Source organism: Zea mays, chromosome 1 (genome assembly GCF_902167145.1).
Source record: "Zea mays cultivar B73 chromosome 1, Zm-B73-REFERENCE-NAM-5.0, whole genome shotgun sequence".
Lineage (NCBI taxonomy): Eukaryota > Viridiplantae > Streptophyta > Magnoliopsida > Poales > Poaceae > Zea > Zea mays.
The window spans coordinates 56525128-56596532 of record NC_050096.1 but is presented as its reverse complement, the minus strand read 5'-3'; the positions used below and the strand labels follow the sequence as shown (position 1 = coordinate 56596532).

At 52.5% G+C, this 71405-nt stretch overlaps 1 protein-coding gene across 6 annotated transcripts; it reads right to left on the bottom strand.

Annotated features, from left to right (window-relative positions):
- Positions 1-30720: 30720 nt before the first annotated feature.
- LOC100279541 (Potassium transporter 2) lies at positions 30721-37443 on the bottom strand. Of its 6 annotated transcripts, none has more exons than XM_008674476.3 (10): positions 37058-37443; positions 35122-35300; positions 34787-35021; positions 34434-34679; positions 34258-34311; positions 33253-33513; positions 33085-33137; positions 32874-32997; positions 32206-32460; positions 30721-32085 (listed from the first exon to the last, which is right to left on the bottom strand). In XM_008674476.3, exons 2-10 carry the CDS (start codon positions 35158-35160, stop codon positions 30968-30970), a joined length of 2385 nt encoding a protein of 794 aa, XP_008672698.1. In that variant the 5' UTR covers positions 35161-35300; positions 37058-37443; the 3' UTR covers positions 30721-30967. The 6 variants fall into 6 exon arrangements, with proteins under 6 accessions (XP_008672698.1, XP_008672705.1, XP_008672709.1 ...); XM_008674483.3 differs by lacking the exon at positions 37058-37443 and adding an exon at positions 36560-36771; XM_008674487.4 differs by lacking the exon at positions 37058-37443 and adding an exon at positions 36560-36766 and having other exon boundaries at positions 35122-35303.
- Between the last annotated feature and the right edge of the window lie 33962 nt (positions 37444-71405).

Below are 71405 nucleotides of genomic sequence, written 5' to 3'. Positions count from 1 at the left end.
GCTGCCCACTTGGCAATCCTCACCGATGCCTCCGGATTTCTGAATAGTTCGCCGAGTCCCCTGTCTGAGGTGACTCGGACCTTGAATGCTTCAAAGTAATGGCGCAACTTGCGCGAAGACATAACGACTGCGTAGGCGATCTTCTCCAGCTCTGTCATGTTGCACTTGGACGGTGTCAGTACTTCGGAGACATAGTAAACAGGGCACTGTCTGACCGCACCCTCAACCGTCTGCTCCTGCACTAGTGCCGCGCTGACCGCGTGTGGCGAAGCCGCGACATAAAGCAATAGGGGGAGCGAGGAGTCGGGGCTCGTGAGGATGGCCAGCTCCGACAGGTACTGTTTTAGTGAGGCGAAGGCCGCTGCTTGCTCTGGTCCCCAGGCGAAGTCTTTTGCACCGCGGAGTGTTTTGAGGAAGGGGAGACTTCGCTCGGCGGACCTGGAAATGAATCTGTTGAGAGCGGCCATCCTGCCTGTCAGACGCTAGACGTCCCTGGCGGACTGCGGAGGCGACATGTCTACGATGGCCTGGATCTTGGTTGGGTTGGCCTCGATGCCGCGGTGTGATACCAGGTAGCCCAATATCTTGCCCTGGCGAACACCGAAGACGCACTTTTCCGGGTTTAGGCGGAGTTGTGCATCTCGCATGTTCGTGAATGTCTCGGCGAGGTCGGCGAGGTGGTCCTCCTTATTCTTGCTGGCGACGACGATGTCGTCCACATATGTAAATATATTTCTGCCAACCTGCCCTTCGAGTACTGTTTTGGTGAGTCTAGAGAAGGTGGACCCGGCATTCTTGAGTCCCTCCGGCATTCTGATGAAGCAATAAGTGCCGAAGGGTGTTATAAAGCTGGTGCTAGCCTTGTCTTCCTCCATGTATATCTGGTGATAGCCGGAGAAGCAGTCGAGGAGTGACATGACCTCGCATCCGGCCGCGCTATCGACTATTTTGTCGATCCGTGGCAACGGGAAATTGTCCTTTGGGCAGGCCTTATTGAGACTGGTGAAGTCTATGCACATTCGCCATTTCCCGCTTTTTTTCTGCACCATTACAACATTGGAGAGCCACGTGGGGTAAGCCACTGGCTCGATGAATTTAGCCTCTAGGAGGCGGTGCACCTCCGCCTTGGCGGCCTCTGTCTTTTCGTCGGACATTTTGCGAAGCCTTTGCTTTTTTGGTCGCACCGAAGGGTCAATTCCCAAACTGTGCTCAATTATGGATCGGCTGACTCCGACCAGGTCGAGGGCGGACCAGGCGAAGACATCTTTATTCTTGGCCAGGCAGCAGAGAAGCTTCTCTTCTTCGTGTGAGGTAAGGTCTTCGCTGATAATGACTGTCTGCTTGGGCGTGGCCTGATCGAGGGGGACAGTTTTGGTCCCGTCCTGGCTCTGCAGCTGTGCCTTGTCGTGTTGTTTATCGGTTGGGCTGGCGGGCGCAGGGACCTCGCGCTGGGTCGTGAGACAGTGCACGTTCCTCTGACCAGGCACGAAGTCCCGCTCTATGTTGCGCGCCGTCTGCTGGTTGCCGTAGACCGTAATAGCGCCTAGCGAACCTGGTATCTTCATACATAGGTACAGTCCGTGGATGGCAGCTTCGAACTTATTGATGGAGCCCCGGCCCATGATGGCGTTGTATGGATATACCATGTCCACGATATCAAAGGTTACTTGCTCACTTCGGGCATTGGGTGCTACACCGAAGGAGAGGGGCAACTCTATCTTGCCAACGGGAAAGGTGCCCTTGCCGCCGAAGCCATACAACGGGTTGTCCGAAGGCTTGAGCAGGCTGTGGCTTATACCCATGCGGTCGAAGGCGTGGAGGAAGATGATGTCCGCCTGACTACCGTTGTCGACTAGGACTTTGTGTAAGTCCCAGCCTGCCACGCTGCAATTGATGACCATGGCGTCGATGTGGGGGGCGCTGCGCAGGTCGACGTCTCGTGCGTCGAAGGTTAGCGGTATGTGGGACCACTTTGTCTGCACGACTGGGCCAGTGACGGCGACATGGTTGATGCTGCGGTAGTGGTCCCGCTTCTGCCGCTTGGTGTCGAAGTCAGTGCTTGACCCCCCTGTTATCATGTGAATGACTCCGCGATATGGTTGATCGGCGAAGTCTTCCTGCTTTGGGGCATGGGGGATGTTTTGATGTTGCTGGTGTGGAGGTGGGGGTGGAGGAGGTACGATTTGTACTTCTTGATGGTGTTGGTAAGCGTGGTGCGGTGGATGCGGAGTGGGGCGTGGATATATGGTGGAGGGGTTGCTGGTAATTGTGCGCGACAATTCTGGGGTTGTCGGCTGGCTGCGCCCGTGCCATTCTGTCTCTGGTGGCCTTCGTTTCGGGGCAGTCTTTGGTTTGGTGGGCGCAGTCTTCGCCATGAAAAAGGCAGTAGAATCGGCGCGGCGGCTGTGCGCGCCCTCGGCCCCTACCACGAGTTCCATTTCCGCGGCCTTGGGGGGGTATTCCTGGCGGCGAGGGGGGTCAGCAGCGGGGTGCTGGTTGGCGATGTTGTGCACTTGCTGCTGACTGCGGCTGTCTCGACCGGAGTCTGGCTGCGGAGTCCTCGTCCATGTGCGGCTGGACTGCGGGGCATCTTTGGGTTTCCGCGGTGACTCAACCTTCCGCTGGTGGAGCTCTTCGGATTTGGCATATTTTTCAAAGAGCTAATATAGCTCCTGGAGGTTCTTGGGTGGATCTCTGATACAATGACTGTAGAGGACGCCGGCACGAAGGCCACTGATGGCGTAGTGGATAGCGATCTGATCATCGACGGAGGGCAGCTGTGACTTGAGTGTTAAGAATTTGCGGTAATACTCCCGCAGAGTCTCCTTTTCCAGCTGCTTGCAAAGCGAGAGCTCGGCCAAGGCGTCGGTGTCTGGGCGGTATCCTTGGAAGTTGAGCAGGAACTTGTCCCTGAGACTTCTCCATGAATCAATGGACAGCGGAGGCAATCTGGTGAACCAGGTGAGTGCTGGGCCCTCTAGGGCGATGATGAAAGACTTCGCCATTGTGGCGTCGTCCCCTCCGGCGGATGCAACGGCGACCTGATAACTCATTATGTATTGCGCCGGGTCGGTGCTGCCGTTGTACTTGGGATAGGTCCCTGCTCAGAAGTTAGCTGGCCAAGGCATCACTTGCAGGTGTGGCGCCAGGGGACTTCGCTCGTCGAGGTAGTTGACCCCTTGGAATGGCGCGCCGTGCTGGAAGGTGTAGTCACGCTGGGGGAAACGCGGGTTCTCCGGCTGTGCTCGGTGTTGCAGGGGTGGCCCATGCTGCAGGCCGAGGTGGCCTTCGCGTGTGTCTTCCGGTTGTGCGCGCTGCTGGAGGGGTGGCTCTTGGTGCAGGCCGAGGTGGCCTTCGCGCTGCATCAGCGCGATCTCGCGCTCGAGGTCTTGGGCCTTCTGCTCCTCGTCGCGTATCATTTGCCACACTTTGGCTAGTGTGGACACACGCTGGCGCTTGGCTTCCAGTATCTCTTTCTGCCTCTGGAGATTACGGTTCTTGAGGCGCAGGGCGCGCAACTGTAGCTGTTCTTCTGTTGAGACGCCGAGGACCTCACCGTCCTCGGTGAGGTCCGCGCCTTCCAATGGGGCGAAGCCTGGGGGCGGCTGCGATTGTCCTTCGGGCCCGCAGGTGTGGAAGGTGTCGTCTTCGCAGGTGTGGGGAACATTGTCTTCAGTGGGCTCTTGGTGGGTGGATTGGGTGAGGGCGAGGGCCTTGCCCTTTCTTGCGGCTAGCAGTGCTGCCTTCGCAGCCTCGTCAGCCTTCGGGTTAGCTCTCTTGGGTGCCATCGCGGGTGGTTTTGTCGTAGCACGAACGGTGGGCGCCAAATGTTGGAACTTGCTCTCAAACGCAAGGAGGCCAACAAGGGTGAACAGTGGTGACAACAGGGTCACGAGCTAGGAGGCAATAGCTTTGTTAACCAGGCCTCTCACGGGCACTGTGCGGGGGTATTTATAGGTACCTGAACGCCCTGCGCCTTGTGTTAAGGACGCATGTGCCCTCAGCTACCTAGGTTATCCCCAGAATATTCCCATAAAGCAGGGTTACAGACTGTAATTACAGGGACGCCTTTACAAATTAGGCCCGTAACACGCGGCGGCTACGCAGGGCCCGTTACAATGGGCCGGATCGCACGTGGACCTCTGAGCTGGACGAGGCCGCACTGTGGGATGCCTTCGTCGCCGGTCTTCGTCTGGTGCCGATCAAGCGAAGGGTGTCCCTGCCTGCTTTGTCTCTGTCAGAGCAGCGGCTAAGCAGCGGAGACTTCGAGCGAAGGGTGGCGTTTCTGCCTTCGCTCCAACAATCGGCCACCGCGGTTGGCCAGTAAAAACCCTGTCGAAAGGCATTCCCAATGAGGGCTCGAGGTGCTGCGTGGTGGCCGCAAGCCCCCGAGTGTATTTCTTGTAATAACTCCTGACCTTCGGCGATGGATATGCATCGCTTGAGGATGCCTAAGGGGCTGCGGTGGTAGAGCTCCTTCCCGTCCCCCAGCAAGACGAACGACTTGGCGCGCCACGCCAGTCGCCGAGCTTCGGCTCGGTCGAGGGGCAGCTCTCCTCGGTGGAGATATTGTAGGTACAGGGTCTGCCAGTCTCGATTAGGCGAGACCCCACTCCGCTCTTCCTCGACGCGCAGTGCCTCACCCTCGGGGGCCGAGGGTGCCTTGGGCTGAGACGAGGGCGCCTCGGGCTGAGCCGAGGGCACCTCAGGCAGGGCCAAGGGCGCCTCAGGCAGGGCCGAGACCTTCTCGGGCTCGGGCGTGTCGTCGGTCTTGACTGATGGTTGATGTAGGTCTCGGGAGAAGATGTCCGGGGGAACCGTTGTCCGCCCCGAGGCTATCTTAGCCAGCTCGTCCGCAGTCTCGTTGTATCGTCGGGCGATGTGGTTGAGCTCGAGCCCGTAGAACTTGTCCTCCAGGCGCCGAACCTCATCGCAGTAGGCTTCCATCTTCGGGTCGCGGCAATGGGAGTTCTTCATGACTTGGTCGATGACAAGCTGCGAGTCGCCACGAGCGTCGAGGCGTCGGACCCCTGGCTCGATGGCGATGCGCAACCCGTTAACCAGAGCCTCGTACTCGGCCATATTGTTGGACGCCGGGAAATGGAGGCGCAGTACGTAGCGGAGGTGCTTCCCGAGGGGTGAGATGAAGAGCAGGCCCGCGCCCGCTCCTGTTTTCATCAGCGACCCGTCGAAAAACATGGTCCAGAGTTCCGGCTGGATCGGAGCCGCTGGAAGCTGGGTGTCGACCCATTCAGCCATAAAGTCCGCCAAGACTTGGGACTTGATGGCCTTCCGAGGGGCGAACGAGATTGTCTCGCCCATTATCTCCACCGCCCGCTTTGCAATCCTACCCGAGGCCTCTCTGCACTAGATGATCTCCCCCAAGGGGAAGGATGACACCACAGTCACCGGATGAGACTCGAAGTAGTGTCGCAACTTTCGCCGCGTCAGAATTACCGCGTACAGTAACTTCTGGATTTGTGGGTAGCGGATTTTGGTCTCGGACAGTACTTCACTGATGAAGTAGACCGGCCTCTGGACGGGCAATGCATGCCCCTCTTCTCGTCTCTCAACCACGATCGCAGCGCTGACCACCTGAGTGGTTGCGGTGACGTAGATCAAGAGTGCTTCTCCGGCAGCGGGGGGCACCAAGATGGGCGCGCTGGTAAGGAGCGCCTTTAGGTTCCCGAGGGCTTCCTCGGCCTCAGGGGTCCACGTGAAGCGCTCGGTCTTTCTCAAGAGGCGGTACAGAGGTAGGCCTCTTTCGCCGAGGCGCGAGATGAAACGGCTCAGGGCCGCAAGACATCCCATGACCCTCTGTACTCCTTTCAAGTCCTTGATGGGGCCCATGTTGGTGATGGCCGCGATTTTCTCCGGGTTGGCCTCGATGCCCCGCTCGGAGACGATGAACCCCAGGAGCATGCCTCGGGGGACTCCGAAGACACACTTCTCGAGATTGAGTTTTACGGCTTTCGCCTTGAGACACCGGAATGTCGTTTCAAGGTCGGAGGCTTTCCTCGTCTTGACTATGATGTCATCGACATAAGCCTCGACCGTTCGACCAATGTGCTCTCCGAACACGTGGTTCATGCACCTTTGGTATGTCGCACTCGCATTCCTCAAACCGAATGGCACAGTAACGTAGCAGTACATGCCAAAGGGCGTGATGAAAGAAGTCGAGAGCTGGTCGGACTCTTTCATCCTGATTTGGTGATACCCTAAGTAGGCATCGAGGAAAGACAGGGTTTCGCACCCAGCAGTGGAATCCACGATTTGATCGATGCAAGGCAGAGGGTAGGGAACCTTCGGACATGCTTTGTTTAGACTAGTGTAGTCTACACACATCCGTCATTTCCCTCCTTTCTTTCTCACAAGCACAGGGTTGGCAGGCCACTCGGGATGGAATACCTCTTTGATGAACTCTGCGGCCATCAGCTTGTGGATCTCCCCGCCTATGGCTCTGCGCTTTTCTTCATCGAATCGGTGCAGAGGCTGCTTCATGGGTCGGGCTCCAGCTCGGATATCCAGCGAGTGCTCGGCGACATCCCTCGGTATGCCAGGCATGTCCGAGGGACACCACGCAAAAACTTCAGCGTTCGCGCGGAGAAAGTCGACGAGCACTGCTTCCTATTTGGGGTCGAGCTCGGAGCCGATCCGTATCTGCTTGGAGGCGTCATTGCTGGGATCGAGAGGGACGGATTTGACCATCTCAGCTGGCTCGAAGTTGCCGGCGTGGCGCTTCGCATCTAGCGCCTCCTTGGAGAGGCTCTCCAGGTCGGCGATGAGGGCCTCAGATTCGGCGAGGGCCTCGGTGTACTCCATGCAGTCCACGTCGCATTCGTACGCGTGTCGGTGCGTGGAGCCGACGGTGATGACCCCGTTGGGGCCCGACATCTTGAGCTTGAGGTAGGTGTAGTTGGGGACGGCCATGAACTTGGCATAGCATGGCCTCCCCAGCACTGTGTGGTAGGTTCCTCGGAACCCGGCCACCTCGAACGTGAGGGTTTCCTTTCGAAAGTTGGAGGGAGTCCCGAAGCAGACAGGCAGATCGAGTTGCCCAAGGGGTTGGACACGTTTCCCGAGGATGATCCCATGAAAAGGCGCCACGCCGGCCCGGATCGAGGACAGATCGATCTGCAGGAGCCTGAGGGTTTCAGCGTAGATGATGTTGAGGCTGCTGCCTCCGTCCATGAGGACCTTGGTAAGCCTGATGTTGCCGACGACGGGATCGACAACGAGCGGGTACTTCCCTGGGCTCGGCATGCGGTTGGGGTGGTCGCCCTGGTCGAAGGTGATGGGCTTGTCGGACCAGTCTAGGTAGACTGGCGCCGCCACCTTTACCGAGCAGACCTCCCGGCGCTCTTGCTTGCGGTGCTGGGCCGAGGCATTCGCCACATGCCCACCGTAGATCATGAAGCAGTCGTGGACCTCGGGGAACTCCTCTGCCTTGTGATCCTCCTTCTTGTCGTCGTTGTGGGCTCGGCCACCTTCCGTCGGTGGCCCGACCTTGTGGAAGTAGCGCCGAAGCATGACACATTCCTCAAGGGTGTGCTTAACGGGACCCTGATGATAGGGGCACAGCACCTTGAGCATTTTGTCGAACAGGTTGATGCCTCCAGGAGGCTTCCGAGGGATCCTATGCTCGGCGGCGGCGACAAGGTCCGCGTCGGCGGCGACACGTTTCGCTTGCGACTTCTTCTTGCCCTTCTTCCTTGCGCCACACTGAGCGGACGCCTCGGGGACGTCTTCCGGCTGGCGCCCCTGAGGCGCTTGTCCTTCCGAAAGATGGCCTCGACCGCCTCCTGACCAGAGGCGAACTTGGTGGTGATGTCCATCAGCTCGCTCGCCCTGGTAGGAGTCTTGCGGCCCAGCTTGCTCACCAGGTCGCGGCAAGTGGTGCCGGCGAGGAACGCTCCGATGACATCCGAGTCGGTGATGTTGGGCAGCTCGGTGCGCTGCTTCGAAAATCGCCGGATGTAGTCCCAGAGGGATTCTCCCGGCTGCTGGCGGCAGCTTCGGAGATCCTAGGAGTTCCCAGGGCGCACGTATGTGCCCTGGAAGTTGCCGGCGAAGGCTTTGACCAGGTCGTCCCAGTTGGAGATCTGCGCAGGAGGCAGATGCTCTAGCCAGGCTCAGGCAGCGTCAGAGAGGAACAGGGGAAAGTTTCGGATGATGAGGTTGTCATCGTCTGTCCCACCCAGCTGGCAGGCCAGCCGGTAGTCCGCGAGCCACAGCTCTGGCTTTGACTCCCCTGAGTATTTGGTGATGGTAGTCGGGGTTCGGAACCGGGTCGGGAACGGCACCCGTCGTATGGCCCCGCTGAAAGCTCGCAGACCGGGTGGTTCGGGCGAGGGGCTCCAATCCTCCCCGCTATCGTAGCATCCCCCACGCCTGGGGTGGTAGCCTCGGTGCACCCTCTCGTCGAGGTGGGCTCGACGGTCGCGGAGGTGGTGCTCGTTGCCGAGGCGACCCGGGGCCGCAGGCGCTGAGTTCCGCGTTCGCCCGGTGTGGACCGAGGCTTCCCGCATGAATCGGGAAGTCGCGGCACGATGCTCCGGGGGTACCCCTGCCTTCGGGAGGTAGAGCTTTCGGCCCGTCACACCGCGACATCTTCCAGGAGATTCTTGAGCTCTCCCTAGATACGCCGCCCCTTGGTGGTGGATGGTTTCGGCATCGCTCGAAGTAGTATCGCTGCTGCAGCCAGGTTCTGGCCGACCCCACTGGAAGCCGGAGGCAGCCTTGCCCTGGCATCGTCGGCGATGCGGTGCTGGACGTCCTGGGCTAGGTGACGCGCTTCTCCGGCCGGTGCTCGGCCTGCCCACTCCTGCCCGATATTTTGCCGAAGCTGCACAAGTTGTCCTACTCCCTCGTCGAGCCTGGCCTGTACCTCGCGGATTTGCTCGAGCTATGCGTCCTGACCCCCCGCATGGACTGGGACCACAGCTAGCTCCCGAAGGATGTCAACGCGAGGCGCAGGCCTAGGGGGATCACCGTCCTCCGGCATACCAAGATGGTTGCCTTCGTCGAGACCCCCTAGATCGACGTGGAAGCATTCGCGACTTGGGCCACAGTCCTCATCGCCGAGGCTGTGGCTGCTACCGGAGCAATCGGAGAGGCAGTAGTCACATGCGGTCATGAAGTCCCGCATGGCACTGGGGTTATCAAGCCCAGAGAAATCCCAACCAGAGTCAGGCTCAACGTCTTCCTCAGAACCTAGAGGCCCGTAGGTCGAGACGGCCGTCAGCCGGTCCCAGGGTGACCGCATATGATACCCCGGAGGGTTTGGACATGCCTTTATGAAAGCGTCCACCGAAGCAGGGTCGCTTGGTGGGTCGCAGCTAGATCTAAAAGGCATGGAATGGGAAACGGATGGTACCTCTTGATCGACGGGTGGTGATGAAGTCGCGTCAGGGGCGGACTGCACCGTTGTCTCAGGTACGAGGCTAAAGCCCAGCATGTCCTTCGCGAGCGTGCTGGCGTCGTCCGTCTGCTTGGAGTTGGCGTGTTGCGGGGAAATGACGCTCGTCTTCGTCTCAGACGCGAGGTCGACGTCCGACGTGTCCCCCACTGGGGCGCCGGCGCCGCCGAATCGCTCGACAGCTAACGAGGTGCCACCCCCTGCTTGGCCATGCTTGCCCCGCCTCCTCCTTCGTCGGCGGGGAAGGTGACGGTACAGACCCGGATGTTGCTCTTCCGCCACGAGGGGAAGACGTCGTCGATTCCACCGCCGGCGAGCGGGTTGACGGCCGCCATTGTCGTCGTTGCACGGCGGAGGAAGGAGTATCATGTCGTAGCTGCCGTCAAGGGACATGAACTCCAGACTCCCGAAACGAAGCATCGTCCCGGGTTGAAGAGGTTGTTGGAGACTACCCATCTGGAGCTTGACGGGAAGCTGTTCGTCAACACGCAGCAGGCCCCTACCTGGCGCGCCAACTGTCGGCGTTTTGACCCCGGGGGGTCCCTGGACCGACGAGTAAATTGTCGCCGCGTGTCCCAGCCCAGATGGGTCGGCGCGAGACGGAGCACAAAAGGGGGTGAGAAACAGCAAAGGGGAAACCCGCGGCCTTCGTGTTGTCCCGCGCCCAGGTCGAGTGCGCTTGCAGTAGGGGGGTTACAAGCGTCCGCGTGGGAGAGAGAGAGAGAGGGAGCCCTGTGCTTCGGCCCATTCTCCCGCGCGGCCAACCTTCTCGTACGAGAGCCCTGGACCTTCCTTTTATAGGCGTAAGGAGAGGGCCCAGGTGTACAATGGGGGTGTAGCAGTATGCTAACGTGTCTAGCAGAGAGGAGCTAGAGCCCTAAGTACATGTCGTCGTGGCAGTCGGAGTGGTTTTGGCACCCTGTTCATGTGATGTCGTGGCCGTCGGAGGAGTGCTTGAGCTCGGTGGAAGGACAACTGTCAGAGCTGTCGGATCCTTGCTGACGTCTCCTTGCTTCCGTAAGGGGCTGAGAGCCGCCATCGTCATGGAGCACGAGGGGTGCCATCATTACTTGTTTACCGGGGCGAGCCAGATGGGACACCGGTCTTGTCCCCCGTAGCCTGAGCTAGCTAGGAGTAGGGTAATGATGGCGCCCCCTATGACGTGGCAGGTCTGAGCCCGAGGTCGGGCGAGGCGGAGGCTCCTTCGAGGTCGAGGTCGAGTCTGGGCCCGAGGGTCGGGCGAGGCGGAGACCGTCGTCCGAGGTCGAGGCTGAGTCCGAGCCCTGGGGTCGGGCGAGGTGGAGACCGTCGTCCGAGGTCGAGGCTGAGTCCGAGCCCTGGGGTCGGGCGAGGCGGAGTCCGTCTTCCGAGGTCGAGGCTGAGTCCGAGCCCTGGGGTCAGGCGAGGCGGAGTCCGTCTTCTGAGGTCGAGGCTGAGTCCGAGCCCTGGGGTCGGGCAAGGTGGAGCCCGTCTTCCAAGGTCGAGGCTGAGTTCGAGCCCTGGGGTCGGGCGAGGCGGAGTTCGTCTTCCGAGGTCGAGGCTGAGTCCGAGCCTTGGGGTCGGGCGAGGCGGAGCTTCCTATGGCGCCCGAGGCTGGACTTAGCTGCTGTCAGCTTCACTCTGTCGAGTGGCACGGCAGTCGGAGCGAGGCAGACGACGCTGTTTTCCTGTCAGTTCGGTCAGTGAAGTGGCGAAGTGACTGCGGTCACTTCGGCTCTGTCGACTGAGGAGCGCGTGTCAGGATCAGGTGTCAGGCGATCCTTGCATTAAATGCTCCTGCGATACGGTCGGTTGGCGTGGCAATCTGGCCAAGGTTGCTTCTCCGCGAAGACTGGGCCTCGGGCGAGCCGAAGGTGTGTCCGTTGCTTGAGGGGACCCTCGGGCGAGACGTGAATCCTCCGGGGTCGGCTGCCTTTGCCCGAGGCTGGGCTCGGGCGAGGCGAGATCGTGTCCCTTGAGTGGACTGAGCCTTGACCTTAATTGCGCCCATCAGGCCTTTGCAGCTTTGTGCTGATGGGGGTTACCAGCTGAGATTAGGAGTCTCGGGGGTACCCCTAATTATGGTCCCCGACAATAGTCCTCCTTGATTTTTACTAGTCTATCTTGCAACTCCCTATTAGCTTCATTTAACTTGTCACATTTATCCTTAGCATCTTTTAGGGAGGTTGTGAGCTCATTTACAGTGGATGACATAGTTTTGTTCTCTTCTTTCATTTCATCACTAGCTTTCATAACTATGTCATATTTGGCATTTAAAGATTCATTTTCATTCTTCAACTTATCACATTTAGCTTTTGACTTCCTAATGATTTGAGTATATTCTTTAAGCAAGTCAGCTAGTTCATCATATGAAGGTGAGTCAAATTCCTCGTCACTATCACTATCATTAGTAATACCAATATCATTTTGTACCTTCCGTTCACCTCTAGCCATGAGGCATAGGTGAGAAGTCGATGATGGCGATGGTGGTGGTGAAGAGAAGTCCCGGCGACGGCGACAACTTTTTCATCATTCTCATCTTCACTTGAAGAAGATCCACTTGATGACTCAATATCAGTGAGCCAGTCACCAACAATATATGCCTTTCCATTTTTCTTTTTGTGGAACCTCTTTTGCTTCCCATCCTTCCTCTTGAAGAATCTCTTTTCCTTCTTCTCATCATCGCTGTCATCTTCTTTCTTGCCCTTGAACTTGTTCTTCTTGGGCTTGTTACATTGATGAGCAAGATGACCAAGCTCTCCACAGTTGTAGCAATCCATCTCAGAAATGGGCTTTCTTTTGTTGGAAAAGAATTTCTTATTTCTTGAATCAAATTTGATGCCTTCTCTGTTGAGCTTCTTTAACATCTTGGTGGTCTTCCTTACCATCAAGGCAATGTTAGCATCAAGGTCATCATCACTTGAGGATTCTTCCTCAATTTGTATTTTAGCTTTTACTTTTCTTTCTTGATTTGCCTTGAGAGCCAAATCCTTTCTCTTGGAAGATGACTCATCTTTGTTATTGATGTGCATGTACATCTCATGAACATTGATCTTTCCCAATATCTGTGTAGGTGTGGTAACTGAAAAATCCATTTGATTTAGCACAGTGACAATGTGTCCATATTTGTCTATTGGGACGACACTGAGAATCTTCCTCACAACATCCGGTTGTGAGATTTGAGTAAGCCCCAATCCATTTACTTCCTCTACAAGAATATTGAGACGTGAGTACATAGCATTGGCATTTTCATTAGCAAGCATTTCAAAAGAATTTAACTTTCTCATAGCAATGTGATATCTCTCCTCACGCTCACTTCTAGTTCCTTCATGTAGAGCACAAATGTCCATCCACAAATCATGAGCATTTTTATGATTTCTAACTCTATTGAACACATCTTTGCAAAGGCCTCTAAAAAGGGTGTTTTTGGCCTTAGCATTCCATTTCTCATAATTAAACTCATCACCTACAAGATTTGTGCGATCTCTAGGTTCGGGGAATCCTTGTGTGGCGGCTTTATAGACACCAATGTCTATAGCCTCTAAATATGCTTCCATACGAATTTTCCAATATGGAAAATCGTCACCATCAAAAACGGGAGGAGGTCCATCCCCACCGGACATCGTAACTCTAGCGGTTAAGCTAATCTAAGAGCAACAAGCCTCTTATACCAATTGAAAGGATCACGATGCCCAAGAGGGGGGGTGAATTTGGCTTTTCTAAAAATCAACACTAATTAAAACCTAAGCAAGAGCTAAGCAAAAGCCCAACTTCACCCCAACAACTAGCACTAAGATAATAATACTAGAAATACAACAATGCTAGAACAATGCTTCAAATACTTGCTAAACAAATACACAATGTAAAGTGCTTGAATTAAGTGCGGAAAGTAAAGCAAGGTTTAGAAGACTCCTTCAATTATTCCCGAGGTATCGAAGAGTCGGCACTCTCCACTAGTCCTCGTTGGAGCACCCGCGCAAGGGTATCGCTCCCCCTTGGTCCTCGCAAGAACCAAGTGCTCACTACGAGATGGTCCTTTGCCACTCCGGTGCGGTGGATCCCTCGAGACCGCTTACAAACTTGAGTCGGGTCACCAACAAGATCTTCACGGTGATCACCGAGCTCCCAACGCCACCAAGCCGTCTAGGTGATGCCGATCACCAAGAGTAACAAGCCATAGACTTTCGCTTGACCAAGAGAAGCCTAATGCAAGTGGTGTGTGCTCTAGGTGGCTCTCGCTAGCGCTAATGAGGAACAAATGCGGGATTAAGATTCTCTAATCTCCTCACTAGGCTTTTGGTGCTTGCAATGCTCTAGCAATGTGCTGGAATTAATGTGGGCAGCAAGACATTGAATATGGTGGGTGGAGGGGGTATAAATAGCCCTCACCCACCAACTAGCCGTTACCAGCATTCTTCTGCGCATGGGTGCACCGGACAGTCCGGTGCGCCACCGGTGTGCCAACGGTGCGCCACCGGTGCGCCAATGGTCGACTCCAACGGCTAGTTCTGACAGCTAGCCGTTGGGCTGATGGCACACCGGGACAGTGAACAGTCACTGTTCGGTGCACACCGGACAGTCCGGTGCACTGTCCGGTGCGCCACTAAAATTCATTTCTAGAACTGGCGCTCTCGGGTTTCTGTGGGAGAAAACTCTTCCCCAAGGCCACCTTGGCCCCACCTGGCAGAGGGTGCACAGGACAGTCCGGTGCACACCGGACAGTCCGGTGCCCCAAGGCCAGAAACCCTATTTCCTGTTTTTCAGCTGTTTTTCAAATCGGTTTTCGTTCTAACTTGTGAGTGAGTTCTAGAGTGACACCTAGCACTATATGTGAGTGTGAATGTGCACCAACACTACACTAGAACTCTCTTGGTCAAACTACTCATCGACAACACTCTTTATAGTACGGCTAAAAGAGAATAAAAGACCTAACTAAATCACGAGTGTCCACATCTCCTTGACACTCGGACTCCGTAGTCCTTCACCTTTTGTTTCGTCGTTTTAGCCGTTGCTTCGAGTTCTTATCTTCGGGATTGTTTTCACCGTTATAGTACTGCTACCTGTAATGCGACCTAACTTACCATTTGTCTCTGCAAAACACACGTTAGTCACATATAACATTACGTTGTCATTAATCACTAGAACCAACCAGGGGCCTAGATGCTTTCAGGAGCTTTGCCCTTAACAAAGTTAGACAATCTTTTAGGGGCATTAAGTTTGACATTGCTTCCCTGTTGGAAACCAATGTCATCTTTGATGTCAGGGCGTCTCCCATTATAGAGCATGCTTCTAGCAAATTTAAAATTTTCATTTTCTATCTCATGCTCATTGATTTTGGCAGTTAGTTGAGCTATGTGATCATTTTGCTATTTAATTAAAGCTAGGTGATCATGAATAGCATCAACATTAATGTCTCTACATCTAGTACAAATAGTAACATGATCAACACTAGATGTAGAAGGTTTGCAAACATTTAATTCATCAATCTTAGATTTTAGCATGGCATTTTCATCTCTAAGATAGGAAATAGATTCATTGTAAACATTTAAATCTTTAGCCTTAGAAATTAACTTATCATTCTCAGTTTTAAGGCTAGCAATTGATTCATTCAATTTATCAATCTTAGCAATTAAACTAGCATTATCATTTTAAGATTGGTAATTGAATCATCACAAGCACTTAACTTCTCAACCTTGGCAAATAAATTAGCGTTCTCAGTTCTAAGGTTGGATATAGTGTCATGGCAAATGCTAAGTTCCTTAATCAAATTTTCATTTTCTCTACTTCCTGAGCATAAGCATTCTTCACCTTAACATGCTTTTTATTTTCCTTAATAAGGAATTTCTCTTGGCTATCCAAGAGTTCATCCTTCTCATGAATAGCACCTATCAATTCATTGAATTTTTCTTTTTGATGCATGTTAAGATTGGCAAAAAGGGTAAGTAAATTATCCTCATCTTCACTAGAGCTACCCTCATCACTAAATGTTGTATATTTAGTGGAGGCTCTAGATTTTACCTTCTTCGTTTTGCCATCCTTTGCCATGAGGCACTTGTGGCCGACATTGGGGAAGAGAAGTCCTTTGTTGACAGCGATGTTAGCGGCATCCTCGTCGGAGGAGGAGTCGGTGGAGCTCTCATCGGAGTCCCATTCCCGACACACGTGGGCATCGCCGCCCTTCTTCTTGTAGTACCTCTTCTTCTCCTTCTTCTTTCCCCTCTTGTCGTCACCCCTGTCACTATCACTAGGCATAGGACATTTAGCGATAAAATGACCGGGCTGACCACATTTGTAGCACACCCTTTTGGAGCGGGGTTTGTAGTCCTTCCCCCTCCTTTGCTTGAGGATTTGATGGAAGCTCTTGATGATGAGCGCCATCTCCTCGTTGTCGAGCTTGGAGGCGTCGATGGGGAGCCTACTTGATGTAGACTCTTCTTTCTTCTCTTCCGTCGCCTTGAATGCGACGGGTTGCACCTCGGGTGTGGAGGTGGCTCCTTTCTCCAAGTTGACAATTTGTTTGGAGCCTTTGATCATCAATTCAAAGCTCACAAACTTTCCTATCACTTCCTCGGGAGACATTAGCTTATATCTAGGATCACCACGTATTAATTGAACTTGAGTAGGATTACGAAATACGAGTGATCTAAGAATAACCTTGACCATTTTATGGTCATCCCATTTTGTGCTCCCGAGATTGCGCACTTGATTCACCAAGGTTTTGAGCCGGTTGTACATGGCTTGTGGCTCCTCTCCTTGGTTGAGGACGATCGACCGAGCTCCCCCTCGTCCGTCTCTTATTTGGTGATCTTGGTCACCTCATCTCCCTCGTGCGCGGTCTTGAGCACGTCCCAAATCTCCTTGGCACTCTTCAACCCTTGCACCTTATTATACTCCTCTCTACATAGAGAGACGAGGAGTATAGTAGTGGCTTGGGAGTTGAAGTGCCGGATTTGGGCGACCTCGTCCAAATCATATCCTTCATCCCCTACGGATGGTACCTGCGTTCCAAACTCAACAATATCCAATATTCTTGTGTGGAGTGTGGTTAGGTGATGCCTCATGTTATCACTCCACATACAATAGTCCTCACAATAAAAAATCGGTGGTTTGCCTAATGGGACAGAAAGTAAAGGAGTGCGTTTAGAAATGCGAGGATAGCGTAGGGGGATCTTACTAAACTTCTTGCGCTCATGGCGCTTAGAAGTGACGGACGACGCGTCGGAGCCGGATGTGGAGGGCAACGAAGAATCGGTCTCGTAGTAGACCACTTTCTTCATTTTCTTCTTCTTGTCGCCACTCCGGTGCGACTTGACGTGGGGAGGTGATTCCTCCCTTCCTTTGGCGCCGGACTCCCTTGATGGAGCCTTCCCGTGGCTTGTGCTCATTTCCATCTCCCTCTTGGTGGATCCTCCCGACATCACTTCGAGTGGTTAGACTCTAATGAAGTACCGGGCTTTGATACCAATTGAAAGTCGCCTAGAGGGGGTTGGATAGGCGGAATCTGAAATTTACAAACTTAAGCACACACTACAAGTCGGGGTTAGCGTTAGAATTAAATCCTAGTCCGAAAGAGAGGGAAAACAGATCAACCAAGAAATAAAGCGGATAAACACAGTGATTTGTTTTACCGAGGTTCGGTTCCAAAGAACCTAGTCCCCGTTGTGGTGGTCACAAAGACCGGGTCTCTTTCAACCCTTTCCCTCTCTCAAACGGTCACTTAGACCGAGTGAGCTTTCTCCTTAATCAAACGGGTCACTTAGACCCCACAAGGACCACCACACACTTGGTGTCTCTTGCTTTGATTACAAGTCACTTGAGAATAAGAATGGGAAAAGAAGAAAGCACGATTGCAAAAGCCAAGCGACAAGAGCGACAAATAACACACAGATCACTCTCTGTCTCTCTCAAGTCATTAATCACTAATGATCACTTGTCTCAATTGTGGAACTTGGAGAGATTGGAAGCTTTGATTGTGTCTTTGAATGGATTGCTAGCTCTTTTATTGAATGTGAAGGATTGGAGTGCTTGGGTGAAGTGAATGGAGGTGGTTGGGGTTGTATTTATAGCCCCCAACCACTTCCTAGTCGTTGCCCCCTTTCTGCCGACCGCAGACGGTCCGCCCCTACACATCAATGGCTGAAATCGCAACGGTCAGCAGTAACGACTATATCAACGGCTACTATGCATTAAATGCATCGTCAGATGTCAGATAAAGTAGTCATGGACGGTTCGGTCGTGCACCCCGGATGGTCCGCGAGGATGCTAAAAATACATTTTACCGAACCCGTCACCTTCGGGTTTTTCTGGTTTTCACCGATCGGACGGTCCGCGCCTGAGGCCGGACGGTCCGCGCTTGGTCTTGGACGGTGCTCGTTTCTCCGTCGGACAGTCCGTAGTGTTGACTTGCATTTATGCAGTGTTCCTGTCCGAGGCTCACTTTGGTGTCGCGGACGGTCCGCCGCAAGGGCCCGGACGGTCCGCGCTTAGGTGTTTTTCTAAAAAGCTTCTCTTGTTCGGAATAATCTACGGTATTCCGAACAGTCGATTTAGAATGATTGTAAATGAACTTATGCACCTGTGAAATGATCAACTAGGCAAACTGGTTAGTCCAAAAGGTTTGTGATGGTCGTCAAACACCAAAATCGATTATAGGAAATGTTTGAGACTATTTCCCTTTCACTTAACATGCAACAAAAAAAAGTTAAATGAATTGATAGGTGCCATTCATGAGAAGGTTGAACTCTTGGACAACCAAGAGGAATTCCTTATTAAAGAAAACAAAAAGGCATGTTAAAGTAAAAAATGCTTATGCTCAGGAAGTAGAGAAAAATGAAAACTTGACTAAGGAGCTTAGCCTTTTCCATGATTCAATTACCAATCTTAGAAATGAAAATGTTAGTTTAATTGCTAAGATTGATAAATTGAATGAATCAATTTCTAGCCTTAGAACTGAAAAATGCTAGCTTAATTTCTAAGGCTAAGGATTTAAATGTTTGCAATGACTCTATTTTCTGTCTTAGAGATGAGAACGCAATTTTAAATGCTAAGATAGAGGAATTAAAATCTTGCAAACCCTTTACATCTACTATTGATCATGTTTCTATTTGTACTAGATGTAGAGATGTTAATGTAGAAGCTATTCATGATCACCTTGCTTTAATTAAACAACAAAATGATCATATAGCTCAATTAACTGCTAAAATCAATGAGCATGAAATTGAAAATGAAAATTTTAAATTTGCTAGAAGCATGCTCTATAATGGGAGACGCCCTGGCATTAAGGATGGCATTGGTTTCCAACAGGGAAGCAATGTCAAGCTTAATGCCCCTAAAAGATGTCTAACTTTGTTAAGGTCAAAGCTCGCATGGTTCAAGATAATGAGGGCTATATTTTATATCCTGCTAATTATCCTGAGCACAAAATTAGGAGAATTCATGCTAGGAAACCTCATAATATTTCACATCATGCTTTTATGTATAAGAATGAGGCTTCTAGCTCTAGGCAATCAACCCATGTTAAATTTCCTAAAAAGAAAACTCCTACTGCATCAAATGAGCCCAACATGTTATTTAAGACTTTTGATGCATCATATGTGCTTACTAACAAATCAGGCAAAATAGTTGCCAAATATGTTGGGGGCAAACACAAGGGGTCAAAGACTTGTGTTTGGGTACCCAAGGTACTTGTTTCTAACGTGAAAGGACCCAAGACTGTTTGGGTACCTAAGAACAAGGCCTAAATTGTTTTGTAGGTTTATGCATCCGGGGGCTCAAGTTGGATTATAGATAGCGGATGCACAAACCACATGACAGGGGAGAAAAGGATGTTCTCCTCCTACGAGAAAAACGAAGATCCCAAAAGAGCTATCGCATTCGCGGATGGAAATCAAGATTTGGTCAAAGGAATTGGTAAAAATTGAAAGGGAAATGTGCCTTTGGGCCATTTCTATAATGTTTTGGTGATTAAGTGCCAACACATAATCTTTGAGATGTTATGTGCCAAACAAGCAAAAAGTGCAAATCATGTGACAAGGTATGTTTCTAGACTTAGTACATTGTTTTGAGTACTAACATATTTTGTCTAAGTGCTAGAAACAGAGAAAAGAAAAGAAGAAAAGGATTGCAAGTGACTTGGCTGTGTACAGCCGAAGTCCAGCTCAGTCTGGAACATCGGACTGTCCGATGGTGCACCGGACAGTGTCCTGTGCGCCAGGCCAGCCTCCGGTGAACATGCCACTCTCGGGAAAAATCGGCGGCGTACGACTATAATTCATCGGACTGTCCAGTGGTGCACTGGACTGTCCGGTGAGCCAACCGCCAGCTCAATCCGCGGGCGACGCGTGGCCCGCGCCCACGGTCGACAGGGGGCACCGGACTATCCGGTGTGCACCGGACAGTGTCCGGTGCGCCAACTGACTCAGCGCTGCAATGGTCATCTGCGCCAAAATAGGAAGGAGATCCGCACCGGACCGTCTATAGTGACTGTCCGGTGGTGCACCGAATTGTCCGGTGCACCACCCGACAGAAGGCAACTTTGGCCTTCCTTGTTGGCCTCCAACGGCTCCTAGCTGCCTTGGGGCTATAAAAGGACCGCTTGAGAGCACCTAGAGGGGGGGTGAATAGGTGATCCTGTAAAAACTTTGTTGGGACCATGCTTCGTCGCCGAAGGTCCTGCAAGAAGAAACAGCTTCGGCTGAAGCTGTCCGTATGTGATGCCGAAGGGTGCCGTTCATGAAGCTTCGGAATTACAAACCGACTTAAAGATAGAATGACCTTTTAGTCCATAAGAGTTTGGGTCGTTGATTGTAAACTTTTATGAGGGGTATGATTGTAATTGCTCACAGGCTGTGTCCTGTGCCTATAAATAGTGAACAATATTCCTTTACTGTTCACGCATTCCTGTAAGTGCAGTCACATCACTCGGAAATTATTCTTTACCAAGGCAGAGGTATAAATGTACATAAACATTATATTTGAATTTCTTAAGTTTATGTAGTATGTAAATGATGTTGTTTACTTCTAATTTACTTGTCTTTAATGCTTTATGTCTCGTGTTATTTTATGTTATCTTTGAGAGTTCAATTACGAAGATATAACCTTCGTAATTGTGTCATTATAACCTTCGTCCGAAGTTCATTAAATCCTTGGGGAAATAATGTTTCAGCGGACGAAGGACATTAATATTTAACATTTTATGTTGCCTTGTTCTTAATTCATAGCATTTGAGAACAAGTCCCCAAACTTGAAACTTAATGCCACAAAACTTGATTAGGAGTTAGCACAATAAAGCCAAGTGGCTAGAAAGGAGTTCTTGCAAAACACAATAACCACAAAGATATCAACACAGAGAGGCACAGTGGTTTATCCCGTGGTTCGGCCAAGTCAACACTTGCCTACTCCACGTTGTGGCGTCCCAACGGACGAGGGTTGCAATCAACCCCTCTCAAGTGATCCAACGATCCACTTGAATACCACGGTGTTTCTTTTCCTTTCACTATATCCCGTTTGCGAGGAATCTCCACAACTTGGAGTCTCTCGCCCTTACAAAAGATGATCACAAATGAACACAGAAGTAAGGATGAGATGAGCAACACACACAAGTCCACAGCAAATACGCATACACACGGTCAAGACTTGAGCTCTAATGAATATCACAAAGTTCTCACTAGAACGGAGCTCAAATCACTAAGAAAGTCAAACGAGTGCGCAAAGACAAAGTGTGAGTGATCAAGAATGCTCAAAGTGTGCTTAGTGTTCTCCTCCATGCGCCTAGGGGTCCCTTTTATAGCCCCAAGGCAGCTAGGAGCCGTTGAGAGCAATCCAGGAAGGCAATTCTTGCCTTCTGTCGACTGGCGCACCGGACAGTCCGGTGCACCACCGGACACTGTCCGGTGCGGATTTCTTTCCTATTTTGGCGCAGCCGACCGTTGGCGATTTGGAGCCGTTAGCGCATCAGACACTGTCCGGTGCACACCGGACAGTCCGGTGCCCCCTTCAGGCCGTTGGCCCGGCCACGCGTCACGCGCGGATTGCGCGGCCGACCGTTGGCTTGGCCGACCGTTGGCTCACCGGACAGTCCGGTGCACACCGGACAATCCAGTGAATTTTAGTCGTACGCCACCGACGAATTCTCGAGAGCGGCCTTTTCACCAGAGCCAACCTGGCGCACCGGACACTTTCCGGTGCACCACCGGACAATCCGGTGTACCCAGACTAAGCAGAGTCTTGGCTGCTCGAGCCAAGTCTTTTCCAATTGTCTTTTCTCTGATTCTAGCACTTAGACAAATATGTTAGTACACAAAAACCAATGTACTAAGTCTAGAATCATACCTTTGTATTGATTTGCACTTTGTCCACCCTTTGGCATATACTCATTCCCTTAATGTGTGTTGGGCACTTAATCACCAAAATCTTATAGAAATGGCCCAAGGGCACATTTCCCTTTCACCGCTAGGCGCATTGAGGAGACACCCAAGCATTCACTAAGCATTCTAAGTCTCCCACACTCCGTCTCCGCGCACTTGATCGATTGTGTTAGTGGTTTGAGCTCCGTTCTAGTTGTGAACTCTTTGTGCCTCATTTTGAGCTCAAGTCTTGGCTTGTGTGCGTGTGTGTGTTGTGGATTTGTGTGTGTTGCTCCCTAACCTTACTCTTGTGCTTTCATTGTGATCTTTGTTGTAAGGGCGAGAGACTCCAACTTGTGGAGATTCCTCGCAAACGGGAAAAAGAGATAAGGAAGAAAAGTCGTGGTATTCAAGTTGATCATTGGATCACCTGAAAGGGGTTGAGTGCAACCCTCGTCCATTGGGACGCCACAACGTGGAAGTAGGCAAGTGTTACTTGACCGAACCATGGGATAAAATCGCGTGTCTCTTGTGATTGTTCCTTCTTTGATTGTCTGTGTTCGCAAGAGCTCATCTCATTGACTTGATTAACCCGCTCTAATATTTTTATAATCAAGGTTGTTGGAATTTAGTGTTGAATTCTACATGATCACCTATTCACCCCCCTCTAGGTGCTCTCAAAATTGCAATATCACCTGACCATTCCATTTCCAATGTTTTTTCTTGTAGATTCTTTAGATTACAATTTGCTTTCTGTATCTCAATTATGCAAAATGGGCTACAACTGTCTTTTTATAGATTTAGGTGTTACTATCTTTAGAAGAAGTGATGATTCAATAGCATTTAAGGGAGTGTTAGAGGGTCAGCTATATTTAGTTGATTTTAATGAAAACACAGCTGAACTCAACACTTGTTTAATTGCTAAGACTAATATGGGTTGGCTCTGGCATCGCCGACTAGCCCATGTTGGGATGAAGAATCTTCACAAGCTTCTAAAGGGAGAGCATATTTTGGGACTAACAAATGTTCATTTTGAGAAAGACAGGGTTTGTAGCGCATGTTAAGCAGGAAAGTAAGTTGGCTCCCACCATCCACACAAGAACATAATGACAACGGATAGGCCACTGGAGTTAATCCACATGGATCTATTCGGCCCGATAGCTTATATAAGCATCGGTGGGAGTAAGTATTGTCTAGTAATTATGGATGACTATTCTCGCTTCACTTGGGTATTCTTTTTGCAGGAAAAATCTCAAACCCAAGAGACCTTAAAGGGATTCTTGAGACGAGCTCAAAATGAGTTCGGATTAAGGATCAAGAAAATAAGAAGCGATAATGGGACGGAGTTCAAGAACTCTCAAATTGAAGGCTTTCTTGAGGACGAGGGCATCAAGCATGAGTTCTCTTCTCCCTACACACCTCAACAAAATGGTGTAGTGGAGAGGAAGAATAGAACTCTACTGGACATGGCGAGGACCATGCTTGATGAGTACAAGACTCTGGACCAGTTTTGGGCTGAGGCGATTAACACCGCATGCTACTGCATCAACCGGCTCTACCTTCACCGAATCCTCAAGAAGACATCATACGAACTCCTAACCGGTAAAAATCCCAATGTTTCATATTTTAGAGTCTTTGGTAGCAAATGCTTTATTCTTGTTAAAAGAGGTAGAAAATCTAAATTTGCTCCTAAGGTTGTAGAAGGCTTTTTACTAGGATATGACTCAAACACAAGGGCATATAGAGTCTTCAACAGATCCACTGGATTAGTTGAGGTTTCTTGTGACATTGTGTTTGATGAGACTAATGGCTCCCAAGTGGAGCAAGTTGATCTTGATGAGCTAGATGGTGAAGAGGCTCTGTGCGTCGTGTTAAGGAACATGTCCATTGGGGATGTGTGTCCTAAAGAATCCAAAGAGCCAACTCATACACAAGATCAACCAACATCTTCCAATCAAGCATCTCCACCAACTCAAGATGAGGATCAGGCTCAAGACAATGAAGATGAAGATCAAGAAGATGAGTGTAAGTGCAATCAACCCCAAGTGAGTGTTTTGGTGATCTAATGACAAAACAAATAAGGGTACTAATAGTTTTTGTTCCCAGTGTATGATTAGAAATCACAGAAACCTAAGGAAGCAACAAGGACTTCATGCGACGGACGTATAAAATTTTATGTATATCTTGAGTTGCATGATGTAATTCTTCCTTAGTATTTTTCGCACAGGTAATGGTGTTTGCTATAGCTCAAGTCCCCAAATTCAAAAGCTATTTTTGAAAACCAAAAATCACTTTAACATTCTATGGTTGACCATGGTTAGGTTTGAGAAACCTAGAGCGTTCTTGTTGAAAAACAGCTGAACTTCTTCAACTGCAACTGAGCTTTCCTGCTGAACTTGACTTCAGCTGAGTTGAGCTTCTTCAGCTGCAGCTGAGCTTTTCAACTGAGCTGGACTTTAGCTGAGTTGAGCTTTCTCAACTCCAGATGAACTTCAACTTCAGCTGTGAACCTCTTTAACCATACACCAGCTGAACTTGTCTCTAGGCCGTTGAGCTGGGGTTTTCTCTCCTAAACTCTCTGGTCTAGACCAGCTGAACTGGTCCTGAGGGGCAGTTCAACTGGTCTCTGACCCCTCTGACTTCTGACCTGCAGTCTGCCAGTCAGACTGGCAGACAGGTCACCAGAGTTGTCAGGGGGGCGGTTCAACCACCCTAGGGGGCGGTTCAACTAGTCTTGTCAACTTGGTCAGACTGCAGGTCAGTCTGCCAGTCAGTCTAACAGTCTGACTGGCAGACAGTCTGCCTGACCTGCCAAGGGGCGGTTCAACCACCCTAGGGGGTGGTTCAACTGGTCTTTAGCGTGGTTCTAGGTCAAACGGCTAGTTTTTGAGCCGTGGCTATAAATAGAACCCCCACCCCCTTCTTTAATGCTGCTGAACACTTACACATTTATTGCTCACCTAACTTGAGACAAAAAGCACTCCTCTCCCCTCTCTCTCACACTTCAATCTTGCTCAAGATTCAACTTTGTTGGAGGAGCTCTTGGGTATGAGGTTTGTGCTTGTGCTCACGATTTGGTTTTCCTCTCACATCTCTTTTGAGATCTTGAGCTTGTTGCAAACACCTCTTGTGCGTTCTTGGTGTTCTTGAAACCCTAAGTTTCAAGACGGTTTGAGGTTGCTTGGGAGTCTCCAAACTTGTGGACGACCCCAAAAAGTTTGTATCACCCGCTCATTGAGCTAATATAAGAAGAGATTGCCTTGACTTTGGTGGTCGACTTTTGGAGGATTAGGGTTGAAAAAGACCCGGCCCTTTGTGGGCTCCTCAACGGGGAGTAGGACACCTTTGTGGTGTGGCCGAACCTCGGGTTAACTCTTGTGTCTCGTGTTCTTGCTTGTCTTTAACTTAAGATATTTTTGCTAGCAAGATCGACATATAGATTTTCTCGTAGTGTGGATCTAGAAGTGAAATAGCTTTCATATATTCATTCTCCACATTTGACTTAGTTACACTTCACTTCTCGAAAGGATTTACAAAATACTTTTTCGTTTAGATTATAGTCTAAAGTTTGCAAAACAATTGGATTGGTTCAGAGTGGTTCAACTTGCCCACGTAGCTGTTGAACCGGCCTGCACCAGTTGAAATGTGTATTTAACAATCTTTCAAAGTTTGTTGTGAAAATTTTCAGATTAGCCTATTCACCCCCCCCCCCTCTAGGATACTTTCAATGAGCCACCTCAAGAGGAGGACAATGATCAAGGGGGAGATGAAGTTGATCAAGACAAGGGAGATGATCAAGAAATTCAGGGTCAAAGACCGCCTCACCCAAGAGTCCACCAAGCAATTCAACGAGATCACTCTGTGAACTCCATTCTCGGTGACATTCATAAGGGGGTAACCACTAGATCTCTAGTTGCTCATTTTTGTGAACATTAGTCTTTTGTGTCCTCTATTGAGCCATACAGAGTGGAGGATGCACTAAGAGACTCGGATTGGGTGTTGGCAATACAAGAGGAGCTCAATAACTTCACGAGGAATGAGGTATGGCATTTTGTTCCACGTCCTAACCAAAATGTTGTAGGAACCAAGTGGGTATTCCGCAACAAGCAAGATGAGCATGGTGTGGTGACAAGGAACAAAGCATGACTTGTGGCCAAAGGATATTCACAAGCCGAAGGTTTGGATTTTGGTGAAACTTATGCACCCGTAGCTAGGCTTGAGTCAATTCATATATTACTTGCCTATACTACTTACCATGGCTTTAAGCTTTATCAAATGGACGTGAAAAGTGCCTTCCTCAATGGACCAATCAAGGAAGAGGTCTATGTTGAGCAACCTCCCGGCTTTGAAGATAATGAGTACCCTAACCATGTTTATAAATTCTCAAAGGCACTTTATGGGCTTAAGAAAGCCCCAAGAGCATGGTATGAATGCCTGCGAGATTTCCTTATCACTAATGGCTTCAAAGTTGGAAAAGCTAATCCTACACTCTTTACTAAAACTATTACAAAAGATTTATTTGTATGCCAAATTTACGTTGATGATATTATATTTGGGTCTACTAACAAATCAACTTGTGAAGAGTTTAGTAGGATCATGATTCTAAATTCGAGATGTCTATGATGGGGGAGTTGAAGTATTTTCTAGGATTTCAAGTCAAGCAACTCCAAGACGGCATCTTCATTAGCCAAACAAAGTACATTCAAGACATACTTAACAAGTTTGGAATGAAGGATGCCAAGCCCATCAAGACACCCATGGGAAACAAATGGGCATCTCGACCTCGACACAGGAGGTAAATCCGTAGATCAAAAGGTATACCAGTCGATGATAGGATCTTTACTCTACTTATGTGCATCTCGACCGGATATTATGCTTTCCTTATGCATGTGTGCAAGGTTCCAAGCCGATCCTAAGGAAGTTCACCTTAGGGCTGTGAAAAGGATCATGAGATATTTAGTTTACACTCCTAAGTTTGGACTTTGGTACCCCAAGGGATCCACTTTTGATTTAATAGGATATTCAGATGCTGATTGGGCAGGGTGTAAAATTGATAGGAAGAGCACATCAGGGACTTGTCAGTTTCTAGGGAGATCCCTGGTGTCTTGACTTCAAAGAAACAAAACTCAGTAGCTCTTTCTACCGCCGAAGCCGAGTACATTGTCGTAGGCCATTGCTGTGCGCAATTACTTTGGATGAGGTAAACCCTCAGGGACTATGGCTACAAATTGAGCAAAGTCCCTCTCCTATGTGATAATGAGAGTGCAATCCGTATGGCGGATAATCCTATTGAACACAGCTGCACTAAGCACATAGACATTCGGTATCACTTTTTGAGGGATCACCAACAAAAGGGGATATCGAGATTGCTTATGTTAGCACCAAAGAACAATTAGCCGATATCTTTACCAAGCCATTAGATGAGAAAACATTTAGCAAACTTAGGAATGAGCTAAATATACTTGATTCTCAGAATTTTGATTGAAACATTGCACACATAGCTCATTTATATACCTTTAATCATATCTCTTTCATGGCTACGACTAATGTGTTTTCAAGTGTATTTCTATACTAAGTCGTAGATCGAAAGGGAAATGGAGTACTCGACGAAGACAAGGCTTCCACTCCACTCTACCGGTATCATTTATTCTTCGTCGTCACTCCACACCACTCTCAAATTGGTATAATCTTTCACGCATATTTACTTGTACCAATGGGGGAGAAAGTAAAAAGGGCTCACAAAATCTCCGTTTTTGGCGATTAATGCCAAAGGGGGAGAAAGTATTAGCCCAAAGCAAAAGGACCGCACCACCACCCTTCGAAAATTTTTAATTGCTATATTTCAAATTGGTATGTTCACCTTCAATTGGTATATTTTCAAAGCTAACATCTAAATATATTTCCAATTGGTATCTATTAAAACCCTCTTGAAAACTAAGAGGAGAATCTCATTAAGGAGGAGTTTTGTTTAGTCAAAGGAAAAGCATTTGAAACAGGGGAGAAAATTTCAAATCTTGAAAATGCTTCTCACAATCTTATTCATATACCTTTGACTATTTGCAAAAAGATTTTGAAAAAGATTTTCCAAAAGAATTTGCAAAAACAAAACAAGTGGTGCAAGCGTGGTCCAAAATGTTAAACAAAAGAAAGCAATCCATGCATATCTAGTAAAATTATAAATTGGTTTAATTCCAAGTAACCTATGCACTTACATTATGCAAACTAGTTCAATTCTGCACTTATATATTTGATTTGGTTTGTGTTGGCATCAATCACCAAAAAGGGGGAGATTGAAAGGGAAATAGGGTTTAACCTTTTCCTATAAATAATTTTGGTGGTTGAATGCCCAACACAAATAATTGAACTAACTAGTTGTCTCTAGAGTATGTACAGGTACATAAACGTTCAACATAAACCAATAAAAGATTGAAGAAAGGGTTCAAATTCAAAGGAGCAAAGAAACCGAGTGTGCCCTGGTCTGGCGCACCGGACTGTTCGGTGTGCCACCGGACAGTGTCCGGTGCACTAGGACCGTACAGCGTCCAACCCTCAACTCTCGGGTTTCTCAGAGCGCGCTTCGCTATAATTGGCCGGACTGTCCGGTGCACCAGCGGAGCAACGGCTCCTTCGCGCAACGGTCGACTGCAAAAGCTGAAGTTTCAGAGGAACAGTGCGTGGCAAAGCAGAGCCGTCCGTCAGAGGCGCACCGGACAGTGAACAGTACCTGTCCAGTGCGGCACCAGACTGTCTGGTGCCACTAGAAGACAAAGCCTCCAACGGTCGACAGCGTCTGAACCCTAACGGTTGGGTGACGTGGCTGGCGCACCGAACAGTGTCCGGTGCGCCCATCGACAGCAGCCATCCCCAACGGCTATGTGGTGGTTGAGGGCTATAAATACCCCCCAACCACCACCACTCCAAGCATCCAAGTTTCTAGCACTTCACATTCAATACAAGAGCTAGTGCATTCACTCCTAGACACAAATCAAAAGAATCAAAGCCTCTCTAAGTGCCAAAATTCATTCCACTCACCTAGTGACTTGAGAGAGAGTTTTGTTCGTGTTCTTTGAGCTCTTGTTTCTTGGATCGCTTTCTTCTTCCTCATTCTTGTTCTTAAAGTGACTTGTAATCAAGGCAAGAGACACCAAGTGTGTGGTGGTCCTTGCGGGGTCTAAGTGACCCCTTTGATTAAGGAAAAAGCTCACTCGGTCTAGGTGACCGTTTGAGAGAGGGAAAGGGTTGAAAGAGACCCGGTCTTTGTGACCACCTCAACGGGGACTAGGTTCTTTGGAACCGAACCTCGGTAAAACAAATCACCGTGTTCATCCGCTTTACTTCTTGGTTGATTTGTTTTCCCCTCTCTTTCGGACTCGAATTTAATTCTAACACTAACTCCAGCTTGTAGTGTGTGCTTAAGTTCATAATTTTCAGATTCCGCCTATCCACCCCCCTCTAGGCGACTTTCAATAACCCCCCAAAGGAACCAAGCAACATTCAAGGTCTAATCTCGGTGGTCTCATGGTTATGTCACTAAGGATAAGGCTTTCGTATATCATATTAAATGTGATGCGATGTTGCATTTAGATAGGCACTCTATTGCCACGACTTAGGCATCAAGCATGCTAAAAAACAATATTTGATACGTGACATCAGCTCTATAACCACGCATGGGTATGCTAGTGTACCAATAAGTATTATCAAGTATAGATTTCTACATCGGTCACTAACTACACCATAGTTGATGCATGGACTTCGGTGTCCATCTATATGATGAGACATAACTTCCCTTATGAAAAACACGTCAGCCACTATGGCAAGACAACCTCAATATTGTGGCATGATGAAAGGCATGTTATTCATATGACCTCATGACCAAAATAAGATTGGGGTTGTTGGGCCACAGCTGAACGAGACCCATAGTCTAATCGATATGTAATTCTTTCTCCTCCCTTGTCTATAAAAGGGGTGAGTAGAGCAACATGAAAGTGGTTTGACTTGGAACTAGATTTCATATTTCAAGATTCTCAATTTTCTAAAGGGCAAGCATAAAGATGAACTAAGGATCATTAGGCTAGAACACTCACCATAACCAAATGGAAAGGAAGAACTAGGAGGTCATGACACTTAGTTGGTACTTGAGTTTGTAATCTTCTTTACTACACACACTGCGGCTCGAGCCTCTCTAAGCTACCTTGTGTTGGTAACCAGATACTTCCAAGTTCAACGTACAACCAGCCTACACCCCCCGCGCGCTCTATCAGTTACACTTTTCAGCTTTTGGGTGCATTTCATACTCCAATGTCATAACGCGATGATATTTTGCACCCTAGGTAGGGCAGCTCTATTTTCTTCTTAGATTTGGCATGTTTTGCTATGCAGTGCAACCATGACATCACTAGCATGCTTGACAGTTGGAGTAGTCACCTCCAACACCTGCTCTAACAACTTAGGATGTGAGCCACGACATAGATAACATTGGAGTCTCATGCAGTCTTGCCCATCACTGCCTATGGTGGGAGGACACGCTAGTAAGGACACACGGTGTTGTCCCCACTGGCCTTGCTTTGGTTTGTGTCTCTTGTAGAGCGCATGATGCCCTGGAGCTGTCACACCATATGCCTCTATGACCACTTGGTGTGTCACTCCCTAAACCTTGTGTCAGGATCATGACGAGGCAACCTAAAGCCCTCTTTGTTTGAGTTACAACTTTTGGAGTTTTTATAAAAAGTTGTTGCATGGGTTTTTGATTCTGAGAAGCCAATGATAACTTTTCAATGATATTATTAGCTTTTTAAACTCAAAAAGCTACGAAAAGTCTTTAAAATCAGATTCTTTTTACCTTTACGTATAACTCAGTTTTTGTGAGCTTCTAGTTTTCGAAAGCTAAATAAAAAAACTATTTGTTTTGTTTCAGTTTTTAGCTTTTTCAGACTGATGCTGTCCAAAAGCAAAACCAAACTGGGCCTAAAACGCACAGACTGATGCTGTCCAAAAGCAAAACCAAACTGGGCCTGAAACGCACACGCTCACGCACAGACGTGCACACAGAGTTCGTTACCGACTCCTACTAATTCTACAGTATTTTGACTCTATATATTGCAGCTGTAGAAGTACGAACAAGCTAAGCTATACAGAACGGCCTCATTATGTTACTGGGAAAACTGACAACAGTCGTGATTACTATATCAGATGTTCATAAGAAAAAGTCGCATCGTCTCAGCCTCAATCAAAGCACGTACACCATGCCGACCTCCAGCAGTGACGCCGGCGGCACGCGCAGCGCGACGTCCGGGCCGCGGCAGTTGCGCCGCAGGAAGTTGTACCCGACGTCCACCGCCAACCGCTTGAGCACCGACGACCCGGGCTTGCACTGCACGTGCGAGTGCCCCAGGATGAACGCAGTGCCGGCCTCCCGGGCCGCCGCCAGCGCCTCCAGCTCATCCGCAACCTGCTTGTTCTCCGCGGCCTCCGGGCTCACCACGTGGCTGTCGATGAAGAACCGCACCTGCTTCGGCCCCGCCGCCGAGCTGATCTCCGCGTCCCTGGGGCTAAGGCTGTCGGCGGCCGTGGCGCGCACCTCCACGGTGGACGCTGCCGAATGCTGCACGCTGTCCTGGAGGTCGTAGCTGGCGCGGCGCCGCAGCGGGTTGCTCGCGATCACGGTCAGCCGCCGCTCCTGCTCCCCGGGATCCAGCTCCAGCTCCCGCTCGCTGGCCTCGCTGCAGCGGTACGAGGCGTCCAGCGTTATGAACGTGGCCAGGGTCTCCACGAGCTCCGTCTCGAACGAGTCCACGTCCTGGTGCACGTCGCGGTAGCCGTAGCGCACGATGCACCGGTACGAGCGGTGGCCCGGCGGGCCGACACGCCCGATGAGGTACCGCTCCGCCGGGAATACGTACGGCACTGGCACCGACTTGACGCACACGAACACCAGCACCTGGTGGAACGCCGGGAGGTTGGTCACGAACCGGGAGAAGTTGGCCGGGACGCCCGACGTCAGGTCTGTGTACACGAGGCCGATGCCGGGGACGCGGACCATGCCCAGCCTGTCCCCGAGGGCGAGGAGCCACTCCAGGGTCACCTTGTTGTGCAGGTCGAACTCGTACTTCTTGATGGTCGTGTAGTGCCAGATGAGCATGACGGCCATCAGGATGAGCGCCAGGAGGATGGGGAGCCACGCGCCTTCCAGGAACTTGATCAGGGACGCGGAGAAGTAAAGCGCCTCGATGGATCCAAAGAACAGGAGGAAAGCCAACGCCAGCAGCGGTGGCCTGTGCCAGCAGAGAACGATGACCAAGGATGTCAGGAACGTGGTCACCAGCATCACTGTGATCACAGCCAAACCTGCGGACAGCATGCAACTCGATCGTCAGCAAGGATAATCTGACGCTGAGTAACATAGCAAAATTAATCAAGAAGCCAATAAAATCGGACACTGTGTAATAGCCAACTAGTTTATCTTACCAGATGCATTTCCCATGTGTTTTGTATCTCTAAACCCAACGGTCACAGCAATGCAGAGGATCATAAGCAACCAATTGATCTCGGGGATGTATATTTGGCCATGAATTTTCTCAGATGTGTGTACAACTTTCACTCGAGGGAAGCAGCTCAGGGACAGGCTCTGGTTGATGATTGAGAATGTTCCGCTGATGATTGCTTGGCTTCCGACCACCGAAGCCAAAATTGCCAATATAAGCACTGGCCATCTGATCTTATCTGAGATTTGCATCAAAGAAAACTTCACATGAATTCGACCGGTATTGAATTTCTAAGAGATAAGAAATCATTAGAAAACTATCAGTCATCAGTTGCATAAATCAATAGAATTGACCTTTGGACCCTTCTGTCCTGTCTTATAAGTAGAAATTATATAAACCTTCAAAGAGAAAACTATTCAATGAAATAGAGTTCCGGATGTACAGTAGATTTATTAGCCACTACATTTTCTAACTTCTTTTCATGCAACAAGAGGGGAGCAGGCCCCTACTGAACCTTTTCCTACTTATTAATCAAGCTGTTATGATTGACATAAAATTTGTGACCAAGATATTTTTTGTGTGTTGAACTAGCAAAACTCAAATTATACATGGAAATGTCATGAAAATACAAGAGCCAATGACAAGGCGTACCTGGAACTGCGATGTAAAATCCAACTTGTGAGCTAGAGTAAAAGTCATGATGTTTTGATAAGTAAGCAGCTTGACCCATGTATGCCAAAATCAGTGCGGGGTAAACTAGACAAGTGAAAGCAAGCTGCACCAGAAGTGTAGACCTAGGTGATCTGCACAATAATTTGACAGAGAAATATTATACGAACTCTCATGCAGGTCAAGAAGTTACCTGGATTGCACTGTATGAGAAATGTCCAAGATCTGCAAACATTGCTTCTGATCCTGCGCCATCAGCAAGTTAGGCATTAGTTTAATTATTGATACAAACCAGAGAATCCATTCAAACAGAATGAAACATATAATAAGGAGTCCACAAAGATATCATTCCATAGTTCACCTGTCATGCAGAGCAAGATTCCACCAAGTGACATCCATCCATATTTTCTAGTCTTTTTTAAGAACTTGAACATGTAAGACGGATTTAGAGCTTGGTAGATCTGAGGATTCCAGTGGATGATATTATAAAGGCCAAGAGCACTCATGCAGAACAGCCAGGCTAGAACTATCGGGGCGAACAGAAATCCAACCCGGTGCGTACCATAGTGCTGGAGGGCAAATAGGAATGCTAATATGACACAGGTTATTGGAATGACAGCATCTGCGCGTAGAAGAAGTAAATCAGTATATGCCAAACAGGGAGGTTCAAACTGGGAACAGGTGAAATACTGTAGCAAGATAACTTATTATAAAAGTCGCCATTTTGATTTTTCACCCTCTAGTAAAAGATGCTATTGGAATTTTAACTTTGCATTAGTGACAAAAACTAGTGATTCCGGTTATTTCTTTCACTGCCGTATAGATGCTGTCGAAATAATTAACATAAGGGCAGACCCAGTGTCAAAGACTCCCACATGAGCGGGGTTTGGGAAAGGTATAAACCAAGGCTAGGTTTCTTCCGTGAATGTGGAGGCTGCTTTAAACCAACGACGTGGTGACTCAGTGAGACAGTTCTCACAATTGCAGCAGGCTTGTCGAAATAATTAACATAAGAATGTACCTACCATTTTTTCTCAACCGAACTCATGAACACAGACACAGCATTGCCAAAAGACAACTTTCATAGCAGAACCAAGATAAGTTGGGAAAAATCATGTCAACAAAACAAGACAGCGAATGCAATCCTTTGTGCCACCCAGTACTCGCAGCTGGAATAGGAATCTAAACCTAGAAGGTCCTGGAGGTACTTCACGACTGATTGTCTATGGACAATGGAAGCCCAGTTGCTACCAGATAAGAATATTCACTAGCAATGTGGGGAAGGATGTCCCTCCAAATGTGAAAAACCTCTAGCAAGCATAGCAAAGAGGAAATGAACTGAAAGTTCTCTGGGATAATAACTCACATTCACGGTGATCCTTGGACAGCGAGAACTCCAGGCCTGAAACTGCCGAGAACACTGTGGCACGTTTTCAGAAAGAACCACAGTAAGGAACCCGTCACCAGCACTTCAATAATCTGAAGAAGAAAAGGAATCCAATCCAAGTAGGGCAAAGGAAAGGGAAGCTGATCTGAGGATACCGGATATAGCTGGCGTGAGAACACCGTCCCCGATAACCATGCATGTCCCGATCATAACCATGACCAGCAGAGCGACGCGCAGCTTCCTGTGCCGCTCAAGCCACACCTTGATGCGGGACTTGTCGGTGATTTCAGGAGGGCATTCCAGCTTGTAGGTGGAAAGCTCCTCATCGGCGATCTGCCGGTTCGGGAGGAGGCTCACATTGGCGTGCCTGCAAATCAGAGAGTAGAGGGCAAACGTTCCTCCTGCAAAATCGCAAAAAACATATAAAACTTAACTTAAGCCTGCACAGCAGGTGAGAGCTACTCTGCTAGCTTTTTTTTCTTTTTTTTTTTTTTTTTGACGCGCGTACCCTCGCCATTGTCGTCAGCTCGCAGGACAACGGAGACATACTTGACGAGAGGGATGAGGGTGAGCGTCCAGAAGACGAAGGAGAGCACGCCGAAGATCTCCTCGTTCGTCTCCGAATGCTGGATGTCCTCGGCGAAGGTGCTCTTGTACACGTACAGCGGAGAGATGCTGAGGTCGCCGTAGACCACCCCCAGGCTCTGGTACGCCAGCAGCAAGGTGGTCTTCCACGAGTCTCTCTGCAAGAAGAAGAACCCCAGACGGCCTAGTGATTCAGCAAGCATTGCTGCTCCATCCACCTCGGGAAAATTTTGGGGTAGCAAAAACACACACACATACCTTTGGGGACCTCAGGCCCCTACCGAACTCGAGATCCATCGCTCGGCGAGGCGAGAGCCAGCCTACCTGCTAGCCTTCACTACTTCACACATAACACTGGCCTTTCTTTCCGCACAATTGAACGAACACACCAGCTTCGAACCACGGCCTTTGTTCCAAATCCCCGAGCAGTGAAGAATCTACTGGGAGGGAGGGAAGAAAGAAAGGGGGAGAAATACCTCAGAAACTGAGAGAAAAAAAAACGCCGGACGGAAGAAATCGAGGTTCGTATGAGTTCAGCTTGCTCAACAGCCTGCTCAAGGGGGATGGGATAGAGCAGAGGGACCAGCCGACCAGACGAGGCAAAAGCGACAGGCCATGGTTAAAGCCGGTGGCGCCCTCCCCCTGCGTTACCGAATACCGATAGGGAGAGGCAAGGAAAGGACGGCCACGTGTTCTTGGAGCTGTGGACTGGACTACTCATTGCTACTGCTGCTGCTACTACCAGCACAGCACAGCATGGCTCTACACAGGAGAGAGATCCGATCCGAGTCGCGGTCGCGAGGAAAGGGAAGCACAAACACAACAGAGCCAACAAAAACCAAGTGGAAAAGGGCGATGAAGAGCCGGCCAAGAACCAAAATGAAAAGAAAAACACACACACACACAAACACATCTCCCTCGGTCACATCGAAATTGACATCTCGTTTATATCCACGGAAGGTGATGTGCAGATTCAAGCAAGGTGTGGTGTCGATGCAATCGGAGTCGGAGGGGGGGAATGGCATGCAAATACGTTTGGGGTGGGGTGGGGAGCAGAGTCGAGGAGGAGCACGCCACGTGAAACTACGGACAAATGCATGTGATCCCACTTTTGAGGACACGCGCGTGCCACCACCGCAGCCATGTAAAAGCTAGGCGCCGTTTCATCCCCATGACTGACGGTCCTGGAGAGCTGAAAACCCCCCATGACCATGGCCATGAGACGAGAGTGACCTGCTTGCTCCTGGCTGAGAACGACGGCCGCCGCAGTTACCGCTAGTAGCGCGCGAATGACATCCATGTTGTACTACTACTACATAATAGCCGGTCCGAAGCTCTAGTTCCCGAACTGCTGCTGTCTGTTTCGTGCCAAGCAATGCGATCCCCGTGAGAGCATCTGCTTGCTATGGCGAGGATTGGATGGTCCAGGACCCAGGACTCCGCCGCAAGGAACGGACGACGACGCTATAGCCAACCAAATCCCCCACGAGGCCGCAAACACGAGAATAACAAGAGAGCATCTGCCCATTATTTATACTACCTTCTTGTAGCTTTGTATCCTATCTAGAGTAAGCAAATGACGATGGAGCCTTTTTTTTCGCCAACAGGCTGAAGAAAAAGGCAGACCACGAAATCCCAGGCCCTTTTTTGCTGAAGATAACGGGAAAAAGTACCAGACAGCGTAGAAAAACGTCACCTTGCGAGAGCGAGGCTCCTCTCCTCTTCTCCGGACTGGACTGTGGCACAGAGACCACAACTAGCGTTTTTTTAATATATATAAGTGTTTAAATGGAGCAAAGCAAGAAATTGAGCGGTGGCTCTGGTGGTCATCTGGCGAGGACGACGGGGAAGGGAAAGGGGGGAAGACTCGCAGAGTCTCTCCTGTACTCTGCTCTCCTCTACTCCCCAACCACCGAAGCTGCAGCTTGCAGTACTACTAGCGTGCTGCTGAACGGAGCGAGTTTGGCAGTGACATTAATCCTCCATCAATGAACGCCAGGAAACCGGACGCAGAGATCGACTTCGCCGCATTTATTTATATACCACTGTCTGTCGCCAGAAAAGAATGCCTCCCTCCCTCCCGTCGTAACCCCAACCCACACACACACACACAAAATAAACAATTTAAAACGCGTCGAGGAATTTAGCTACGGAGGAGTGGAGTAGTAGTAGTAGCAGCTCGTAAAGCTCGCACCTTTTTTAGCAGCATCAACGCGTACCAAACGAGCAGCTCCCCAAGAACACGCGGATTGCCGCGCCTGCCAAGTCTCCTCGCGGACGTCGCGATGCAGGGTGCCGCGGCAAGGAGGAGGGAGCCAGGGAGGGGGACTCGGCTCGCCCCGGACGAAGACGAGAAGCCGGGCGTACGTCCACTCCAGCCGCGCTACGCTCCATCACTCGTCGCAAGTCACAGCTACTACTGGGTTGGTGGTATCCATTGATGATCGGACAAGACTGCTGCGAACGCCACCAACACTGTAGCATGCCCGTCAGTCTATCTCCAACAGTTGGCCGCCCATACAAATACAACAATGGCGACCAATAATTCCAAAGAACGGGCCCGGCCGCCAGGGGTGAGCAGAGCAGATTCCAAGGGCGGTGCGGTGTCCAGAAGCACGCACGCGCGGCTTAAGTTAACGACTAGGTCGGTTTGTTAACGTAGAACTCACCTTTGGCTCGCGAGCCACATAAAAAACTGGATATGCACGCATACATACAGTCTTAATCTTGTCCATACCGAAATCAGGACAGTCCAAGATAGCTCTTTTTACCAATTACCATCCTTGAATTAGTTGTTGTAGATAGTATACTTGTCTGGTCTGCTTCCGACCATCCGTAGTTATTGCAGCTGCAATTCATAAAGACAAAATACCGTAGAAACCGCAGTCAAATTAAAGCCACAACAGTAAGCAACAAAGAGAAATTAAATAAAGAAAAGAATACAGAACAATAAAACAAAGTACCTATAATTAGTCTAGCCACTTATATATTTTTAGATAATGGATACCGGTCCGGCTTCTCCTCACTCGGAGGATTAGCCAACTCACATAAAGTATTTACAAGAAGCAGTCAAAACGACTAGCCCACATTGAGGGACAAACCTCCTAAAACACATCATGAAGACCATGGTTTGTAAACCAGAACAAGCACACAACCATAGCCAGACCTATAAAGCAATTCGATTTGTAAACCTCCATTCATGGTCCGTAAAAATATGAAGAGCTGTGCACTCCATCCGACGGCAAGCTTTCTTTATTTGGATACCCTCTTCTTGCTTATGAAGATCAGCCCACGTCCTAAACCAATGCGTTTGTCACACCCGGATTTAAGGGATAAAGTCGGGTGCGCCTCATATGTGCGCCAAGAAGAACATCACATATAATAACAAAATATATAGAGATAAATGCCACAAGTATCATTATTACAAAGCGAAAGTCTTACAAAAATAGATGATAACAATAAAACGAAATAAATAATTATTCCTTGGCGACATCAAGCTGACTGGGAGATGCCACCTAGATAAGCTCATATTCCTCGTTGTAGGACTCCTCTTGGACCACCTGCTCTTCACCTATGGGGGGTTATATATCACAAGAGTGAGTTCATAAAAGATCATAGCTCAACAAGTTGTGGGGAATAGTGTGCATGAACTCACCAAAGGTGAGAGTTCATGTGAAGTGTAAGGCTGATCAACAAATAAGGGTTAAAGCTGAGCATTGCTTTTAGTAAGTTGGTTAAGTTTTATTAGTAGTTACTAAATGTAAGTATATACCTGTCGGGGACCATAATTAGGGGTACCCTCAAGACTCCTAATTCTCAGATGGTAACCCCCATCAGCATAAAGCTGCTAAGGCCTGATGGGTGCGATTAAGTCAGGGATCAGTCCATTCGAGCGACTCGATCACGCCTCGCCCGAGCCTAGCCTCGGACAAGGGCAGCCGACCCCGGAGGATTTCCGTCTCGCCCGAGGCCCCCCTCCAACGGCGAACATATTTCCGGCTCGCCCGAGGCCCTGCCTTCGCTAAGAAGCAACCCTGACTAAATCGCCGCACCTACCGACCAAGTCGCAGGAGCATTTAACGCAAAGGTGGTCTGACACCTTTATCCTGACGCGCGCCCCCCGGCAGAGCCGAAGTGACCGCCGTCACTTCGCCGCTCCACTGACCGGCCTGACAGAAGGACAGCGCCGTCTGCGCCACTCCGACTGCAGTACCACTTGACAGAGTGAGACTGACAGGCAGTCAGGCCCTGCCAAAGGCACCATAGGAAGCCCCGCTTCGCCCGACCCAGGGCTCGGACTCGGGCTAGGTCCCGGAAGACGGCGAACTCCGCTCCGCCCGACCCAGGGCTCGGACTCGGGCTAAGTCCCGGGAGACGGCAAACTCCGCTCCGCCCGACCCAGGGCTCGGACTCGGGCTAAGTCCCGGAAGACGGCGAACTCCACTCCGCCCGACCCAGGGCTCGGACTCCGCCCTGGCCTCTGCCGACGACCTCCGCCTCGCCCGACCCAGGGGCTCGGACTCGGCCTCGGCCATGGAAGACAGACTCGACCTCGGCTTCGGAGGAGCCTCCACATCGCCCAACCTAGGGCGTAGGCCAGCCACGTCAACAGGAAGCGTCATCATCACCCTACCCCGAGCTGACTCGGGCCGCAGGGTACAAGACCGGTGTCCCATCTGGCTAGCTCCGCCAGATAGGCAATGATGGCGCCCCGCATACTCTGTGATGACGGCGGCTCTCACCCCCCTTACGGAAGCAAGAGGACGTCAGCAAGGACCCAACCGCTCCGACAGCTGTCCCTCCGCCAGGCTCCGTCGCTCCTCCGACGGCCACGACATCACACCAGCTGGGTGCCAAAATCTCTCCGGCTGCCACATCGGCATGTACTTAGGGCGCTAGCTCTCCCCCGCTAGACACGTAGCACTCTGCTACACCCCCCATTGTACACCTGGATCCTCTCCTTACGCCTATAAAAGGAAGGACCAGGGCCCTCTTAGAGAGGGTTGGCCGCGCGGGGACGAGGACGAGACAGGCGCTCGCTTCCCTTTCCCGCGTGGACGCTTGTAACCCCCTACTGCAAGCGCACCCGACCTGGGCGCGGGACGAACACGAAGGCCGCGGGATTCCCACCTCTCTCACGCCGGTCTCCGACAGCCTCGCTTCTCCCCCCTTCGCGCTCGCCCTCGCGCTCGACCCATCTGGGCTGGGGCACGCGGCGACACTCACTCGTCGGCCCAAGGGACCCCCCGGTCTCGAAACGCCGACAGTTGGCGCGCCAGGTAGGGGCCTGTTGCGTGTTGACGAACAGCTTCCCGTCAAGCTCCAGATGGGCAGTCTCCAGCAACCTCTCCGACCCAGGACGGTGCTCCGTTTCGGGAGTCTTGAGTTCATGTCATTCGACGGCAGCTACGACATGATACTCCTTCCACCGCCGTGCGACAGCGACAATGGCGACCGACAGCCCGCCCGCCGGCGGCGAAATCGACGACGTCTTCCCCGCGTGGTGGAAGAACAACTCTCGACCTCGTCCCGCCTTCTTCCCCACCGACGGAGGGGAAGGCGGGGCAGCCAAGGCCAAGCAGGAGGCAGCGCCTCGTTGGCTGTCGAGCGAGCCGACAGCATCGGCACCCCAACGAGGGGCGCACCGGGTATCGACTTCGCGCCTGAGACGAAGACGAGCGTCGTCTCCCCGCAACACGCCAATCCCGAGCAAGCGGACGACGCCAGCGCGCTCGCGGAGAGCTTGCTGGGCGTCACCCTCGTACCTGAGACGACGGTGCAGTCAGTCCCCGACGTGACTTCATCGCCGCTCGTCGACCAAAAGGTACCGACCGATTCCCATCCTACGTCATTTGGATTCAGCCTCAACCCGCCTAGCGACCTTGCTTTGGCGGGCGCTCTCGTAGAGGCGAGTTCAAACCCTCTGGGGTTTCGCATGCGGTCGCCTTGGGACCGGCTGACGGACGTCTCGACCTACGGGCCCTCTGGGTCCGAGGAAGACGACGAGCCCAGCATCTGTTGGGATTTCTCCGGACTTGGCAACCCTAGTGCCATGCAGGACTTCATGACCGCATGTGACTACTTCCTCTCCGACTGTTCCGACGGTAGCCGCAGCCTCGACGACGAGGACTGCGGCCCAAGCCGCGAATGTTTCCACGTCGATCTAGGGGGTCCCTCCGAAGGCAATCATCTCGGCATGCCGGAGGACGGTGATCTCCCTAGGCCGGTGCCCCGCGTTGACATCCCACGGGAGCTAGCTGTGGTCCCCGTTCAGGCGGGGGGCCATGACCCACAGCTCGAGCAAATCCGCGGGGTGCAGGCCAGGCTCGATGAGGGAACAGGAGCGCTTGAGCCGATCCGCCGGGACGTTGGGCAGGCATGGGCGGGCCAACCCCCGGCCGGAGAAATACGTCATCTGCCCCAGGGCTTCCAGCACCGCGTCGCCGATGACGTCAGGGTCAGGCCGCCACCCGCATCTAGTGGGGTCGGCCAGAACCTGGCTGCAGCAGCGATGCTTCTCCGCGCGATGCCGGAGCCATCCACCACCAAGGGTCGGCGAATCCAGGGGGAGCTCAAGAACCTCCTGGAAGGCGCTGCTGAAAGGGAATTAGGCTTACACCTAGTTCTCAAATAATTTTGGTGGTTGAATTGCCCAACACAAACAATTGGACTAACTAGTTTGCTCTAGTGTATAAGTTATACAGGTGCTAAAGGTTCACACTTAGCCAATAAAAAGATCAAGAGTTGGGTTCAACAAAAGAGCAAAGGGCCAACCGAAGGCACCTCTGGTCTGGCGCACCGGACTGTCCGGTGTGCCACCGGACAGTGTCCGGTGCACCACCGGACCTGTCCGGTGCACCAGAGGACTCCAACTCAAACTCGCCACCTTCGGGAATTTCCAGAGGCACTCGCGCTATAATTCACCGGACTGTCCGGTGTACACCGGACAGTGTCCGGTGCACCAAGGAAGAGCGGCCTCAGGAACTCGCCAGCTTCGAGAATCTCCAACGGCTAGTCCGCTATAATTCACCGGACATGTCCGGTGTGCACCGGACTGTCCGGTGCAACTCCAGAGCAACGGCTATTCGGCGCCAACGGCTACCTGCGACGCAATTAATGCGCGCGCAGCGCGTGCAGAAGTCAGGCGCGCCCATACTGGCGCACCGGACAAGGAACAGTGCATGTCCGGTGTGCACCGGACATCCTGGCGGGTCCACAAGTCAGAAGCTCCAACGGTCAGAATCCAACGGCATTGATGACGTGGCGGGGGCACCGGACATGTCCGGTGCGCCATCGAACAGACAGCCTCCCAACGACCACTTTTGGTGGTTGGGGCTATAAATACCCCAACCACCCCACCATTCATGGCATCCAAGTTTTCCACTTCCCAACTACTACAAGAACTCTAGCATTCAATTCTAGACACACCAAAGAGATCAAATCCTCTCCAAATTCCACACAACGCCATAGTGACTAGAGAGAGTGATTTGCTTGTGTTCTTTCGAGCTCTTGCGCTTGGATTGCTTTCTTCTTTCTTGATTCTTTCATTGCGACCAAACTCACTTGTAATTGAGGCAAGAGACACCAAACTTGTGGTGGTCCTTGTGGGAACTTTGTGTTCCAAGTGATTGAGAAGAGAAAGCTCACTCGATCCTCGGGATCGTTTGAGAGAGGGAAGGGTTGAAAGAGACCCGGCCTTTGTGGCCTCCTCAACGGGGAGTAGGTTTGCGAGAACCGAACCTCGGTAAAACAAATCCACGTGTCACACTCTTTATTTGCTTGCGATTTGTTTTGCGCCCTCTCTCGCGGACTCGTTTCTTTATTACTAACGCTAACCCGGCTTGTAGTTGTGTTTATATTTGTAAATTTCAGTTTCGCCCTATTCACCCCCCCTCTAGGCGACTATCAATTGGTATCAGAGCCCGGTGCTTCATTAGAGCCTAACCGCTCGAAGTGATGTCGGGAGATCACGCCAAGAAGGAGATGGAGACCAGCGAAAAACCCATTACAAGCCACGGGAGCACTTCATCGGAAGAGTCCCGCACCAAGAGGAGGGAGAAGAAGAAGAGCTCCTCCAAAGGGAAGGAGAAGAAATCTTCTTCTCACCACAAAGAGAAGAAGGAAAAATCTTCTTCCCACAAGCCGCATCGGAGTGAGGACAAGCCAAAGAGGATGAGGAAAGTGGTCTACTACGAGACCGACACTTCATCAACATCGACCTCCGGCTCCGATGCGCCCTCCGTAACTTCTAAACGCCAAGAGCGTAAGAAGTTTAGTAAGATCCCCCTACACTATTCTCGCATTTCTAAACATGCACCTCTACTTTCCGTCCCATTAGGCAAACCACCAACTTTTGATGGTGAAGATTATGCTAGGTGGAGTGATTTAATGCGATTTCATCTAACCTCACTCCACAAAAGTATATGGGATGTTGTTGAGTTTGGTGCACAGGTACCGTCGGTAGGGGATAAAGACTATGATGAGGATGAGGTGGCCCAAATCGAGCACTTCAACTCTCAAGCGACAACAATACTCCTCGCCTCTTTAAGTAGAGAGGAGTATAACAAAGTTCAAGGGTTGAAGAGCGACAAGGAGGTTTGGGATGTGCTCAAAACCGCACACGAGGGAGATGAGCTAACAAAGATCACCAAGCGGGAAACGATCGAGGGGGAGCTCGGTCGGTTCCGGCTTCGCAAAGGGGAAGAGCCACAACACATGTACAACCGGCTCAAGACCTTGGTGAACCAAGTGCGCAACCTCGGGAGCAAAAAGTGGGATGACCACGAGGTGGTTAAGGTTATTCTAAGATCCCTCATTTTCCTTAACCCCACTCAAGTTCAATTAATTCGTGGTAATCCTAGATATACTAAAATGACCCCCGAGGAAGTTATCGGGAATTTTGTAAGTTTTGAGTGCATGATCGAAGGCTCGAGGAAGATCAACGAGCTTGATGATCCCACCACATCCGAAGCTCAACCCGTCGCATTCAAGGCGACGGAGGAAAGGAAGGAGGAGTCTACACCAAGTAGACAACCAATCGACGCCTCCAAGCTTGACAATGAGGAGATGGCGCTCGTCATCAAAAGCTTCCGCCAAATCCTCAAACAAAGGAGGGGGAAAGACTACAAGTCCCGCTCCAAGAAGGTTTGCTACAAGTGTGGTAAGCCCGGTCACTTTATAGCTAAATGTCCATTATCAAGTGACAGTGACAGGGGTGATGACAAGAAGGGAAGAAGAAAGGAGAAGAAAAGATACTATAAGAAGAAGGGCGGCGATGCCCATGTTTGTCGGGAGTGGGACTCCGACGAAAGCTCAAGCGACTCCTCCGACGACGAGGACGCCGCCAACATCGCCGTCACCAAAGGGCTTCTCTTCCCCAACGTCGGCCACAAGTGCCTCATGGCAAAGGACGGCAAAAAGAAGAAGGTTAAATCTAACTCCTCCACTAAATATGAAACTTCTAGTGATGATAATGCTAGTGATGAGGAGGATAATTTACGTACCCTTTTTGCCAACCTCAACATGCAACAAAAGGAGAAACTTAATGAATTGATTAGTGCTATTCATGAAAAGGATGACCTTTTGGATACTCAAGAGGACTTCCTTATTAAAGAAAATAAGAAGCATGTTAAGGTTAAAAATGCTTATGCTCTAGAAATTGAGAAATGTCAAAAATTAACTAGTGAGCTAAGCACTTGCCATGAAACAATAGACAACCTTAGAAATGAAAATGCTAATTTGTTAGCTAAGGTTGATTCTCATGTTTGCAATGTTTCAATTCTCAACCCTAGAGATAATAATGATGATTTGCTTGCTAGGATTGAAGAATTGAATATTTCTCTTGCCAGTCTTAGATTAGAAAATGAAAATTTGATTGCTAAGGCTAAAGATTTTGATGTTTGCAAAGTTACAATTTCCGATCTTAGAGATAAAAATGATATTCTACATGCTAAGATTGTTGAACTTAATTCTTGCAAACCATCTACATCTACCATTGAGCATGTCACTATTTGTACTAGATGTAGAGATGTTGATATCAATGCTATTCATGATCATATGACTTTAATTAAACAACAAAATGATCATATAGCAAAATTAGATGCTAAAATTGTCGAGCATAACTTAGAGAATGAAAAATTTAAATTTGCTAGAAGTATGCTCTATAATGGGAGACGCCCTGGCATCAAGGATGGCATTGGCTTCCAAAGGGGAGACAATGTCAAACTTAGTGCCCCTCCTAAAAGATTGTCTAACTTTGTTAAGGGCAAGGCTCTCATGCCTCAGGATAACGAGGGTTACATTTTATACCCTGCCGGTTATCCCGAGGACAAAATTAGGAAAATTCATTCTAGGAAGTCTCACTCTGGTTCTAACCATGCTTTTATGTATAAGAGTGAGACATCTAGCTCTAGGCAACCAACCCGTGCTAAGTTGCCTAAGAAGAAAATTCCTACTACATCAAATGAACATAGTCTTTCATTTAAAACTTTTGATGCATCTTATGTGTTGACTAACAAATCCGGCAAAGTAGTTGCCAAATATGTTGGGGGCAAGCACAAGGGATCAAAGACTTGTGTTTGGGTACCCAAAGTTCTTGTGTCTAATGCCAAAGGACCCAAAACCATTTGGGTACCTAAAATCAAGAACTAAACTTGTTTTGTAGGTTTATGCATCCGGGGGCTCAAGTTGGATCATCGTCAGCGGGTGCACAAACCACATGACAGGGGAAAAGAAAATGTTCTCCTCCTATGAGAAAAACCAAGATCCCCAACGAGCTATCACATTCGGAGATGGAAATCAAGGTTTGGTCAAAGGATTGGGTAAAATTGCTATATCCCCTGACCATTCTATTTCCAATGTTTTTCTTGTAGACTCTTTAGATTACAATTTGCTTTCTGTATCTCAATTATGCAAAATGGGCTACAACTGTCTTTTCACTGATATAGGTGTCACTGTCTTTAGAAGAAGTGATGATTCAATAGCATTTAAGGGTGTGTTAGAGGGTCAGCTATACTTAGTAGATTTCGATAGAGCTGAACTCGACACATGCTTAATTGCTAAGACTAACATGGGCTGGCTCTGGCATCGCCGACTAGCACATGTTGGGATGAAGAATCTTCACAAGCTTCTAAAGGGAGAACACATTTTAGGACTAACAAATGTTCATTTTGAGAAAGACAGGGTTTGTAGCGCATGCCAAGCAGGAAAGCAAGTTGGTGCCCATCATCCACACAAGAACATCATGACGACCGACAGGCCGCTTGAGCTACTCCACATGGATCTATTCGGCCCGATTGCTTACATTAGCATCGGCGGGAGTAAGTATTGTCTTGTAATAGTGGATGATTATTCTCGCTTCACTTGGGTGTTCTTTTTGCAGGAAAAATCGCAAACCCAAGAAACCTTAAAGGGATTCTTGAGACGGGCTCAAAATGAGTTCGGCTTAAGGATCAAGAAAATTAGAAGCGACAATGGAACGGAGTTCAAGAACTCACAAATTGAAGGTTTCCTTGAGGAGGAGGGCATCAAGCATGAGTTCTCTTCTCCCTACATGCCACAACAAAATGGTGTAGTAGAGAGGAAGAATCGAACTCTATTAGACATGGCAAGAACCATGCTTGATGAGTACAAGACTTCGGATCGGTTTTGGGCCGAGGCGGTCAACACCGCCTGCTACGCCATCAACCGGTTATATCTACACCGAATCCTCAAGAAGACATCCTATGAACTCCTAACCGGTAAAAAGCCCAACATTTCATATTTTAGAGTCTTTGGTAGCAAATGCTTTATTCTTGTTAAAAGAGGTAGAAAATCTAAATTTGCTCCTAAGACTGTAGAAGGCTTTTTACTTGGTTATGACTCAAACACAAGGGCATATAGGGTCTTTAACAAGTCCACTGGACTAGTTGAAGTCTCATGTGACGTTGTGTTTGATGAAACTAACGGCTCTCAAGTAGAGCAAGTTGATCTTGATGAGACAGGTATTGAAGAGGCTCCGTGCATCGCGCTAAGGAACATGTCCATTGGGGATGTGCGTCCTAAGGAATTCGAAGAACCTCCAAATGCACAAGATCAACCATCCTCCTCCACGCAAGCATCTCCACCAACTCAAAATGAGGATGAAGCTCAAGTTGATGAAGAAGAAGATCAAACAAATGAGCCACCTCAAGATGACGTCATAGATCAAGGGGGAGATGCAAATGATCAAGACAAGGAGGATGAAGAACCAAGGCCGCCACACACAAGAGTCCACCAAGCAATCCAACGAGATCACCCCGTCGACACCATCCTTGGCGACATTCATAAGGGGGTAACAACTAGATCTCGTGTTGCACACTTTTGTGAGCATTACTCTTTTGTTTCCTCTATTGAGCCACACAGGGTAGAGGAAGCACTCCAAGATTCGGATTGGGTGGTGGCGATGCAAGAGGAGCTCAACAACTTCACTAGAAATGAGGTATGGCATTTAGTTCCACGTCCTAATCAAAATGTTGTAGGAACCAAATGGGTCTTCCGCAACAAGCAAGATGAGCATGGTGTGGTGACAAGGAACAAAGCTCGACTTGTGGCCAAAGGATATTCTCAAGTCGAAGGTTTGGATTTCGGTGAAACCTATGCACCCGTAGCTAGGCTTGAGTCAATTCGTATATTATTGGCCTATGCTACTTACCATGGCTTTAAGCTTTATCAAATGGACGTGAAAAGTGCCTTCCTCAATGGACCAATCAAGGAAGAGGTCTATGTTGAGCAACCTCCCGGCTTTGAAGACAGTGAGTACCCTAACCATGTCTATAAGCTCTCTAAGGTGCTTTATGGGCTTAAGCAAGCCCCAAGAGCATGGTATGAATGCCTTAGAGACTTTCTTATTGCAAATGGATTCAAAGTCGGAAAGGCCGATCCTACACTCTTTACTAAAACTCTTGAAAATGACTTGTTTGTATGCCAAATTTATGTTGATGATATTATATTTGGGTCCACTAACAAGTCTACATGTGAAGAGTTTAGTAGGATCATGACACAAAAGTTCGAGATGTCTATGATGGGGGAGTTGAAGTATTTCTTGGGATTTCAAGTGAAGCAACTCCAAGACGGCACCTTCATTAGCCAAACGAAGTACACTCAAGACATTCTAAACAAGTTTGGAATGAAGGATGCCAAACCCATCAAGACACCCATGGGAACCAATGGGCATCTAGACCTCGACACGGGAGGTAAGTCCGTGGATCAAAAGGTATACCGGTCGATGATAGGTTCTTTGCTCTATTTATGTGCATCTCGACCGGATATTATGCTTTCCGTATGCATGTGTGCAAGATTCCAAGCCGACCCTAAGGAAGCTCACCTTAAGGCCGTAAAACGAATCTTGAGATATTTGGCTTATACTCCTAAGTTTGGGCTTTGGTATCCTAGGGGATCCACATTTGATTTAATTGGTTATTCGGATGCCGATTGGGCGGGGTGCAAAATCAATAGGAAGAGCACATCAGGGACTTGCCAGTTCTTGGGAAGATCCTTGGTGTCTTGGGCTTCAAAGAAGCAAAATTCGGTCGCTCTTTCCACCGCCGAAGCCGAGTACATTGCCGCAGGTCATTGTTGCGCGCAATTGCTTTGGATGAGGCAAACCCTGCGGGACTACGGTTACAAATTAACCAAAGTCCCTTTGCTATGTGATAATGAGAGTGCAATCAAAATGGCCGACAATCCCGTCGAGCATAGTCGCACTAAGCACATAGCCATTCAGTATCATTTTCTTAGGGATCACCAACAAAAGGGAGATATCGAGATTTCTTACATTAATACTAAAGATCAATTAGCCGATATCTTTACCAAGCCTCTTGATGAACAAACTTTTAACAAACTTAGGCATGAGCTAAATATTCTTGATTCTAGGAACTTCTTTTGTTAAATTGCACACATAGCTCTTTTATATACCTTTGATCATGTCTCTTTCATATGCTATGACTAATGTGTTTTCAAGTCTATTTTAAACCAAGTCATAGGTGTATTGAAAGGGAATTGGAGTCTTCGGCGAAGACAAAGGCTTCCACTACGTAACTCATCCTTCGCCGTCACTCCTAGGGGGAGACAGCGTGAGCACAAAGCACAAGAACTCCATCTTTGGTATAATCTTCACTCATTTGTTTTGACCAAAGAGGGAGAATGTAACTTGAGGGCTCTAATGATTCCGTTTTTGGCGATTCATGCCAAAGGGGGAGAAAATATGAGACCAAAGCAAAAGGACCGCACCACCACCAATTTCAAAAACTTTGTGTTTTCCAAAGATATTATCAATTGGTATCCTATTGTGTTCAAAAGGAGGAGAAAGTAGTATTTAAAAAATGACATATAAAAACCCTCTTGAACACTAAGAGGAGGATCTCATTTAGGGGGAGTTTTGTCTAGTCAAAGGAAAAGCATTTGAAACAGGGGGAGAAAATTTCAAATTTTAAGAATGCTTTGCAAAATCTTATTTATTTACCTTTGATTATTTGCAAAAGAACTTTGAAAAAGACTTACAAAAGAATTTGCAAAAACAAAAAAAATGTGGTGCAAGCGTGGTCCAAAATGTTATAAGTAAGAAACAATCCATGCATATCTTGTAAGTAGTTATATTGGCTCAATTCCAAGCAACCTTTGCACTTACATTATGCAAACTAATTCAATTATGCATTTCTATACTTGCTTTGGTTTGTGTTGGCATCAATCACCAAAAAGGGGGAGATTGAAAGGGAATTAGGCTTACACCTAGTTCTCAAATAATTTTGGTGGTTGAATTGCCCAACACAAATAATTGGACTAACTAGTTTGCTCTAGTGTATAAGTTATACAGGTGCTAAAGGTTCACACTTAGCCAATAAAAAGATCAAGAGTTGGGTTCAACAAAAGAGCAAAGGGCCAACCGAAGGCACCTCTGGTCTGGCGCACCGGACTGTCCGGTGTGCCACCGGACAGTGTCCGGTGCACCACCGGACCTGTCCGGTGCACCAGAGGACTCTAACTCAAACTCGCCACCTTCGGGAATTTCCAGAGGCACTCGCGCTATAATTCACCGGACTGTCCGGTGTACACCGGACAGTGTCCGGTGCACCAAGGAAGAGCGGCCTCAGGAACTCGCCAGCTTCGGGAATCTCCAACGGCTAGTCCGCTATAATTCACCGGACATGTCCGGTGTGCACCGGACTGTCTGGTGCAACTCCGGAGCAACGACTATTCGGCGCCAACGGCTACCTGCAACGCAATTAATGCGCGCGCAGCGCGCGCAGAAGTCGGGCGCGCCCATACTGGCGCACCGGACAAGGAACAGTGCATGTCCGGTGTGCACCGGACATCCAGGCGGGTCCACAAGTCAGAAGCTCCAACGGTCAGAATCCAACAGCATTGATGACGTGGCGGGGGCACCGGACATGTCCGGTGTGCACCGGACTGTCCGGTGCGCCATCGAACAGACAGCCTCCCAACGGCCACTTTTGGTGGTTGGGGCTATAAATACCCCAACCACCCCACCATTCATGGCATCCAAGTTTTCCACTTCCCAACTACTACAAGAACTCTAGCATTCAATTCTAGACACACCAAAGAGATCAAATCCTCTCCAAATTCCACACAACGCCATAGTGACTAGAGAGAGTGATTTGCTTGTGTTCTTTCGAGCTCTTGCGCTTGGATTGCTTTCTTCTTTCTTGATTCTTTCATTGCGACCAAACTCACTTGTAATTGAGGCAAGAGACACCAAACTTGTGGTGGTCCTTGTGGGAACTTTGTGTTCCAAGTGATTGAGAAGAGAAAGCTCACTCGATCCTCGGGATCGTTTGAGAGAGGGAAGGGTTGAAAGAGACCCGGCCTTTGTGGCCTCCTCAACGGGGAGTAGGTTTGCGAGAACCGAACCTCGGTAAAACAAATCCACGTGTCACACTCTTTATTTGCTTGCGATTTGTTTTGCGCCCTCTCTCGCGGACTCGTTTCTTTATTACTAACGCTAACCCGGCTTGTAGTTGTGTTTATATTTGTAAATTTCAGTTTCGCCCTATTCACCCCCCTCTAGGCGACTATCAGCTGCGGTCCGACGGGCCGAGAGCTCTGCCTCCCGAAGGCAGGGATACCCCTCGGAACCTCATGCCGCGACTTCCCGATTCATGCGGGAAGCCTCGGTCTACACCGGGCGCACGCGCAACACCGCGCCTGCGGCTCCGGGCCGCCTCGGCAACGAGCACCATCATCGCGACCGTCGGGCCCACCTCGACGAGAGGGTGCGCCGAGGCTATCACCCCAGACGTGGGGGACGCTACGACAGCGGGGAGGATCGGAGTCCCTCGCCCGAACCGCCCGGTCCGCAGGCCTTCAGCCGGGCCATCCGACGGGCACCGTTCCCGACCCGGTTCTGACCCCCGACTACTATCGCAAAGTACTCGGGGGAGACGAGACCGGAACTGTGGCTCGCGAACTACTGTCTGGCCTGCCAACTGGGTGGAACGGACGACGACAACCTCATCATCCGCAACCTCCCCCTGTTCCTCTCCGACACCGCTCGCGCCTGGTTGGAGCACCTGCCTCCGGGGCAGATCTCCAACTGGGATGACCTGGTCCAAGCTTTCGCCGGCAATTTCCAGGGCACGTACGTGCGCCCCGGGAATTCCTGGGACCTCTGAAGCTGCCGGCAGCAGCCAGGAGAGTCTCTCCGGGACTACATCCGGCGATTTTCGAAACAGCGCACCGAGCTGCCCAATATCACCGACTCGGATGTCATCGGCGCGTTCCTCGCCGGCACCACCTGCCGCGACCTGGTGAGCAAGTTGGGTCGCAAGACCCCCACCAGGGCGAGCGAGCTGATGGACATCGCCACCAAGTTCGCCTCTGGCCAGGAGGCGGTCGAGGCTATCTTCCGAAAGGACAAGCAGCCCCAGGGCCGCCCATCAGAAGATGCTCCCGAGGCGTCTACTCAGCGCGGCGCCAAGAAGAAAGGCAAGAAGAAGTCACAAGCGAAACGCGACGCCGCCGACGCGGACCTTGTCGCCGCCGTCGAGTACAAGAACCCTCGGAAGCCCCCCGGAGGTGCCAACCTCTTCGACAAGATGCTCAAGGAGCCATGCCCCTATCATCAGGGGCCTGTCAAGCACACCCTTGAGGAGTGCGTCATGCTTCGGCGCCACTTCCACAGGGCCGCGCCACCCGCAGAGGGTGGCAGGGCCCGCGACGACGACAAGAAGGAAGATCACCAAGCAGGAGAGTTCCCCGAGGTCCGCGACTGCTTCATGATCTACGGTGGGCATTCGGCGAATGCCTCGGCTCGGCACCACAAACAAGAGCGCCGGGAGGTCTGCTCGGTGAAGGTGGCGGCGCCAGTCTACCTAGACTGGTCCGACAAGCCCATCACTTTCGACCAAGCCGACCACCCCGACCACGTGCCGAGCCCGGGGAAATACCCGCTCGTCGTCGACCCCGTCATCGGCGACGTCAGGCTCACCAAGGTCCTTATGGACGAAGGCAACAGCCTCAACATCATCTATGCCGAGACCCTCGGGCTCCTGCACGTCGATCTGTCCTCCGTCCGAGCAGGCGCTGCGCCCTTCCACGGGATCATTCCCGGGAAGCGCGTCCAGCCCCTCGGACGACTCGACCTTCCCGTCTGCTTCGGAACGCCCTCCAACTTCCGAAGGGAGACTCTGACGTTCGAGGTGGTCGGGTTCCGAGGAACCTACCACGCGGTACTGGGAAGGCCATGCTACGCGAAGTTCATGGCCGTCCCCAACTACACCTACCTGAAGCTCAAGATGTCGGGCCCCAACGGGGTCATCACCGTCGGCCCCACGTACAAGCACGCGTTCAAATGCGACGTGGAGTGCGTGGAGTACGCTGAGGCCCTCGCCGAGTCCGAGGCCCTCATCGCCGACCTGGAAAGCCTCTCCAAAGAGGTGCCAGACGTGAAGCGTCATGCCGGCAACTTCGAGCCAGTGGAGACGGTTAAGGCCGTCCCCCTCGACCCCAGTGGCGACGTCTCCAAGCAAATCCGGATCGGCTCCGGGCTCGATCCCAAATAGGAAGCAGTGCTCGTCGACTTTCTCCACGCAAACGCCGACGTCTTCGCGTGGAGTCCCTCGGACATGCCCGGCATACCGAGGGATGTCGCCGAGCACTCGCTGGATATTCGGGCCGGAGCCCGACCCGTCAAGCAGCCTCTGCGCCGATTCGACGAGGAGAAGCGCAGAGTGATAGGCGAGGAGATCCACAAGCTAATGGCGGCAGGGTTCATCAAAGAGGTATTCCATCCCGAATGGCTTGCCAACCCTGTGCTTGTGAGAAAGAAAGGGGGGAAATGGCGGATGTGTGTAGACCACACTGGTCTCAACAAAGCATGTCCGAAGGTTCCCTACCCTCTGCCTCGCATCGATCAAATCGTGGATTCCACTGCTGGGTGCGAAACCCTGTCTTTCCTTGATGCCTACTCAGGGTATCACCAAATCAGGATGAAAGAGTCCGACCAGCTCGCGACTTCTTTCATCACGCCCTTCGGCATGTACTGCTATGTCACCATGCCGTTCGGCTTGAGGAATGCGGGCGCGACGTACCAGCGATGCATGAACCATGTGTTCGGCGAACACATCGGTCGCACGGTCGAGGCCTACGTCGATGACATCGTAGTCAAGACAAGGAAAGCTTCCGACCTCCTTTCCGACCTTGAAGTGACATTCCGATGTCTCAAGGCGAAAGGCGTCAAGCTCAATCCCGAGAAGTGTGTCTTCGGGTGCCCCGGGGCATGCTCTTGGGGTTCATCGTCTCCGAGTGGGGCATCGAAGCCAACCCGGAGAAGATCGCAGCCATCATCAGCATGGGGCCCATCAAGGACTTAAAAGGCGTACAGAGGGTCATGGGATGTCTCGCGGCTCTGAGCCGCTTCATCTCATGCCTCGACGAAAAAGGTCTGCCTCTGTACCGCCTCTTAAGGAAGGCTGAGTGCTTCACTTGGACCCCTGAGGCCGAGGAAGCTCTCGGGAACCTGAAGGCGCTCCTCACAAAGGCGCTTATCTTGGTGCCTCCAGCTGCCGGAGAAGCCCTCTTGGTATACGTCGCCGCGACCACTCAGGTGGTTAGCGCCGCGATTGTGGTCGAGAGGCAGGAAGAGGGGCATGCATTGCCCGTTCAGAGGCCAGTTTACTTCGTCAGCGAGGTACTGTCCGAAACCAAGATCCGCTACCCACAAGTTCAGAAGCTGCTGTATGCAGTGATCCTGACGCGGCGGAAGTTGCGACACTACTTCGAGTCTCATCCGGTAACTGTGGTGTCATCCTTCCCCCTGGGGGAGATCATCCAGTGCCGAGAGGCCTCGGGCAGGATCGCAAAGTGGGCGGTGGAAATCATGGGCGAGACAATCTCGTTCGCCCCTCGGAAGGCCATCAAGTCCCAGGTCTTGGCGGACTTCGTAGCCGAATGGGTCGACACCCAGCTACCGACGGCTCCGATCCAACCGGAGCTCTGGACCATGTTTTTCGACGGGTCGCTGATGAAGACGGGAGCCGGCGCGGGCCTACTCTTCATCTCGCCCCTCGGGAAACACCTACGCTATGTGCTACGCCTCCATTTCCCGGCGTCCAACAATGTGGCTGAGTATGAGGCTCTGGTCAACGGGTTGCAGATCGCCATCGAGCTAGGGGTCCGGCGCCTCGACGCCCGTGGTGACTCGCAGCTCGTCATCGACCAAGTCATGAAGAACTCCCACTGCCGCGACCTGAAGATGGAGGCCTACTGCGATGAGGTTCGGCGCCTGGAAGACAAGTTCTACGGGCTCGAGCTTAACCACATCGCTCGGCGCTACAACAAGACTGCGGACGAGCTGGCTAAAATAGCCTCGGGGCGAACAACGGTTCCCCCGGACGTCTTCTCCCGGGATCTACATCAACCCTCCGTCAAGATCGACAACACGCCCGAGCCTGTGGCGCCCTCGGCCCAGTCTGAGGTACCCTCGGTCCAGCCCGAGGTACCCTCGGCACAGCCCGAGGCACCCTCAGCTCGGCCCGAGGCGCCCTCGGTTCAGCCCGAGGTACCCCCGGCCTCCGAGGGTGAGGCACTGCGCATCGAGGAGGAGCGAAGCGGGGCCACGCCTGATCGAAACTGGCAGACCCCGTACCTGCAATATCTCCACCAAGGAGAGCTACCTCTCGACCGAGCCGAGGCTCGGTGGGGGGCGCGGCGCGCCAAGTCGTTCGTCTTGCTGGGCGATGAGAAGGAGCTCTACCACCGCAGCCCCTCAGGCATCCTCCAGCGGTGCATCTCCGTCACCGAAGGTCAGGAACTCCTGCGAGAGATACACTCGGGGGCTTGCGGCCATCACGCAGCGCCTCGAGCCCTTGTCGGGAATGCTTTCCGACAAGGCCTCTACTGGCCAACGGCGGTGGCTGACGCCACTAGAATTGTCCGCACCTGCGAAGGGTGTCAATTCTATGTGAAGCAGACCCACCTGCCCGCTCAGGCTCTGCAGACGATACCCATCACCTGGCCCTTTGCTGTATGGGGTCTAGACCTCGTCGGCCCCTTGCAGAAGGCGCCAGGGGGCTACACGCACCTGCTGGTCGCCATCGACAAATTCTCCAAGTGGATCGAGGTCCGACCTCTGAACAGCATCAGGTCCGAGCAGGCGGTGGCGTTCTTCACCAACATCATCCATCGCTTCGGGGTCCCGAACTCCATCATCACCGACAACGGCACCCAGTTCACCAGCAGAAAGTTCTTGGACTTCTGCGAGGATCACCACATCCGGGTGGACTAGGCCGCCGTGGCTCATCCCATGTCAAATGGGCAAGTAGAGCGTGCCAACGGCATGATTCTACAAGGGCTCAAGCCTCGGATTTACAACGACCTCAACAAGTTCGGCAAGCGATGGATGAAGGAACTCCCCTCGGTGGTCTGGAGCCTGAGGACAACGCCGAGCCGAGCCACGGGTTTCACGCCGTTCTTCCTAGTATACGGGGCCGAGGCTGTCTTGCCCACAGACCTGGAATACGGCTCTCCGAGGACGAGGGCCTACAGCGATAAAAGCAACCAAGCCAGCCGAGAAGACTCGCTGGACCAGCTGGAAGAAGCTCGGGACAAGGCCTTACTACACTCGGCGCGGTACCAGCAGCCCCTGCGACGCTACCACGCCCGAGGGGTCCGGTCCCGAGACCTCCAGGTGGGCGACCTGGTGCTTCGGCTGTGACAAGACGCCCAAGGGAGGCACAAGCTCACGCCCCCCTAGGAGGGGCCATTCGTCATCGCCAAAGTTCTGAAGCCGGGAACGTACAAGCTGGCCAACAGTCAAGGCGAGGTCTACGGCAACGCTTGGAACATCCAACAGCTACGTCGCTTCTACCCTTAAGATGTTTTCAAGTTGTTCATATACCTCACACCCACGCAAAGTTTAGTCATCAAGGAAGGGTCGGCCTCGCCTCGGCAAAGCCCGACCCTCCCTCGGGGGCTAAAAGGGGGGGAACCCCCTCTGCGTTGAAATTTTCCTCGAAAAAAGATCTCTTCTGCCAGAATATCTTTCGTGCTTTTTGACTACTTCGAAAAGTGGATCCTGAAAACGACGGAGTGCACGTAAGCAGCCAAGGCTGACCGAGCCGAGGGACTCCTACGCCTCCGGGATACGGATACCTCACTCATCACCTTCTGCGATAAGTAACTCACGTTCGGATAAGTGATTCCGCGGACCGGACAAGTCTTCACGTTCGGAAGTTCTTCTGCCGAAGCAATCCTTCGAGCCTTCTCGACTGAGTCGGTGACAGAGCCTCATGGACGGGTAAAAGTGCGTGTAAGCGGCAAGGCCGACCGAGCCGAGGGACTCCTACGCCTCCGGGATACGGATACCTCACTCATCACCTTCCGCGAGAAGCAACTCTTGCTCGCACAAACATCCCTGTTACCGACAAAAAAGTCCAGATACTCGAAACAAGAGGAAAAGAGACGCAGCTTTACAACACAGCGAGGGTGTGTGTTTTGGCCTCGGCGGCCGCAGAAGGCACACGCTACGAGACAATCTGATCCTGCAGGCTCGGGTCTTGACGCTGGAAGGGGTAGCAACACCCTCGGCATCGACGACACCTTCGGCGAGGTCCGACCCAGCCTCGGATGGCGACGCGGTCCGAGGATTTCCACTCCGAAGGACGACGTCATCGCCACGCCCGGGCCATCGCCGCCAGGGACTTCTCTGGGAATCCGGCCCGGGCAGGCGGCTCGGCCGGTCACCCCGGGGGCCTCGGCCAACCATCTTCCAAGAGCGCCAGCCCGACCCGAGGCTTCGGCTGGTCAATTCCAGCATCGGTCCCGCCAACGGACGACCCGGCTAGGCTCCGACCAACCAGGTTTCATTTTCGAGCCAACTCTGCCCCTGTTCATGCTGATATTGCTACCCCTGGCCTCGGCTCATCGAAGAGCGGCCAAGGGGTCCCTTTAACTAAGCTTGAGGAGCCTCGGACAACAAGGCCGACCGAGCCGAGGGACTCCTACGCCTCTGGGATACGGATACCTCACTCGTCACCTTGACACGGGGCGACTCACGCTTGGTGAAGCGGTTCAGACAACCAACAGGCGAGTCTTAGTGCTCGAAAATGAGTAAAAAACACGGCTCCGTGCCAAAATTACATACATGTTCAGGCCTCGACAGCCATAATGAACGAAAACACTGGCATTCAAAGTGCCATTACAAACGGAACTCCGGTTCCCCCTCCGCAGGTACGAACAACCCCACTCGATGGGGGCGGGCCTGCAGAGCAACAGAAGACCGACGAACGGCGCGCCGTCGCCTGCTCCGGCAGCAGCGACGACGACGACTTCTGCTCCGGGGGGCCAAACAGCGGCAGCACTGACCTCAGGGCGGGTGCTGCTGCCAGGAGGCCCCCACCCATGCCCAAACTTGTGAGGCAAGGACGGGCAGAAGGCCGTAGAGTTGGAGGTCGGTCCGTGGGCGGCCCTGGCTATCTCGTCGGCGGAAGAACCTCTTCCAGCTGCTGTGGCAAACGCCGGCGCCGCGAGCGGCTCCGAAGCCACTCACGTCCGAGAGCCAGGCACGGTGCAGCTGCCGGCGCCACGGACGACGACCGCCCTTCCCTCCGATCACTGAGTGAAGGAGCGGGCCACAGCCCACGCAGGGGCCGACCCCAACTCGGCACACTCCCCTCCCCAGCCCTGGTGATGAAAATCCTTGAGGCTGAGGGAGGGGCAGAGGCCGCAGCCCGGCTCGCTTTCCCCCACCATCAAGCTGGAGGTCACCATCTTGGGTGACCGCCGGCAGAGGGGTGCAGCCGGGCTGCATGATGAAAATCCTTGAAGCCGAACGATGGCTGAAAGGTACCAACTCCCGCGGAGTTGCGTTCCTCCAACTATGAGGCGAGAAGACGGCGGGTATCCCCCATCCGGGGGCTTGGAAGGTGGAAAGACACGATGCATAAGGCAGCGCGAAGACATGGTCGCCTTCCGAAGGGGGTCACCCTCCTTTTAAAGACAACTCTCCCTACTTGCGCCCCCAGCCGTCACGGGCTGAGTCTTCTCCAACACGCTCCAAGGCCCTCCCCTGCGGCGCGGGGGCTGGGTCCCACATGTCATGCAAGCCGGCTCAGAGCAGAAGAAGCCAAACTGCCGCGCGCGGTGCACACGACCGCCCAGCGGTTACAAGTGACCCTCCACTTTTGCCCAGACCAACGGGCGAAAGGGGCGGGCAGCCATGCAGGACAGGCGACGCTTCTGGCACGAGAAGCGGGCGACGCTTCGCCTTCGCCGTAATAACCGCGCCAGAAAAGGTACGCCGCGTCGTTCGATTTCGTATCCTTTTCCTTTTTTCCTCTTTCTCTCTCTCTTGCAACAGGGACCGGGAAAGGGGGATACCCCAAAAAGGATCCTTCCCCGTGAAGGAACCAGGCTCCGAGCCTCCCTACTGATCAGAGGTTCGAAGGCTGGCCCCCCGAAGGGTTCGACAGCCGCCTCAGATTGCATGGGCCCTACACCCACTACTGGTCAGAGGTTCGAAGGCCAGCCCCCGAAGGGTTCCACGGCCGCCTCAGGCTACTCGGGCTCCGCGCCCATTACTGATCAGGGGTTCGAAGGCTGGCCCCCAAAGGGTTCACAGCCGCCTCAGACGCCGAGCGAGGGATGACCAGGGGTACGTTCGATACATAACCAAGGCTCGGGCTGCGCTCCCGAGGTACCCTAGGACATTTCCGAGACCAGCGGGAGCGATCTTGTAACGGAATCCCATCAGAGGGAGGCATCGAGCCCTCGGACCCCGTCGCCAGGGGACCGGGTCCGGCAGATCACCCGCAGGTACTTTTGGGCGTGCCTCTGGGCCCCTAGCCGACCCCTAACGAACGGGGCACGAACGTCCACTCGGATTACCCTCTTGCAGCTCACCGGAGACACCATGTTCGGCGCCCATCGAGGGCAACATGGCGCTTTCCCCCCCTCCTCCTTGCGGAAAGGCGACGCAGGGGCGTATGTAAAAAAGCCGAGTCTGTCCCTGATCGCCCTCTCACCCTGTGCGGAGGCTCAGGGGCTGCTCTCGCAAACCCGGCTCCGGCCGAACCGTTGACAGCGTCAACATACCAGCCCGAGAACTTGGGACCCGACCGTACACCCGGGCTACGGCCAGCTCGCATGAGGGAACAACCAGACCAGCCGAAGCATTACGCGAGGCATCAAGACCTCGAAGGAGTTAAACCACTCCTCCGAGGCCTCGGGGGCTACACCCGGCGGGTGCGCTCGCGCGCACCCACCGGAACAAAATGCAACCGAGAAAGGCTGGTCCCCTTGCAAAAAAGTGCGACGAAAGCCTCCAAGCGAGTGCTAACACTCCCTTCGAGGCTCGGGGGCTACTGTCGGGGACCATAATTAGGGGTACCCTCAAGACTCCTAATTCTCAGCTGGTAACCCCCATCAGCATAAAGCTGCTAAGGCCTGATGGGTGCGATTAAGTCAGGGATCAGTCCATTCGAGCGACTCGATCATGCCTCGCCCGAGCCTAGGCTCGGACAAGGGCAGCCGACCCCAGAGGATTTCCGTCTCGCCCGAGGCCCCCCTCCAACGGCAAACATATTTCCGGCTCGCCCGAGGCCCTGCCTTCGCTAAGAAGCAACCCTGACTAAATCGCCGCACCTACCGACCAAGTCGCAGGAGCATTTAACGCAAAGGTGGCCCGACACCTTTATCCTGACGCGCGCCCCCCGGCAGAGCCGAAGTGACCGCCGTCACTTCGCCGCTCCACTGACCGGCCTGACAGAAGGACAGCGCCGCCTGCGCCACTCCGACTGCAGTACCACTTGACAGAGTGAGACTGACAGGCAGTCAGGCCCTGCCAAAGGCACCATAGGAAGCTCCGCTTCGCTCGACCCAGGGCTCGGACTCGGGCTAGGTCCCGGAAGACAGCGAACTCCGCTCCGCCCGAACCAGGGCTCGGACTCGGGCTAAGTCCCGGAAGACGGCGAACTCCGCTCCGCCCGACCCAGGGCTCGGACTCGGGCTAAGTCCCGGAAGACGGCGAACTCCGCTCCGCCCGACCCAGGGCTCGGACTCGGGCTAAGTCCCGGAAGACAGCGAACTCCGCTCCGCCCGACCCAGGGCTCGGACTCGGGCTAAGTCCCGGAAGACGGCGAACTCCGCTCCGCCCGACCCAGGGCTCGGACTCGGGCTCAGCCCTAGAAGACGACGAACTCCGCTTCGCCCGACCCCAGGGCTCGGACTCCGCCCTGGCCTCTGCCGACGACCTCTGCCTCGCCCGACCCAGGGGCTCGGACTCGGCCTCGGTCATGGAAGACAGACTCGACCTCGGCTTCGGAGGAGCCTCCACATTGCCCAACCTAGGGCGCAGGCCAGCCACGTCAACAGGAAGCGTCATCATCACCCTACCCCGAGCTGACTCGGGCCGCAGGGAACAAGACCGGTGTCCCATCTGGCTAGCTCCGCCAGATAGGCAATGATGGCGCCCCGCATACTCTGTGACGACGGCGGCTCTCAGCCCCCTTACGGAAGCAAGAGGACGTCAGCAAGGACCCAACCGCTCCGACAGCTGTCCCTCCGCCAGGCTCCGTCGCTCCTCCGACAGCCACGACATCACACCAGCTGGGTGCCAAAATGTCTCCGGCTGCCACATCGGCATGTACTTAGGGCGCTAGCTCTCCCCCGCTAGACACGTAGCACTCTGCTACACCCCCCCATTGTACACCTGGATCCTCTCCTTACGCCTATAAAAGGAAGGACCAGGGCCCTCTTAGAGAGGGTTGGCCGCGCGGGGACGAGGACGAGACAGGCGCTCGCTTGGGGCCGCTCGCTTCCCTCTCCCGCGTGGACGCTTGTAACCCCCTACTGCAAGCGCACCCGACCTGGGCGCGGGACGAACACGAAGGCCGCGGGATTCCCACCTCTCACGCCGGTCTCCGGCCGCCTCGCTTCTCCCCCTTCGCGCTCGCCCTCGCGCTCGACCCATCTGGGCTGGGGCACGCGGCGACACTCACTCGTCGGCCCAAGGGACCCCCCGGTCTCGAAACGCCGACAATACCAAACTAGAGTAATAATGTATCAAAATTAATAATAAACCATAATGTGATACAAATAACAAATTGAATTTAATTCCATAAATTAATCATGCGAGAGTCCTGAACTGCTCATGACCGCGAGCACGGCTAGTATACCAGTTTTACACTCTGCAGAGGTTGTACCCTTTACCCACAAGTCATGTTACCCATCTGCCAAGGGGTCATGAATCCCATACACCTCTACCAAGGAAGCGAGTCAGGGTAACACTACGAGTCCTTTACAAAGTTCCACTAACTTCAGAAAACCCACTACAGTTTCTAGGGAGCGCAATGCAGGAATCCTCCATCTGACCGTCATCACATCAAAATCAACCCGAGAACCTCCCTACTCGCCAACTCCCCTACTGCCCTTGCCCCTTTCGGGTAAGGTAGTCCTCTACTAACTTTCCTAATTAGTCAGCCAAGGGTGTCCCATTCCACCCTTATGGTGGCACGTGTTTCTCAAGTTTAGCTCCATGTTCCAATTAACATAATAGTCTTATCATGAACAGAATAGAAGAAGAATAATAAAGAATGACCATGTGTAATAGTTATCTCGTCCCCCGAAACCATATATAGCAATAGCAAAGACTATCCAAAAGTTCAGGAGTAAACAAAAGTGTACAGATGACCAAACTAGGGTGACCTATTGGGTCCCATCATAATTAAGCATATGCATGCTAAAATGATTATAAAAAACAATATGGGGTAAATAGAAGTGGTCAAGAGCACAACTTGCCTTCAACGAGCTCCTGCTCGGCAGTCTCCACCTGCTGAACACCTAGGTCCTCAGTGGCTTGCTCATCTACTCGCAACAATACAAACAAACATGGTATAGGAGAAATTAACATCACACAAAACAGAAGAACAGAATGCATGATATTATTCTACGCATCGTATCGAGATCGTAGGAACAAGAATCACTAAATTCGGAGTTACAATTTTCTGAAGTTATTAAGTGATTGATATAAATTTGTCGGGGACCATAATTAGGGGTACCCCCAAGACTCCTAATCTCAGCTGGTAACCGCCATCAGCACAAAGCTGCAAAGGCCTGATGGGCGCAATTCAGGTCAAGGCTCCGTCCACTCAAGGGACATGATCTCGCCTCGCCCGAGCCCAGCCTCGGGCAAAGATAGCCGACCCAGGAGGATTCACGTCTCGCCCGAGGGTCTCCTCAAGCAACGGGTGCACCTTCGACTCGCCCGAGGCCCAGCTCGGGCAGGCTTCGCGGAGAAGCAGCCTTGGCCAGATCGCCACGCCAACCGACCGTATCGCGGGAGCATTCAATGCAAGGATCGTCTGACACCTTATCCTGACACGCGGTCCTCAGTCGGCAGGGCCGAAGTGACCGCAATCACTTCGCCGCTCCACTGACCGAGCTGACAGGAAAACTGCGCCGCCTGCCCTGCTCCGACTGTTGTGCCACCCGCCAGGGTGAGGCTGACAGCAGCCAAGTCCAGCCTCGGGCGTCATTGGAAGCTCCGCCTCGCCCGACCCCAGGGCTCGGACTCAACCTCGACTTCGGAAGACGGTCTCCGCCTCGCCCGACCCCAGGGCTAGGACTCAACCTCGACTCTGGAAGACGGTCTCCGCCTCGCCCGACCCAGGGCTCGGACTCAACCTCGACTCCGGAAGACGGTCTCCGCCTCGCCCGACCCCAGGGCTCAGACTCAACCTCGACTTCGGAAGACGGTCTCCGCCTCGCCCGACCCCAGGGCTCGGACTCAGCCTCGACCTCGAAGGAGTCACCGTCTCACCCGACCTCGGGCTCGGACCAACCACGTCACAGGAGGGGCCATCACTACCCTACCCCTAGCTAGCTCAGACTATGGGGAACAAGACCGACGTCTCATCTGGCTCGCCCCGGTAAAACAAGTAATGATGGCACCCCGCGTTCTCCATGACGACGGCGGTTCTCAGCCCCTTACGGAAGCAAGGAGACGTCAGCAAGGATCCGACAGCCCTGACAGTTGTGCTTCCACAGAGCTGAAGCACTCCTCCGACGGCCACGACATCACATGAACATGGCAGCAACACCTCTCCAACAGCCACGACGGCATGTACACAGGGCTCTGGCTCCTCCCCGCTAGACACGTTAGCACATTGCTATGCTCCCTGTTGTACACCTGGACCCTCTCCTTACATCTATAAAAGGAATGTCCAGGGCCCTCATATGAGAAGGTGGCCGCGCGGGAGGACGGGCCGACGCACAAGGCTCTCGCTCTCTCTCTCTCTCGCGAACGCTTGTAACCCCCTACTGCAAGCGCATCCGCCCTGGGCGCAGGACAACACGAGGCCACGGTTTCCCCTTACTGTTTTCCCCCTTGTGTTCCGCCTCGCGCCGACCCATCTAGGCTGGGACACGCAGCGACAATTTACTCGTCGGTCCAGGGACCCCCCGGGGTCGAAACGCCGACAGTTGGCGCGCCAGGTAGGGGCCTGTTGCGTGTTGACGAATAGCTTCCCATCAAGCTCCAGATGGGTAGTCTCCAACGACCTCTCCAGCCCGAGACGATGCTCCGTTTCGGGAGTTTTGAGTTCATGTCCCTCGACGGCAGCTACGACATGATACTCCTTCCTCCGCCGCACGACAACGACAATGGCGGCCGTCAGCCCGCCCGCCGGCGGCGGAATCGACGACGTCTTCCCCGCGTGGCAGAAGAGCAACATCCGGGTCTGTCCCATCACCTTCCCCGCCGACGGAGGAGGAGGCGGGGCAGGCATGGCCAAGCAGGAGGCGGCACCTCGTCGGCTGTCGAGCGAGTCGACGACGCCGACGCCCCAACGGGGGACACGTCGGGTGTTGACCTCGCGTCTGAGACGAAGACGAGCGTCGTTTCCCCGCAACACGCCAACCCCAAGCAGACGGACGACGCCAACACGCTCGCGAAGGACTTGCTGGGCGCTAGCCTCATACCTGAGATGACAGTGCAGTCCGTCCCCGACACGGCTTCGTCACCATCCGTCGATCAAGAAGTACCGTCCGTTTTTCATCCTGTGCCTTTTAGATTCAACTTCGACCCACCAAGCGACCCCACTTCGGTGGATGCTTTCATAAAGGCATATCTGAACCTTCCGGGGTATCATATGTGGTCAACCTGGGACCGGCTGACGGCCGTCTCGACCTACAGGCCCCCGGGTTCCGAGGAAGATGACGAGCCCGACTCTGGTTGGGATTTCTCCGGGCTCGATAACCCCAGTGCCATGCGGGACTTCATGACCGCATGTGACTACTGCCTCTCCGATTGCTCCGATAGTAGCCACAGCCTCGGCGACGAGGAATGTGGCCCAAGTCGCGAATGTTTCCACGTCGATCTATGGGGTCTCGACGAAGGCAACCATCTTGGTATGCCGGAGGATGGCGATCCCCCTAGGCCTGCGCCTCGCGTTGACATCCTTCGGGAGCTAGCTGTGGTCCCAGTCCCTGCGGGGGGTCAGGACGCACAGCTCGAGCAAATCCGCGAGATGCAGGCCAGGCTCGACGAGGAAGCAGGACAACTTGTGCAGCTTCGGCAAAATATCGGGCAGGAGTGGGCAGGCCAAGCATCGTCCGGAGAAGCGCGTCATCTGGCCCAGGACGTCCACACCGCATCGCCGACGATGCCAGGGGAAGGCTGCCCCAGCTTCCAGTGGGGTCGGCCAGAACCTGGCTGCAGCAGCAATACTACTCCGAGCGATGCCGGAACCATCCACCACCAAGGGGCGGCGTATCCAGGGAGAGCTCAAGAATCTCCTGGAGGATGCCGCGGTCCGACGGGCCGAAAGCTCTGCCTCCCGAAGGCAAGGGTACCCCCCGGAGCATCGCGCCGCGACTTCCCGATTCATGCGGGAAGCCTCGGTCCACACCGGGCGCACGCGGGACACAGCGCCTGCGGCCCCGGGACGCCTCGGCAACGAGCACCACCACCACGACCGTCGAGCCCACCTCGACGAGAAGGTGCACCGAGGCTACCACCCTAGGCATGGGGGACGCTACGACAGCGGGGAGGATCGGAGCCCCTCGCCAGAACCACACTGTCCGCAAGCTTTCAGCCGGGCCATACGACGGGCGCCGTTCCCGACCTGGTTCCGAACCCCGACTACCATCACCAAGTACTCGGGGAGACAAGGCCGGAACTGTGGCTCGCGGACTACCGGCTGGCCTGCCAGCTGGGTGGAATGGACGATGACAACCTCATCATCCGCAACCTCCCCCTGTTCTTCTCCGATGCCGCCCGAGCTTGGCTGGAGCATCTACCTCCTGCGCAGATCTCCAACTGGGATGACCTAGTCAAAGCCTTCGCCGGCAACTTCCAGGGCACATACGTGCGCCCTGGGAACTCCGAAGCTGCCGCCAGCAGCCAGGAGAATCCATCCGGGACTACATCCGGCGATTTTCGAAGCAGCGCACCAAGCTGCCCAACATCACCGACTCAGATGTCATCGGCGCGTTCCTCGCCGTCACCACTTGTCGCGACCTGGTGAGCAAGCTGGGTCGCAAGACCCCCACCAGGGCAAGCGAGCTGATGGACATCGCCACCAAGTTCGCCTCCGGCCAGGAGGCAGTCGAGGCCATCTTCCGGAAGGACAAGCAGCCTCAGGGGCGCCAGCCGGAAGAAGTCCCCGAGGCGTCCGCTCAGCGCGGCACCAAGAAGAAGGGCAAGAAGAAGTCGCAAGCGAAACGCGACGCCGCCGACGCAGACCTTGTCGCCGCCACCGAGCACAGGAACCCTGTGAAGCCTCCTTGAGGCTCCAACCTGTTCGACAAGATGCTCAAGGAGTCATGCCCCTATCATCAGGGTCCCATCAAGCACACCCTTGAAGAGTGCGTCATGCTTCGGCGCTACTTCCACAAGGCCGGGCCACCAGCGAAGGAGGCAGAGCCCCCGACAACGACAAGAAGGAGGGTCACAAGGCAGAGGAGTTCCCCGAGGTCCACGATTGCTTCATGATCTATAGTGGACAAGTGGCGAACGCCTCGGCTCGGCACCGCAAGCAAGAGCGCCGGGAGGTCTGCTCGGTGAAGGTGGCGACACCAGTCTACCTAGACTGGTCTGACAAGCCCATCACCTTCGACCAAGGTGACCACCCCGACCGCGTGCCGAGCCCGGGGAAGTACCCGCTCGTTGTCAATCCCGTCATCGGCAACGTCAGGCTTACCAAGGTCCTCATTGACGGAGGCAGCAGCCTCAACATCATCTACGCCGAGACCCTGGGGCTCCTGTAGATCGATCTATCCATGATCCGGGCCGGCGCGGCGCCCTTTCACGGGATCATCCCCGGGAAGCGCGTCCAGCCCCTTGGGCAACTCGATCTGCCCGTCTGCTTCGGGACTCCCTCCAACTTCCGAAAGGAAACCCTCACGTTCGAGGTGGTCAGGTTTCGAGGAACCTACCACGCAGTGTTGGGGAGACCATGCTACGCCAAGTTCATGGCCGTCCCCAACTACACCTACCTCAAGCTCAAGATGTCGGGCCCCAATGGGGTCATCACCGTCGGCTCCACGTACCGACACGCGTACGAATGCGACGTGGAGTGCGTGGAGTACGCCGAGGCCCTCGTCGAATCCGAGGCCCTCATCGCTGACCTGGAGAGCCTCTCCAAGGAGGCGCCAGATGCGAAGCGCCACGCTGGCAACTTCGAGCCAGCTGAGACGGTTAAGTCCGTCCCTCTCGACCCCAGCGACGACGCCTCCAAGCAAGTCCGGATCGGCTCCGAGCTCGACCCCAAATAGGAAGCAGTGCTCGTCGACTTTCTCCGCGCAAACACCAAAGTTTTTGCGTGGAGTCCCTCGGACATGCCTGGCATACCGAGGGATGTCGCCGAGCACTCGCTGGATATCCAAGTTGGAGCCCGACCCGTGAAGCAGCCTCTGCGCCGATTCGACGAAGAAAAGCACAGAGCCATAGGCGAGGAGATCCACAAGCTGATGGCTGTAGGGTTCATCAAAGAGGTATTCCATCCCGAATGGCTAGCCAACCCTGTGCTTGTGAAAAATAAAGGTGGGAAATGGCGGATGTGTGTATACTACACTAGTCTAAACAAAGCATGTCCGAAGGTTCCCTACCCTCTGCCTCGCATCGATCAAATCATGGATTCCACTGCTGGGTGCGAAACCTTGTCATTCCTTGATGCCTACTCAGGGTATCACCAAATCAGGATGAAAGAGTCCGACTAGCTCGCGACTTCTTTCATCACGCCCTTTGGCATTGACTGTTATATTACTATGCCATTCGGTTTGAGGAATGCAGGCGTGACATACCAAAGGTGCATGAACCACGTGTTCGGAGAGCACATTGGTCGAACGGTCGAGGCTTACGTCGATGACATCGTAGTCAAGACAAGGAAAGCCTCCGACCTCCTCTCCGACCTCGAAACGACATTCAAGTGTCTCAAGGTGAAAGGCGTAAAACTCAAGCCCGAGAAGTGTGTCTTCGGAGTCCCCCGAGGCATGCTCCTGGGGTTCATCGTCTCCGAGCGGGGCATCGAGGCCAACCCGGAGAAAATTGCAGCCATCACCAACATGGGCCCCATCAAGGACTTGAAAGGAGTACATAGGGTCATGGGATGCCTTGCGGCTCTGAGCCGTTTCATCTCGCGCCTCGGCGAAAGAGGCCTACCTCTGTACCGCCTCTTAAGGAAGACCGAGCGCTTCACTTGGACCCCCGAGGCCGAGGAAGCCCTCGGGAACCTAAAGGCGCTCCTTACAAGCGCGCCCATCTTGGTGCCCCCCGCTGCCGGAGAAGCCCTCTTGATCTATGTCGCCGCTACCACTCAGGTGGTCAGCGCCGCGATCGTGGTCGAGAGATGAGAAGAAGGGCACGCATTGCCCGTCCAGAGGCCAGTCTACTTCATTAGTGAAGTACTGTCCGAGACCAAAATCTGCTACCCGCAAATCCAGAAGCTACTGTACACGGTAATCCTGACGCGGCGAAAGTTGTGACACTACTTCGATTCTCATCCGGTGACTGTGGTGTCATCCTTCCCCCTGGGGGAGATCATCCAGTGCCGAGAGGCCTCGGGCAGGATTGCAAAGTGGGCGGTGGAGATCATGGGCGAGACAATCTTGTTCGCCCCTCGGAAGGCCATCAAGTCCCAAGTCCTGGCGGACTTTATGGCTGAATGGGTCGACACCCAGCTTCCAGCAGCTCCAATCCAACCGGAACTCTGGACCATGTTTTTCGACGGGTCGTTGATGAAAACAGGAGCGGGCGCGAGCCTACTCTTCATCTCACCCCTCGGAAAGCACCTCCGCTACGTGTTGCGCCTCCATTTCCCAGCGTCCAACAATGTGGCCGAGTACGAGGCTCTGGTTAACGGGTTGCGCATCGCCATCGAGCTAGGAGTCCGGCGCCTCGACGCTCGTGGCGACTCGTAGCTTGTCATCGACCAAGTCATGAAGAACTCCCACTGCCGCGACCCGAAGATGGAAGCCTACTGCAATGAGGTTCGACGCCTAGAGGACAAGTTCTACGGGCTCGAGCTCAACCACATCGCCCGACGATACAACGAGACTGTGAACGAGCTAGCTAAGATAGCCTTGGGGCGGACAACGGTTCCTCCGGACGTCTTCTCCCGAGACCTACATCAACCCTCAGTAAAGACCGACGACACGCCCGAGCCCGAGAAGGTCTCGGCCCAGCCCGAGGCACCCTCGACCCCCGAGGGTGAGGCACTGCGCGTCGAGGAAGAGCGGAATGGGGTCCTGCCTAATGGAAACTGGCAGACCCCGTACCCCTCGACAGAACCGAAGCTCGGCGACTGGCGCGGCGCGCCAAGTCGTTCGTCTTGCTGGGTGACGGAAAGGAGCTCTACCACCGCAGCCCCTTAGGCATCCTCCAGCGATGCATATCCATCACCGAAGGTCAGGAACTAATACAAGAAATACACTCGGGGGCTTGCGGTCATCACGCAGTGCCTCGAGCCCTTGTTGGAAATGCCTTCCGACAGGTTTTCTACTGGCCAACCGCGGTGGCCGATGCCACTAGGATTGTACGCACCTGCCAAGGGTGTCAATTCTACGCAAGGCAGACGCACCTGCTCGCTCAGGCCTTGCAAACAATACCCATCACCTGGTCGTTTGCTGTGTGGGGTCTGGACCTTGTCGGTCCCTTGCAGAAGGCACCCGGGGGCTACACGCACCTGCTGGTCGCCATCGACAAATTCTCTAAGTGGATTGAGGTCCGACCCCTAAACAGCATCAGGTCCGAACATGCGGTGGCATTCTTCACCAACATCATCCATCGCTTTGGGGTCCCGATCTCCATCATCACCGACAACGGCACCCAGTTCACTGGCAGAAAGTTCCTGGACTTCTGCGAGGACCACCACATCCGGGTGGACTGGGCCGTCGTAGCTCACCCCATGACGAATGGGCAGGTAGAGCGTGCCAACAACATGATTCTGCAAGGACTCAAGCCAAGAATCTACAACGACCTCAACAAATTTGGCAGGCGATGGATGAAGGAACTCCCCTCGGTGGTCTGGAGTCTGAGAACGACGCCAAGCCGAGCCACGGGCTTCACGCTGTTCTTTCTAGTCTATGGGGTCGAGGCTGTCTTGCCCACAGACTTAGAATACGGATCCCCGAGGACGAGGGCGTACAACGACCGAAGCAACCGGACCAACCAAGAAGACTCACTGGACCAGCTGGAAGAGGCTCGGGACATGGCCTTACTACACTCGGCAAGGTATCAGCAGTCCCTGCGACGCTACCACGCCCGAGGGGTCCGGTCCCGAGACCTCCAGGTGGGGGACTTGGTGCTTCGGCTATGACAAGACGCCCGAGGGCGCCACAAGCTCACACCTCCCTAGGAAGGGTCGTTCATCATCGCTAAGATTTTGAAGCCCGTAACATACAAGCTGGCCAACAGTCAAGGCGAGGTCTACAGCAACGCTTGGAACATCCGACAGCTACGTCGCTTCTACCCTTAAGATGTTTTCGAGTCGTTCAGATACCTCATTTACATACGCAAATAAAGTCTAATCATCAAGGAATGGTCAGCCTTGCCTCGGCAAAGCCCGACCCTCCCTTGGGGGCTAGAAGGGGGGAACCCCCTCTGCGTCAAAATTTTCCTCGAAAAAAGTCTTCCACCAAAGCGACTTTCGTGTTTCCCGGCTATATCAGTAACAGAACCCCGAGAAACGAATAAGAGTGCATGTAAGTGGCAAGGCCGACCGAGCCGAGGGACTCCTACACCTCCATGATACAGATACCTCACTCGTCACCTACCACGAAAAATAACTCTTACTTGGGTAAGCGATCCTGCTACTGACGAACAAGTCCGGATACGCGAAACAGGAGGAAAAGAGACACAACTTTATATCCCGACGACAAAGTGTTCAGGCCTCGACGGCCGCGAAAGACACATACATATTCAAAATAAACTGCTCCGGCAGAATCAGGCATCGCCTAGGGGAGGAGTTGCACCCTCGGCTTCGTTTCCACCCTCGGCGAGATCCGCCTCGCCCTCGGACGGCGGCGCAAGCAGAAGGATCTCCGCCTTGAAAGTGGACGCCAACACCACGCTTGGGCCCGCAGCGGCCGCATCAAGCCTCTGAACTTCGGCCAGGGCAGCTTCATCTTCGTCGGCCTCGCTGACCCGCTCCAGATCCATATCGTAGTGGGAAGCGAGCACGGCGAAGGCCCGCCTAACGCCGTGACGCAGCGCCTCGCGGAGTCTGCCGCGCGCGTGGTCACCCAAGGCCTGCAGGCGACTCTGGGGGGAGCTCCCCGAGGGGACGTCGTCAAGACCAAAGATCTGGCAGAAGGCCGAGACAGCCTCGGACATGGCCACGCGGTCGGCCTCCTTCTGCTCAGCCGCCTGGGCAAGTGCCTTGGCGGACTCGTTGAGGGCAGACTCGAGCTCTGCAAACAGCCAAAACAGAAGTCTTCAAACATGAGCTGAAGAATGAAGCTGAATCAAAATCTCAAAACAGCCAAGACATACCTTCGGCCCGGGCACGCTGCTCCGAGGCTGCGGCTTGGGCGGACTGAGCAGACCCGACGGCCACGGCCAGGTCCGCCGCAAG

Excerpts from the sequence above, each read along its gene's own strand:
- LOC100279541 (XM_008674476.3), bottom strand. The coding sequence starts at position 35,160 with ATGGATCTCGAGTTCGGTAGGGGCCTGAGGTCCCCAAAG. Across the intron at positions 34,680-34,786 it reads AGCTGACGACAATGGCGAGG|GAGGAACGTTTGCCCTCTAC; the intron begins GTACGCGCGTCA and ends GCGATTTTGCAG. Across the intron at positions 32,461-32,873 it reads ATTTTACATCGCAGTTCCAG|ATAAGATCAGATGGCCAGTG; the intron begins GTACGCCTTGTC and ends TGCAAATCTCAG.